The 72,089-nt window shown below is 36.2% G+C and overlaps 1 protein-coding gene across 1 annotated transcript; it reads right to left on the minus strand.

Moving 5' to 3' along the window:
• Positions 1-7,110: 7,110 nt before the first annotated feature.
• LOC148946206 (acyl-coenzyme A diphosphatase NUDT19-like) lies at positions 7,111-52,188 on the minus strand. Its single transcript, XM_089097867.1, has 4 exons — positions 52,106-52,188; positions 38,880-39,496; positions 37,016-37,223; positions 7,111-7,527 (listed from the first exon to the last, which is right to left on the minus strand). Exons 1-4 carry the CDS (start codon positions 52,116-52,118, stop codon positions 7,313-7,315), a joined length of 1,053 nt encoding a protein of 350 aa, XP_088953993.1. The 5' UTR covers positions 52,119-52,188; the 3' UTR covers positions 7,111-7,312.
• Positions 52,189-72,089: the final 19,901 nt, after the last annotated feature.

Genomic DNA, 72,089 nt, shown 5'->3' on the forward strand with positions numbered 1-72,089 from the left:
ATAGACCATGTACTTATTATTAATCGGAGAAGACGAAACCTTGTAGATGCTAGAACATACCACGATGCAAACTACTTCTCAGACCATCAACTTGTGATAGCAAACTGCAAAATGAAGCTGAAGATTGCGAGGAAAACCTGCAGCAATGTTCAACATTTTGATATTGAAAAGCATCATGACAAGACTATGCAGATGAAATATGATCTTGCTCTGGGAAACAGATTCGCTGACCTCGAACTTGAAGATCGTAAGACCGAATATAGATGGACTTGGGAGTCAGTGACACAGTGCATTAAAGATGTTGCCACCGAAACAGTTAGAGATAGGAAGTGTAAAAACGATAAATGGACACCTGATGCCACTTGGCAGCTTATAAAGAAAAGAGCAGATTTAAGAGCAGATTTCTTTTGTTTCTTTTGATAAATACTCGTCCAGTCATCTCTGTGATAACCATTACCGTGATATTTTGAAAGAACAGTAATAAAAGTGTTGATAAACAGGCAAAGGAGTCTATAAGGGGGGATAAAAAACCTTATATCAAAAACCTAGCCACAGAAACCAAACGAGCTGCAGGCCATAGAACAGTGCCAAATCCCATTTTGTAATGTACAGGAGAAGTAGCAATTACTACCCTTGGATTGACAAAACAGAGTTCGGTGAAAATATTCTGCCTCAAGAAGTTTTGAAAAAAGTATCTAGGGGAGATTGTTGATGAGTGTCTTAACTTCAAAGAGCACATTTCATGTATTAGTGGCAAGGTTGCAAGAAATGTTGGGATGATGAGGAATCTGAAGCAATTTTTTTCGAAAAGATATTATAAGATTGCTTTATCTTTCTTTTGTTCACCCAGACCTTCTATATGGTTGTCTTTTGTGGTCAATTAAGTTTTTAACTCACCTTCGTCCCCTTAGAAGTTTACAAAATAATACCCTACGTGTTTTAACTGAAGATAATCGTAATATGTCTGTTCGACATAGATATAATCAAGTAAATATATTACCGATTGCTGGATTACTCCGTTTTTATAAAGCTATTTTTGTGTTTAAATATACACGCGCGTTATTACCTGAGTGTGTTAGGGAAATGTTTATAAGTGGTGTTAATTTCCATAATTACTCGACTAGAGCATCGACACTAGTTCGGCGACCTCAGGTTATTACAAATCGATCCGTTTTTTCCATAAAACATGCTGGCCGTCGGGTGTGGGAACCATTACTTCCAGCTATTTTCAACAATTGATGGGCTAAACGAATTTTGGAGTAAACTAAAAGGACAGTGTTTTGTCTACATAGGAATTTTAATCCCTTCTGAGCGAATTTTCTCTCGAGTGATTGTGACACTTTTTTGGGGAAGGCGACGAGGAGATAGAATAGAAGAATGATTTTTAATTTTGTCTTCGGAATCCAATTAGTCCGTGAAATTTATTAGAAATTAATTTATTTCGTTTAGTTTTATTTATTTTGCTATTATTTATTGTTTTGTCTTTTTTTTGGGAGGGGGGGGGCTAAGGATGGCTGGTAGTAATTGTGTTTGTAGGATTTTGTAAAGGGTGATGTCTGCCCATACAAGTTTAATAAACTTCTGGCTTGTTAGTGTGTTTTATTTCTTTTTAATAAACCCTTTTTTCTCTCTAAGTGGCGGTTCTGGTCTCTCTCACGCCCGGGGTAAGATCTCGATCAGCCCCCCCCCGGTCACCCAAAAATTTCAGGCCATATTTCAACAAAATTTTCATTTATTATTACAATTTTTGCACCCTCTACTTTATTTCAGTAAAAATAGAATTCCAAAAAATATGAAATGATTATAACTTTTTGATTATTTATTTTATATATTGTACCCCCAGAATTTCTGTGCTCGGGAAAAATGCCCCCTTTGCCGCAGTCCCCCTAAAACCGCCTCGGTCGTGGAGATATGAGAACTGTGTAATTACTAACCAAAAAGATGTCAGGAGCCCAAACAGACGTCTGCCAATTTGTCGAAGATGTAAAGGGTCAGCTTCTGACCAGTAAAGAAGAAATAAAAGAACGGTGAAGACAATGTTTCACTGGAGTTCTCAACCAACCTATCTTCCAGGATACCCTTGACATCCCAGATACTCCACTCTTTAATCTTAATATATATCCAGGTCCAATTCTCTACGGCGAGGTTGACACTGCTCTTAAGTCCCCAAGAAATGGGAAAGCAGCTGCCACGACCGAATCCCACTTGAAGTACTTAAATACAGCAGAAAGGCTATCAAAAAACTATTTGTAAACTACTTACGAATATACGAAATGCTAAGGGTATTCCATCTGAATGAGAAAAAGGCATGATTGTCAAACTTTTCAAGAAAGGAAAGAAACCAGTATGCAATAACTGGAGAAGAATAGCACTCCAGGCGATTAGAAGTAAGGTTCTCTACAAAATAATATTGAATGGAACTCAAGGACAAGTGAATTCTGTGCTAAGGATAAACAACATGGTTTTCGGCCAAGTCGATCGTGTTGCGACCTTATCTTCAACCTTCGGGTACTGCTTGAAAAACTGAATGAATGGCAGGTATAGATCATCTTGGTTTTCATAAGCTTTCTGAAAGCTTTAGCTTCATTCCACCGTGGAACAATGTGGAAAATTCTTTGGTTTTATAGTATCCCTTGAAGAGCTTTATAGGAAGGGCAGTTGAGCAAAGTACAAACTGAAAAGGGACAGACGTAATGGTTTGCTACTGAAACTGGTGTGAGGTTTAGGATGCCTCTTATCCCCAATCTTATTTGTCAGAAGGAGGATCTAGCTTCAAAAGCCTCCCAAACAGACCTGCAGATTAATTTGAACGGAATCAAGGCAACGTCAAACGGTGTTATCACTTTGCTAGCTGGTGGTCTTAGGTTTGGGGAAACGGAAATGGATGAAGTCAGCGAATTCAAATATCGAGGTAGCAAACTAACCCAAAACGGTAGGTGTGACAGAGAGATTATTCTTCGAATTCCATGCGCAGGTGTGGCATTCTTTCAATTAAATAGTATTTTGATATCTAGCAAGTGTACTCCTAAATTGAAACTGCATCTGTTTAACAACATCGTGATCTCCTTTTTTACCTGTGGATGGGAATCCTGGAGCCTGTCTAGACCTGTAGATAAAAGGTTACATGGATTTGAGAACAATTGTCTGTAAAGAATACTTGCGATTTGTTGGGCTGATTGAGTACCCGACACCTGGATCAGGGTTCTCACCAAGCAGCCTCTAATAGCCGATGAAGTTCAACTTAAAAGGTGGCGACACTAGAGCCACGTGACGTGACTTTTAGCAGGTTGAAATTATATCAAGCATAAATAATTAGCAAGACGTGGGACTCAAGCAAAATCTCTTCCCAAGAATTTCACACCATCTCTTCGCATAAGGAGCAATGCTACTATTATTTGACGAAGTCAATTCGGGAACAACAGGTAAATCCACAGAGCCCTTTTCCGTTTGCACTCTTTAAAAAGATTTCTGACGCACTTTGGAGCTTGGAAGTGGATTAGGTCACTGAAAACCCGTCACTTCGGTTTCCTTGCCTCAAGTTGTTCCAAGTGGATCAGATCATCTTGATTCAAAGATCCTCTGGTCTATCACAAGTCTTATGTCCAATTGGTTCCGGGTACTTGTTCCATACACTTCAAGCCGTTCGGAGGAAAAAACTGCCAATCCTTATGCTGAAATTCTGGTGGTGATGTGAGTGTTGAAGGGGCTAGAGACCTAGGATGAAATTCTTGTGCAGTCCTGGTTTATTAAATGTATAAAATGATAATTTCCTGTTAAGGTTCGACAATATGGTGGAAGAATTAGGGTGTTAAAAGGACCGCTGGCCAACTTTGGTTCGTTAATCATGTATATTAGAAATCTTCGCGTAATTCTGGTTCAAACAGTGTACTGCTTACCTTTCTGGCAAAATGTTGGAAGTGGGGTAATGATTTAAGTATTGCAGGGTAGTGACAACTGGCCCAACCAAAAAGACTAAAATCTTTGCGTGATTCCGGTTCGAAAAAGAAGCAGCATGACCATCTTTCTGATGCCTAACGAGTCAGTCTGCATCTTAGACCTAGATTGTTTTGTCACTGAGTAGTGACTTAGATCCTTTTTGCTCAATGCTACCGAAATTTCACATTTTTGGACGGGATTACTTAAAAGTTGATATTGTACTGGAAGTCAAACCGGCACATCCAATTGAAGCACACTCAAACTTTCACCGATCTAATCTCGTTTTGATTTTTTTTTTAGAATAGTACCCCCCATAACAGTCCAATGATTTGCTCCCGTTTGAAGAAAAAGGAAAATTTCAAATACTTTTGGTACATTTCATCGAACCTCTTTAATCTAGATCCATTTCGCCCGAAGTACATAAACTTTAAGTTTCAAGCCGATGAAAAAAAAAGGATGTGTGTACTACCGTTGGAAAAAGGAGTTCTGTATTGAAGCACTATAGGTCCAGGATATACGTTCAGTAGGTTTTGAGCTGATTAAACAGCAAAATGATGTTTTACTCCCTTGCCCCCTTTTAGTCAAATTAGTTATGCTCGGAGGCCCTCTTACCCCATGATGCTTGTGCTATGAGTTTCAAGCTAAGTGGAAGAATCAAATTTGTTGACGTCAACAAAAATATCACGACTTTTGATTTTTGTTGGGAGTCCTAGGGTAGGTTTCGGGATGATTGGAACTGTTCTCAGTCTGATAAGTCATTTTGTCTTGGCTATCAGTCTTCTGCCCAACACTTTGTTTCTTTACCTTTACAACCTAAACTATGCAGCTTTAACTTTACTCACTTTTGTACAGAGTACCAAATTCACAAAAATTCGACGGCTTGGACGAGCACAGTCTAGGCTTTCAACCATACATATTAGAATTCCTTGCGCTTCAAGAAGGTGGGATACACCCCCCTTTCCTAAGAAAATGCATTTGTGGAAAAGACCGCTTGCATAACCAATAATAGCCCTTCTGGATGCATATTTTTGGATCTCTCGATTATTGTGAGTGAAATAAGTTTTAAACTATGATCCAATTCCATAAGTGACCATAGAGTTGCTCTAGGAAAAATAGAGCACAAAAGAGGGGGGGGGCTGTTTGTCCTCTAATCACCTTTTTTCGTTGAAAAGAACCGTAGAATTTTCCATTTCCAATCAATTGAGCTCCTTCCAAGTTTCTATGAGCGCCTTTTCTATACAAAGTGGCCCAAAAAAGAATGCAAGGGACATATTGCGTTGGTCAACACTTAATCAATGCATGGTCCAGTAAGCAAATAAAAACTGTTCCTGTTCATGGTAAGCTAAGGATGACAATCACGGCTTGGTAGGGGAGTGCCCCCCCCCTGCCAGAATCTTTACTCTGAAAATCTAGATATCTCACTGTCCTAATTCAAAGTTGTCTCACGCCATCTAAATCCATATATGATGCAGCCTTAGGGCAATTATAGCTAGCTGGTTTTGATTAGTGCGTTATAATAACCTGATCCGCTCTTTTTTATATGACCGCTGTGTCATTTTTTTCTAAACACCCTAATGCCTTGAACTACTAGGACCTATACCTAGTGTCCTAGTAGCCGCTGACAGTTATTAGGAAAGAGGGATTAACATGAACAATATGGTATAGCGTCACCAATCACGAAAAGGGTTAGTTCCCTGCCGCAAATAAAAGGTTTGATTTGAAACTGAGCACATTTTACAGGAAAGGCAAATATCTGAAAAATGTGTATATCAATTGTGTTAGTGTTAAGGAGTTGGAAAATAAATTTTAGTCAGACAAAAAATACTACCTAGCCCTTTTTGAATCACCACACCTGAATCGTACCTTCAATATTTCCTACTTGTAAATTTCAAATACAAATTGGAAAATTGTACAGGGTTCTATGCCAGCTGTGTCTAACCCAAAAGGTTGGACACCCACCCCCTAAGCTATTCCAAACGTAATGTTTTCTTGATACCATCGTTTTAGTTCCGCCGAATTGTCCTTGAATATATTCAAGGAAGAATATAAGTTAGCCAGTTATTGACAAGTGGCTTTGGTGTTTCTACACAACTTCTTGGTTTTATTCTATTTTGAGAATTCTTGCCCTTCTCTTTCAACAAAATACGTGTAAGCAAAAGATATTAGAATACTATACACGCCGAATATTACTACTTTCAGCAACATCCATGCGCATTTTCAGTGTGGACAGAATAAACATTATACAAAGGTAGACCTTGCAAGAGGGCTAGGGAAGAACAGTAGAATCCTGCTCACGGGAAACATAAATCATCTTAAGTTTCAATGTGTAATTTTACTCACATTTCCAGTAATATAAGGTCTAAGGCGTAACCTTTACTTAAAGTCAAGTTATACCAGGCCTGAATAATAACGAGATCTCATAATAACATGAGGCAGCCTGCCATGGGGGTTCAGTTATAACACGTGATAAAAAAAAACGTGCGGCTTCAATAAAACTGCACTAATACATATCTAATATAAGCTGAACAGATTCAAAAGAATTATTTTAGATGAATTACTTTCGAAATCATCTTTATCTTGATAAAGTCTAGTTACAGCGGGTTAGTCTTATTGTAAGTTCGCCTCATGCCTTCAAATTTCATAGCAGTTTTATTATGATGAAACCCTAGAATGGAAAATTTTTAGCTTGAGTGAATGCAGTGGCAAATATATAAACAAATATTTTTTTTAGCTTGTCATCAGCAAGATTTAGGCAGTGTATTCTTAAATCAGATGCGGTAATATACTCATAACCAAGACTGGATTTACAAATATCCGACTCTCTTGGCGGTTCAACCTACTTAAAAGAATAAACACAAGATGTACATTTTTGAAATTTTCTATGAGAACAGGTACGACAGAATCTACATAAATTATGCACATATCTAGTTTTACAACATGTTGTAAAATGTTTTGATTTCCTATGATGCGACGAGGTACCTCCTCTTAACCTGCTCTGTTAAAAATACCTATTTCAGCAATTCATGCACAATACAAAATAACGATTATCAGAAATATAATATATCAACAACTTTTCATCAACAAAAACAATAACTGGACGTATTAAAGTTTCCTTGCCTTAAAAAGCTTAGAGCCTCATTGAACCTAAATTATACTGAATTCACAACGTTGAAAAAATTTTATATTTGAAAAAAGATAACATGCCAAATGAAAATAAAAGTAACCGAAAACAAAGATACTGGTATTCACCCTTCATGCAATTATATAAGATTACACTCAATGCAAGATTTCTTTCTTTTCTATCGTCTTCATTTTCCTTCTCCTCAGTTTCCTTTTCTACTGCTTTTCTATTCCCAGTTTCCTTTTCTATCGTCCTTCACAAGGAAGATTTTATCAAAGAGTCAAAAGAAACTGGAGCAGGATGACCACAAGGGTCTTTAACATTCCGAATTATTAAAGATGCATTAAAAAAATCTTGGTATTCAAATCGATTCAAATTATTAAGTTCCTTTAGCTCCTTCAACGACATTTTCAAGTCTATCACTTCTTTTTCACCAAGAAAATCTGGTTTTGCAGGATATAGATAATCCCCTGAAAGATAAAAATAGCATAAAACACCTAAGAGAAAAATATGATAGATGTGCATACTTTGAAAACAGGCGTGAAACTTGAAAAACTGACATGCGCTGAAAAAACATTGATTTGACAAATTCTATATCCTTTTAAGATACTTAGCAGTTGGAACCTGTTTTATTTTCCCGGTAGCAAAAGCCTGACCGTATTTTAGTCCTAGTCGTGGGTATAAATGGAGCAATGCTAGGCTAGTCACTTCAAATTTTAGCTACATTCCCAATATACCTGGTGTTTGGCCAGCCATTTAATTGCCAGCTCAATTCCTCTTTTTTGCCGGAATTATGACAGGAGGACACAAGGGGCCAGTTGAAATCTCTAGCACATCATGAACTATGGCCAGATGACATTTGGTAGTGCATTAGATATTAATCCATCCCTGAAAACATGATGTTTAATCTCCCAGGTAAGATCTATTAAGCAAAAGCATAAACTTGTAGCTGATGCTGTTAGTGAAGAGGCTCTTAAACCAAAAGTCGGAAATGCCACAGTAGATTCTGTTTGGAGTCAGATTAGTTCTGCTGTAGGCCTATGTGACATTATGAGTTCCAAAGTACCACTTGAGTTGTTTATATTTTTAAAAGGAAAAATGGATTATATAAAGCAAGACATCTACGAGAATCTTAGTATTGAGATTGACTATCTCGTAACATCAATGACCATAAAGACCAGCAATCGCTTAGAAACCAGATAATTCCATTTTTGGTTGCTGAGAACGAGACACAAGAAACTCATTTAGAAATAACAATTTTCCTGGCTTTCATGTGTTAAAAAGTGATTTAATACAATCAAAGAGAATAAGCAAGCGCGGGAATATGTCAAGAGCTTTTATTGTGGTTCACCCAAATCTTAGGGCGCACTATTATTAGAAAAGTATTCAAAGATTCTGATGTCCTGTCCTTAGAAACACTTATCGGTACTTGAGCACTAATTGGTACACACCGCTAAAGGGTGTCGAAGGAATGCAGTGATGGAGACCCGTAAAGCGGGTAATTGCTATCTAAATTTATCGAAGAGCGTGGTTTCTCATTGAATTTACAATATTTAAACCGTTGTTTTTTGGGGTTTAGGGGGGAGTACCCAGGTTAGGTTACGTATCTAATATATGCTATGCTTTACCCCCCGTCCCCCTAATGTGCAAATATATAGCCCAAATTTATTTCTAAACTATTATATATACATCCTATTTTTTTTTTTATTAGCATTAACCAAACTTGAATTCTTTCGTGTGTATCATTTAGTGTACAAGTACCCACTAATCAAGTCACGACTTGCTTTGCTTGCTTATTCTAAATCTAATTGCCATGACCATACTAAATTGACCTTGGCGTGATTCTCAAATGGTGACACATGACCACTAAAAATAAGATATAATGTAATTAGTGTCGTAGAAACAAAACAAGGATAATCCGCTTATGTCGTGAATAAGTGTAATGTGTTGGTTGTCTTAAATCTTTACTTGTGGTGCCATTGGTTTGCTCTTTTGCTAAGCCATAAAAGTGATGGGAAATCTACTTAAGGTATTTCCATAGACCTTAATGAACAACCACTTGGTAGTGCTTCTTTTATTTTAAATAATTGTTTCCTTCTCCCTCCCAGTTTTCTGTAATTTCGTTTTTAAGAAAAAACATTTTTAATAGCCTTATCAAGAAACAAATGTGCACACTTCGTAGCTTTAAGTTTATTTAACTTTAAGGATCGAATAATAATTCCTGTTCACTACCTGAGCTTGTGCAGTCTTGTGGCTTTGCTTCTTCTATTTAATATCCCACCCATGTAGGTCTTAGTCATATTATACAAACAGCCATATTAGCAATATTTCTATTGCTCATTAGTCCTTCCGATTTTTCCAATTATGTACACTTTTTGTTCTTCTGATAAGTCCAATAATTTCTACTTTTCTTTTCTCTCTCTACACTTTAAGTCATGGGCAATAGTAACAATAACCTCATTGACTGTTATAGCTATAAAAGTTAAAAAGATGTTCATATTATAGGCATGGTTCACCGCTGTTATAAGTAGTGAGACATTTTCTAATTCTGTCTCTGAGGATACATTATCCCTGGGTATGCATCTAAAGAGCTCCAAAGTAGTCACAAAGACATTTTAGTGACTTACTATAAAATAATTGGTATGTATCTATAACACCCAGCAAATGACATTTCGGAAAACAATCACGCTAAGTGACAAAACAAGCAATGGTTTTTGGAGTACTTTTGCAATCAGAGCTAGCTGGTTTTCAATGCCCACAAAAGACTACATTTTTTTCTCTTTTTTTTAAATCTGAAGCCTCAAGGCAGGCGACTTATATCTCATTATAGAATAGCATAGTCAGTATGTTCCATGAAAATAGACAAACTTTAACGTAGTTTGGTAAGCATAACCGGTTTGGTCTCACAACTGAGGGATCAAGTTGAAATTATCAGGTTATGACAAATTGAAATATGGTGGCTATGAGGTAAGAAATCAGTTGATGAAGATTATAATATGATTTTTGAAAAAAGGGAAGTACCTAGTGATTTTAGGCATGAGCGAGTGTGGTAATTATAGAGGGATTGGTCTGGTCTCTGTAGGTAGCAAGTTACTTAGTAATATGATGTTTTTTAGACTGAGAGATGCTGTAAACGATGTTTTAAGAGAAGAAGAGTGCGGTTTTACAAAGGGTAAAGGAGGTGTCGACCAAATTTTCACTCTTAGGTTAATAATTGGGAAGTACTTGAGTTATCAAACACCTTTAGTCCTCAGTTTTATACATTATGAGCAAGCGTTCGATTCTGTTGATAGAAGAGCTTTAGCAAAGGTATCCTTGTACGGTATACCAGACATATAAATTAAAGTGATTAGTGCCATGTACGAGAATAACACTGCTGCTGTTAAGGTAGGAGGTTAGCAGCTGGCTTCGTATTAAATCAAGAGTCAAGCAGGGTTGTGCTCAATCCTCCTTTATATGGATCATTTTTGATGGGCTTTGTCTTAAAAAGCACAGGAAAGGCAATGGGAGAACACGGAGCCAAATGGGGAACCAAAACTTTCATGGACTTGGATTATACTGATGATTTAAGCACCCTAGATGAAAGTGTGATCAAAATGAATGAGCTTTTAGAGGTTTTTGCGAGTTCAGGGTGCTAGAATAGGTTTGAAAATTAATACTGAGAAGACTAAGTCGCTAAGGCTAGAAATACGTGAAGATGAAAAAGTTACGTTGGGTAACGAAAAGATTGATCAAGTGGGGAGCTTCACTTACCTTGGCGGTATCATAGGCAGCGCAATCGCGCTGACTAGCTAAAACATCGAATCAAAATTTTGAGATAACCATTTTGTTCAGCGTAGTTGAAAGTTCTGGAAATTAGGTCTTTGAGGATGACAACCCCCTCCCCACAGCTCTCAGGGCAAAGGCTGTTAGTTATGCCCTGGGGGCATATAATATTTTTATAGAAAGCGTTGTCGTAGAAACTTGAAAAAGGGCTCATTCGATTGAAAATTGAAATAGCTAGTGCCCTTTTTAATAGTCGAAACTGTTTGGAAGGCAACTAATATCCCTTCCACGCCCACCATTTATCCGAACACATCCAATCAAAATTTTGAGATGACCATTTTATTCCAAGTAGTTGAAAGGCCCGGAAATTATATCTTTGAGGATGAAACTCCCCCACAGAACACAGGGCAAGGGTTGTAAGTTATGCCCTGGGGCATTTAAGGTTTCTATTGAAAGCTTTGTCGTAGAAACTTGAAAAAGGGCTCATTAGTAGTAAGAGAGGTGCTGATTTGAACCGTGCTTGCGTAATTTGTCTTACATCTCGCCTGAGGCATGAATATACAGTGTAGTCTAACCGGTACATTGGCTTGCCAGGGTCAGTCACCTTTACTACGAACAGTACTTGCCTTAGCAGACGGGTTTTTATGAGGTAACACGCATTTTTTTGGGGTCAATCGGTGATACGTATAGTCTGGTTTGGTAGGTACAATCTGGTTTGGTGGGTATAATCTGGTTTGGTTCAAGTTTTTCTGACACAATTTACCAGATTTCTAATTCACGGTATACATGACCGGCGCGTCTTGTTTAGCTGCCAATATAATCAATTATCTTATTCCAGTTTTTCTAAACTAGTATTGTCTATAACTTAATTTACGTAGACAATGAACGATATTAATTAATGTTTTGAATAATAGGAGTTAGAATGATTCTAAATAGTGATTGGATTGTATGACGGTGGGGAAAAAAAGTATTAAACTGATTAACATTTAAGGTAACCCAGAAGGGGTTGTTAACTCATGTAATTTGTTACTTGCCCTAGCTTTACCTCTCCGATGTGGTCTGTATAATACAAATTTAACTTTTTAAATTTACTCCCAATTTAAAATTGTATATACCATTCCCTTCGTCCCCCCTGTTCTGAGGGGATGGAGTGGGTAGAAGAGGGGGAGGGGAGTCAATTTTGGAGGTATAACAAGTACCATTCATTGCGATCGTAGCTCTATGTTGGCTCGTTTTAAATACTTCAGCTTGTCTATTCATTTGTGTTAAATAAAAATCTTGAATCTGGAAAATGAAAAAATAAGTATTTAAACAAAATGTACGATGCTGCTAATTAAGGAATAGTAGACTACACTCAGAGTTGTTTGCATGAGGGGCCTGTCTGTGTCTCTTTGAGCTGTTTGAGTCTTTTTGGTCTGTTTGTGTGTCTCTTTGGGCTGTTTGAGTCTTTTTGGTCTGTGTTTGTCTCTTTGTAGTGTTTGTGTCTCTTTGGGCTGTGTGTGTTTCTTTGGGCTTTGTGCGTCTCTTTGGGCTGTGTGTCTCGTTGGACTGTTTGAGTCTTTTTGATCTGTTTGTGTCTCTTTGGGCTGTTTGAGTCTTTTTTGGGCTGTTTTTGTCTCTTTGGGCTTGTGTATCTTTGGGCTGTTTGTGTTTCCTTGGGCTATGTGTGTCTCTTTGGGCTGTTTGAGTCATTTTGGTCTGTGTGTCTTTCTTTTGGCTGTTTGTGTCTCTTAGGGGTCGTGTGTGTCACTTTGGGCTATGTGTGTCTTTTTGGGGCGTTTGAATCTTTTGGTCTGTATGTGTCTGTATGGGCGTTTGTTGTCTATTTGGGCTGTATGTGTGTCTCTTTGGGCTTTGTGTGTCTCTTCGGGCTGTGTGTGTCTCTTTAGCCTGTGTGTGTGTCTATTGTGGCTGTGTGTGTCTCTTTAGGATGTGTGTCTCTTTGGGCAGTTTGAATCTTTTTGGTCTGTGTGTGTGTCTCTCTTTTGGCTTTTTGTGTCGTTTTGGGCTTTGTGTGTTTCTGTTGGATGTGTGCGTCTCTTTGGGCCGCGTGCATCTCTTTGAGCTGTATGTGTCTCTTGGGATGTTTGAGTCATTTTGGTCTGTGTGTGTTTCTTTTGGTTGTTTGTGTCTCTTAGAGGCCATGTGTGTCTCTTTGGGCAATGTGTGTCTCTTTGGGGTGTTTGAATCTTTTTGTTATGTATGTGTCTGTATGAGCGTTTTTTGTCTCTTTTGGCTGTGTGTGTGTGTGTCTCTTTGGGCTGTGTGTGTCTCTTTAGGCTGTGTGTCTCTTTGGGCAGTTTGAATCTTTATGGTCTGTGTGTGCCTCTTTTGACTGTTTGTGTCGGGTTGGGGTTTTTGTGTTTTTGTGTAGTTATGGGCTGTTTGTGTATCTGTTGGATGTGTGTGTCTCTTTGGCTCGCGTGCATCTCTTTTTGCTGTATGAGTATCTCTAGATTTTTGAGTCATTTTGGTCTATGTGTGTTTCTTTTGGCTGTTTGTGTCTCTTAGAGGCCATGTGTGTCACTTTGGGCAATGTGCGTCTCTTAGGGGTGTTTGAATCTTTTTGGTATGTATGTGTCTGTATGGACGTTTTTTTTATCTTTGGGCTGTGTGTATGTGTCTGTTTTGGGTTTGTGTGTCTCTTAGGACTGTGTGTATGTCTCTTTAGCCTGTGTGTGTCTCTATGGTCTGTGTGTGTCTCTTTAGGCGGTGTGTCTCTTTGGGCAGTTTGAATCCTTATGGTCTGTGTATGACTCTTTTGGCTGTTTGTGTCGTTTTGGGCTTTGTGTTTCTCTGTTGGATGTGTGAGTCTCTTTGGGCAGTGTAAGTCTGTTTGAACTGTATGTGTCTCTTTTGGCTGTGGGTGTCTCTTTGTGATGTGTGTGTCTCTTTAGGCTGTGTGTGTCTCGTTGGACTGTGTGTCTTTTTGGGGATGTCTGAGTCTTTTTGGTCTGTATGTGTCTCTTTGGGCTGTTTGAGTCTTTTAGGTCTGAGTTTGTCTCTTTGGGTTGTGTTTCTCTTTGGGCTGTGTGTGTCTCTTTGGGCTGTTTGTGTCTCTTTGTGCTGTGGGTGTCTCTTTGGGCTGTGTGTCTTTTTAGGCTGTTTGAGTATTTTTGGTCTGTTTGTGTGTCTCTTTGGGCTGTTTGAGTCTTTTTGGTCTGTGTTGGTCTCTTTGGGCTGTTTGTGTCTCTTTGGGCTGTGTGTGTTTCTTTGGGCTTTGTGCGTCTCTTTGGGATGTGTCTCTTTGGACTGTTTGAGTCTTCTTGATCTGTTTGTGTCTCTTTGGGCTGTTTGAGTCTTTTTTGGGCTGTGTTTGTCTCTTTGGGCTGTTTGTGTCTCTTTGGGCTGTTTGTGTTTCTTTGGGCTTTGTGTGTCTCTTTGGGTTGTTTGAGTTATTTTGGTCTGTGTTTGTTTCTTTTGTCTGTTTGTGTCTCTTAGGAGTCATGTGTGTCTCTTTGGGCTATGTGTGTCTCTTTGGGGTGTTTGAATCTTTTTGGTCTGTATGTGTCTCTTTGGGCTTTGTGAGTCTCTTTAGTCCGTGTGTGTCTCTTTGGGCTGTTTGTGTTTCTTTGGGCTATGTGTGTCTATTTGGGGTGTTTGAGTCATTTTGCTCTTTGCGTGTTTCTTTCGGCTGTTTGTGTCTCTTAGGAGCCATGTGTGTCTCTTTGAGCTTTTTTGGGATGTCTGAGTCTTTTTGGTCTGTATGTGTCTCTTTGGGCTGTTTGAGTCTTTTAGGTCTGTGTGTGTCTCTTTGGGGTGTGTTTCTCTTTGTGCTGTATGTGTCTCTTTGATCTGTGTGTGTCTCTTGTGTCTGTGTGTGTCCCTTTGTGCTGTGTGTCTATATGTGATGTTTTAGTCTATTTTGTCTGTGTGTGTGTCTATTTGGTATGTTTGAGTCTTTTTGGTCTGTGTTTGTCTCTTTGGGCTGTTTGTGTCTCTTTGAGCTGTGTGTGTTTCTTTGGGCTTTGTGTGTTTCTTTGGGCTGTGTGTCAATACGTTTAAGCAATAAATATCTTTAAGCTTAACCGGTCTTTATTCTTTAGAATAGTTTTATTGTAAGCAAGTAACAAACTCTTTCCTGAAGTTACCTCTTGGATAAACAATGCAGAAACTTCATTGAAGAAACTATGAAAGAATTTTAAGTAAGTAAGTAACAAATTCTTTCTTGAAGTCACCTCTTGGATACACAGTACAGAAATTTCATTAAAGAAATTATGAAAAAAATGCAAGTAAGTAGAGTCTTTTTGGTCTGTGTTTGTGTCTTTGGGCTGTTTGTGTCTCTTTGGACTGTGTGTGTTTCTGTGGGCTTTGTGCGTCTGTTTGGGGTGTGTGTCAATACGTTTAAGCAATAAATATATTTAAGCTTAACCCGTCTTTATTCTTTAGAATAGTTCTATTGTAATCAAGTAACAAACTCTTTCCTGAAGTCACCTCTTGGATAAACAATGCAGAAACTTCATTTAAGAAACTATGAAAAAATTGTAAGTAAGTAAGTAACAAATTCTTTCTTGAAGTCACCTCTTGGATACACAATACAGAAATTTCATTAAAGAAATTATGAAAAAATTGCAAGTAAGTTGTCTTTCTGGTCTGTGTTTTTTCTCTTTGGGCTGTTTGTGTCTCTTTGGGCTATGTGCGTTTCTTTGGGCTGTGTGTGTCTCTTTGGGCTGTGTGTCAATACGTTTAAGCAATAAATATCTTTAAGCTTAACCCATCTTTATTCTTTAGAATAGTTCGATTGTAAGCAAGTAAAAAACTCTTTCCTGAAGTCACCTCTTGGATACACAATGCAGAAACTTCATTTAAGAAACTATGAAAAAATTTTAAGTAAGTAAGTAACAAATTCTTTCTTGAAGTCACCTCTTGGATACAAACTCTTAACTGTTTTCACGACTTAGATATACGATGTAGAAATTTAATTTAAGAAATTATGAAGAAATTCTCAGTAAGTAAAAATTTCTTTCTTGAAGTCAACTCTTGGATACACAATACGAAAATTCATTCAAGAAATTATGAAAATATTTTTAAGTAAGTAACAAACTCTTTTTTGATTTCACCCCTTGGGTATACAGAAAAGGTAGTTCATTCAAGAAATTATGAAAAAATATTACTTAAGTAACTTTTTTTTTTCTCTTTGTCACAAACAAGTTTCACTTAGCTTTACGATATATAAATTGAATTACCGAAATAATTAGAAAATTCTCAGTAAGTAGCAATTTCTTTCTTGAAGTCAACCCTTGGATACACAATATGGAAATTTCATTCAAGAATTTCATGACTTAGATACACGATGTAGAAATTTAATTCAAGAAATTATGAAAAAATTCTCAGTAAGTAACAATTTCTTTCTTGAAGTCAACTCTTGGATACACAATACGGAAATTTCATTTAAGAAATTAAGAAAAAATTGTAAGCAAGTAACAAACTCTTTCCTAAAATCACCTCTTGGATGCACAATGCAGAAACTTCATTGAAGAAACTATGAAAAAATTGTAAGTAAGTAACAAATTCTTTCTTGAAGTCACCTCATGGATACACAATACAAAAATTTCATTCAAGAAATTATGAAAAAATTGTAAGTAAGAAGCAAATTCTTTCTTGAATTCACCTGCTGGATAAACAAAAAGACATTTTGTTCAAGAAATTTTGACAAAATTCTAAGTAAGTAACAAACTCTTAATGGTTTTCACGTCTTAGATATACGACGTAGAAATTTAATTCAAGAAATTATGAAGAAATTCTCAGTAAGTAACAATTTCTTTCTTGAAGTCAACTCTTGGATACACAATACGGAAATTTCATTCAAGAAATTATGAAAATATTTGTAAGTACGTAACAAACTCTTTTTTTTGATTTCACCTCTTGGATATACAGTACAGATACTTCATTCAAGAAATTATGAAAAAATCGCAAGTAAGTAACTTTTTTTTTCTCTTTATCATTTCGTTCAAGAAATTATGGCAAAATTCTAAGTAAGTAACAAACTCTTAATTGTTTTCACGACTTAGATATACGATGTAGAAATTTAATTCAAGAAATTATGAAGAAATTCTCAGTAAGTAACAATTTCTTTCTTGAAGTCAACTCTTGGATACACAATACGGAAATATCATTCAAGAAATTATGAAAATATTTGTAAGTAAGTAACAAACTCTTTTTTTATTTCACCTCTTTGATATACGGTGTAGATACTTCATTCAAGAAATTATTAAAAAATAGTAAGTAAGTAACTTTTTTTTTCTCTTTATGTCAAAAAATTTTCACTTAGATACACGATATAGAAATTTAATTCACGAAATTATGATGAAATTCTCAGTAATCAGCAATTTCTTTCTTGAACTCAACTCTTGGATACACAATAAGGAAATTTAATTCAAGAATTTCATGAATTAGATACACGATGTAGAAATTTAATTCAAGAAATTATCAAAATATTCTCAGTAAGTAACAATTTCTTTCTTGAAGTCAACTCTTGGATACACAATACGCAAATTTCATAAGAAATTATGAAAAAATTGTAAGCAATTATCAAACTCTTTCCTGAAGTCACCTCTTGGATACACAATGCAGAAACTTCATTTAAGAAACTGTGAAAAAATTGTAAGTAAGTAACAAATTCTTTCTTGAAGTTACCTCTTGGATGCACAATAGAGACTTTTCATTAAAGAAATTATGAAAAAATTGTAAGTAAGTAGCAAATTCTTTCTTGAATTCACCTGCTGGATAAACGAAGACATTTCGTTCAAGAAATTATGACAAAATTCTAAGTAAGTAACAAACTCTTAATTGTTTTCACGACTTGGGTATACGATGTAAAAATTTAATTCCAGAAATAATGAAGAAATTCTAAGTAAGTAACAAGTTCTTTCTTGAAGTCAACTCTTGGATACACAATACGGAAATTTCATTCAAGAAATTATGAAAATATTTGTAAGTAAGTAACAAACTCTTTTTTTTTATTTCACCTCTTGGGTATACAGTACAGATATTTCATTCAAGAAATTATGGAAAAATCGCAAGTAAGTAACTTTTTTTTTCTCTTTATCACAAACAATTTTAACTTAGCTACACGATGTAGAAATTTAATTCAAGAAATTATGAAAAAATTCTCAGTAAGTAACAATTTCTTTCTTGAAGTCAACTCTTGGATACACAATACGGAAATTTCATAACTTTTTTTCTTTTTTTGTCTTTATCACAAACAATTTTCACTTAGCTACACGATGTAGACACTTAATTCAAGAAATTATGAAAAAATTCCCAGTAAGTAACAATTTCTTTCTTGAAGTCTACTCTTGGATACACAATACGGAAATTTCATTCAAGAAATTATGAAAATATTTGTAAGTAAGTAACAAGCTCTTTATTGATTTCACCTCTTGAATATACAGTATAGATACTTCATTCAAGAAACGCGATTAAACACGTTTTGAAACTACAAGCTATTTGCTTGCCTTTCCTTGGCACCTTTCCAAATGAGCGGGGATTCCCCACCGGTTCCTACACATTGCAAAAAAGTGAGCAGTACGAAAACTCCACGTTTTCAACCAGACTGGTTTTTTAGCTAAATCTTTGGAAACAGCCTCTATTTCTGACCGTTTAAGTTTTGATGTTAAAAAGATTGGATGGTAACTACGCCGCCTCTCACGCCTCTTTTTTCTGAAATCGTGCAGTCGAAATTTGACACGACACACAAACAGAGTCATAGTGAGAGAGATATCCAAAAAGTTGGGTTGATCTAGGTTCACTTAGAGTGGCGCGCCACTCTACGTGGCGCTTACTTAATTACAATTTTTTCATAATTTCTTTAATGAAATTTCTGCATTGTGTATCCACGAGGTGACTTCAGGAAAGAGTTTATTACTTGCTTACAATAGAACTATTCTAAAGAATAAAGACGGGTTAAGCTTAAAGATATTTATTGCTTAAACGTATTGACACACAGCCCAAAGAGACACACAAAGCCCATGGAAACACACACAGCCCAAAGAGACACAAACAGCCCAAAGAGACAAACACAGACCAAAAAGACTCAAACAGCCCAAAGAGACACACACACAGACCAAAAAGACTCAAACACCCCAAAGAGACACACAGCCCAAAAAGACACACACAACCTCAAGAGACACAAACAGCTCAAAGAGACACAGACAGCCCAAAGAGAAACACAACCCAAAGAGACAAACACAGACCTAAAAGACTCAAACAGCCCAAAGAGACACATACAGACCAAAAAGACTCAGACACCCCAAAAAAGCTCAAAGAGACACACATGGCTCCTAAGAGACACAAACAGCCGAAAGAAACACGCAAAGAGCAAAATGACTCAAACATTCCAAAGAGACACACAGATCCCAAAGAAACACAAACAGCCCAAAGAGACACACACGGGCTAAAGAGACACACACAGCCCGAATAGACACACAAAGCACAAGGGGACACAAAAAGAACAAAAAGAATCAAAAACCCCCAAGAGACCCACATGACTCCTAAGAGACACAAACAGTCAAAAGAAACAAACACAGACCAAAATCACTCAAACAGCCCAAAGAGACACACATAGCCCAAAGAAACACAAACAGCCCCAAGAGACACAAACAGCCCACAGAGACAAACACAGCCCAAAAAATACTCAAAAAGCCCAAAGAGACACAAACGTATAAAAAAGACACAAACAGTCCAACGAGACACACATCCCAAATAGACGCACAACGCCCCAATACACACACACAGCCCATAGAGACACACACAGCCCAAAGAGACACACACAGACCAAAAAGACTCAAACAGCCCAAAGAGACACACAAACAGACCAAAAAGACTCAAACAGACCATAAAGACATACAGCCCAAAGAGACACACACAGCCCCAAGAGACACAAACAGCCCACAGAGACACAGACAGCCCAAAGACAAACACAACCCAAACAGACAAACACAGACCTAAAAGACTCAAACAGCCCAAAGAGACACATACAGACCAAAAAGACTCAGACATCCCCAAAAAGACACACAGTCCAACGAGACACAAACAGCCTAAAGAGACACACACAGCACAAAGAGACACCCACAGCCCAAAGAGACACATACAGTTCAAAGAGACGTACACGGCCCAAAGAGACCCACACATGCGACAGAGAGACACAAAGCACAAAACGACACAAACAGCCAAAAGAGGCACACACAGACCATAAATATTCAAACTGCCCAAAGAGACACACAGACTAAAGAGACAAACACTGCCCAAAGAGACACACACAGGCTAAATAGAAATACACACAGTCATAAGATACACACAAAGCCAAAAGAGACACACACACACAGCCAAAAGATACAAAAAACGTCCATAGAGACACATACATACCAAAAAGATTCAAACACCCCAAAGAGACACACATTGCCCAAAGAGACACACATGGCCTCTAAGAGACACAAACAGCCAAAAGAAACACACACAAACCAAAATGACTCAAACATCCCAAGAGATACATACAGCTCAAAGAGATGCACGCGGCCCATAGAGACGCACATATCCAACAGAGACACACAAAGCCAAAAAGGAAGCAAAAAGCCAAAAAGCCTAAAATGACACAAACAGCCAAAAGAGTCACACACAGACCATAAAGATTCAAACTGCCCAAAGAGACATACAGCCTAAAGAGACATAGACACAGTCCGAAGAGACACACACAGGTTAAATAGACATACACACAGTCCGAATAGACACAAAAAGCCAAAACAGACACACACAAACAGCCAAAAGCGAAAAATAACGCACATACATACAAATACATAAAAAAAATATTCAAACACCCAAAAGAGACACACATTGACCAAAGAGACACACATGTCCTCTAAGAGACACAAACAGCCAAATGAAACACACACATACCAAAATGACTCAAACATCCCAAGAGACACATACAGCTCAAAGAGATGCACGCGGCCCAAAGAGACGCACACATCCAACAGAGACACACAAAGCCCAAAACGACACAAAAAGCCAAAAGAGAGACACACACACAGACCAAAAAGATTCAAACTGCCCAAAGAGACACACAGCCTAAAGAGACACACACAGCCCAAAGAGACACACACACACAGGCTAAAGAGACACACACAGCCCTAATAAACAAACAAAGCCCAAATAGACACACACACAGCCAAAAGAGAAAAAAACTCCCAAACAGACACAAACAGACCAAAAGATTCAAACGCCCCAAAGAGACACACATAGCCCAAAGTGACACACACGACCCTTAAGAGACACAAACAGCCAAAAGAAAGACACACAGACCAAATGACTCAAACAGCCCAAAGAGACACACATAGCCCAAAGAAACACAAACAGCCCAAAGAGACACAAACCCAAAGATACAAACACAGCCCAAAAAAGACTCAAACCGTCCAAAGAGAGACAAACAGATCAAAAAGACTAAAACAGTCCAAAGAGACACACATCCCAAAGAGACGCACACATCCCAAAGAAACACACACAGCCCAAAGAGACACAACCACCCCAAAGAGAAAAACACAGACCAAAAAGACACAAACAGCCCACAGAGACACACAAACATAACAAAAAGACTAAAACAGCTCATAGAGACACACAGCCCAAAGAGACACACAAAGCCTCAAGAGACACAAACAGCTCAAAGAGACACAGACAGGCCCCTCATGCAAACAATTCTGAGTGTAGTCTACTATTCCTTAATTAGCAGGATCGTACATTTTGTTTAAATACTTATTTTTTCATTTTCCAGATTCAAGATTTTTATTTAACACAAATGAATAGACAAGCTGAAGTATTTAAAACGGGCCAACAAAGAGCTACGATCGCAATGAATGGTACTTGTTATACCTCCAAAATTGACTCCCCCGCCCCCTCACCTACCCTCCCCTGCCCCGCAGAAATGGGGGAACGAAGGGAACGGTAGATCCTATTTTAAATTGACAATACTTTTCAAACGTTACTTGTGTATTATACAGACCACATCGGAGGTAAAGCTAGGTCAAGTAACAAATTACCTGAGTTAACAACCCCTTCGGGGTTACCTTAACTGTTAATCAGTTTAATCCTTTTTCTCCACCGTCATACAATCCAATCACTAATTAGAATCATTCACACTCCTATTATTCAAAACATTAATTAATATCGTTCATTGTCTGCGTAAATTAAGTTATGGACAATACTGCTTTAGAAAAACTTGAATGTAATAATAGATTATATTGGCAGCTAAACAAAATATGCCAGTCACGCATACCGTGAATTAGAAATCTGATGAAGTGTGTCAGAAAAACTTGAACCAAACCAGATTTTACCCGCCAAAGCAGATTGTACCAACCAAACCAGATTATACGTATCACCGTTTGACCCCAAAAAAATGCGTGTTACCTCATAAAAACCCGTCTGCTAAGCCAAGTACCGTTCATAGTAATAGGTGACTGACCCTGACAAGCCAATGTACCGGTTAGACTACACTGTATATTCATGCCTCAGGCGAGAGGTAAGACAAATTACGCAAGCACGGTTCAAATCAGCACCTCTCTTACTACTCTCATTTGATTGGAAATTCAAAGGGCTAGTGCCCTTTTTAATAGTCGAAAGGGATTGGAGGGCAACTAACCCGCCTCTCACGCCCACCTTTTCCCCAAACACATCCAATAAAAATTTTTAGATCGCCATTTTAATCGACGTAGTTGAAAGTTTTGGAAATTAGGTCTTTGAGGATGATATCCCCCTCAGAGCCCTCATGGCAAGGGTTGTAAGTTATTTCCAGGGGACATATATGGTTTTTACAGATAGTGATGTTGTAAAAATTTCAAATACATCCAATCAAACTTTGAGATAGCCATTTTGCTCCACGCAGTTAAAAGGACTGGAAATTATATCTTTGAGCATGAAACTCCCCACAAAGTAAAATAAAAGTTCAAAGTAGGGATAAAATCCTTTTTAATAGACAGTGTTTAGAAATTCACAAAAATACCAGATATTTCGGTCACATATAAAGTGACCGTCATCAGTAGTAAAACTGAGTGTTACTACTGATGACGGTCTCTGTATATTTGACCGAAATATATGGTATTTTTGTGAATTTCTATACACTGTCTATTAAAAGGGATTTTATCCCTATTTTGAACTTTTATCGTCATGGAAAGACAGTGTGGTCTCCGAAATCATCTACGTCACATTTATGGAGATGATTTGACCAAAAATGTGTATTTTTTTTTTGAAGAGTTTTACTACTGATGACGGTCACTATATGTGTGAACGAAATATCTGGTATTTATGGGAATTTCTATACACTGTCTATTAAAAAGGATTTTATCCCTATTTTGAACTTTTATTTTATCGTCATGGAAAGGCAGGGTGGTCTCCGAAATTATCTACGTGATATTTATGGGGATGATTTGACCAAAAACGTGTATTTTTTTAGAGTTTTACTACTGATGACGGTCACTGTATATGTGACCGAAATATCTGGTATTTTTGTCAATTTCTATACACTGTCTATTAAAAAGGATTTTATCCCTATTTTGAACTTTTATTTTATCGTCATGGAAAGGCAGTGTGGGCTCCAAAATTATCTACGTCATATTTATGCGGATGATTTGACCAAAAATGTGTATTTTTTTAGTTTTACTATTGATGACGGTCACTGTATATGTGACCGAAATAGCTGGTATTTTTGTGAATTTCTATGCACTGTCTATTAGAAATGATTTTATCCCTATTTTGAACTTTTATTTTATCGTCATGGAAAGGCAGTGTCGTCTCCAAAATTATCTTCCCCAAAAAGTCTTCAGGGCAAGGGTTATAAATTATGCCCTGGGGGCATATATGGTTCTTATAGAAGGAATGCTCGTATAAACTTCAGAGAGGTCTCATTTAATTGGAAATTGAAAGTTGTAGTTCACTTTTTAAGCGTCAAAAGATATTGGTGGGTAACCAGCCCCCCCCCCCCCCTACGCCCTTTTTCACAAATACATTCGACAGAAATTTTGAGATAGGTTTTTTGATAAAAATAATTCTAAGACCATACTACAATAATTCCATCGTTAACACAGGCCCCTAGGGCCTGGCGGCAGGCGTTGAAAATTATGTCCTGAGGGCATATATGGTTCTTATCGAAGGGATGTTCGTATAAACTTCAAAGAAGGCTCATTTAATTTAAAATTGATAGTTCTAATTCAATTTTTAAGAGTCGAAAGAGATCGGAGTGCATCTAGCCCCCCCCCCCTCCCCGCCCTTTTTTGCTCAAACCTAACCGATAAGAACTTTGAAATAGACATGTTTTAAAAATAGTTCAAAGAACACATAACGAAAATTCGGGGCCGGACACAGCCCCCAAGGGCCCGAGGGCAGGCGTTGTAAGTTATGTCATGGGGAATATATGGTTCTTATGGAAGGGATGCTCGTAAAAACTTCATAGAAGGCTCATTTGATTGGAAATTCAAAGTTCTAGTTCAGGTTTTGAGAGTCAAAAGAGATTCAAGGGCAACTAGCCCCCCCCCCACGCCTCTTTTTCCCCAAATGCATCCAATAAAACTTTTGAGATAGCCATAAGTTAAAAATTCTTCAAAAGTCAGATAACAAAACTCAGGTTTCGACACAGCCCCTCAGGGCCAGAGGGCAGGCGCTGTAACTTATGCCCTGGATCATGTATGGTTCTTATGGAAGGGATGATCGTACAAACTACAGAGGACTCATTTGATTGGAAATTTAAGATTTTAGTTTACTTTTTAATAGTCAAAAGAGATCCGAGGGCAACTACCCCCTCCCCCCCCCCACGACTTCTTTCTCCAAACCCATCTGATGAAAATTTTGATATAGATATTTTGTTAAAAATAGTTCAACGGTCGGATAAGAAGAATAAGGATTTATTGAAAAAAAAACAACATATCAACAAAAAATTATTGCTGCCTCCCCTAAAAAGCAAAGTTTGTCCGTGGGGGAGGTAGAGAAAACAAAATCCTTAACACAAAGAACACTTGGCCACCGACACCACTAATACCATCACACTAAACAATAAATACAAAATAATATAATATATTATACTTCCTCTGGGAACATCATATCAGCAAAACCCCCACAATAAATAAATCACATTAATCAGTCAAAACTCATATTCAGCAAAAATCAGTTCCTTAATGATTTTTCTAAAAATATTGGGGTCACCAATAGTCTTAATATCACTATTCAAACTATTCTATTTCCGCGTACCTCTATAAAAAACAGAAAAACATGAACGTGAAGATATACATCAAGGTACACAGAAGTCCGCGCTACCCCTTGTATCGTGAGAATGAACAGTAGACCTAATGGACAATAAATCACCAAAACACCGAGACTGAACATCCTGCTGCAGTCCAAAAATAAACCACAATACATAGAACTCACGAAGGCCTGCAGCCGGCAAAATTTTTCAAATTGGGTAAATTTCTCTAACAGACATACGTGGATATATACCGGCTAAAATTCTTACTGCATGATTTTGTAGAACTCTTATTGGTTTTAGGGTAGAAGAAAAAGTAGAGAGCCAAATACTTGAACAATAAAGTATATACGGGTGTATTAAAGAAAAATAAAGATGACGAAGGACAGGCTTGGGAAAACAATGTTGGAGTTTCTTCATTATACCGAGATTTCTTGCCAGAATTGTGCTAGTTAAAGTAACATGTTCCTTAAAAGATAGAGTTTCATCTATTACAATCCCAAGGTATTTAAAAGACGCAGTCCGTTTTATAACGCCATTGGGCATATCTAATTCCTTGATCAACGGGTAAAAGTTTGATGATCGCGAGAAAATAATAAAGTTAGACTTAGCCATGTTAATCCTTAATTTATTTACCCTCAGCCATGCTGTTATTCTATTAACTGATTCCTTCATGGAAATCTGTAGCAGCTTCACTGTCTTAGCTGTGCTAATGAATGTTGTGTCATCAGCAAAGGGTAAAACTGTTTCATTAGTAGGGTTTGCCTTTAGTTTATTTATTCCATAGCAAAAATTATTCAAACAATTTGGTAAATCCTTAATAAATATCAAGAATAATATAGGACCGAGAACTGATCCTTGCGGAACACCTATTTCAATACGCTTTTTTTCGGAAGAAGTATCCTTTAGTTGGACATACTGATAACGATTACTTAAAAAACTTCTTAAAAAATTTAATGATTTACCCCTCAAACCATACACCTCACACTTCTTAAGTAGAAGTTCATGATCCACAGTATCGAAAGCTTTCATCAGATCTAAAAATATACCACCTATTTTGAAACCTTTATCTAATACATCATTAATAATAGTTGTCAAATAAATCATCGCCTGTTCCGTTGTCCTTTTTCTACGGAACCCAAATTGTGTCTCTACCAGTAACTTATGATCCTCCAAAAAACTCATCATTCTAATACTAAAATACTTCTCTAAAACACGGGAAATAATGGGTAAAACAGATATCGGTCTATAGTTTCCTGGGTCATTTTGAATACCACCCTTGTGAATTGGGGTTATACGGGCAACTTTAAAACAGTCTGGGAACTTTCCTTGATGAAAACACTCATTAATTAACCCACATAGAACTTCAGCTATAACAGGAAAAACACATTTAAGTGTTTTTAGAGTAATATGATAGCTAGCAGATGAATTACTGCGCAACCCGTAAATAATTTCTTTAATTTCATCAACTGTTAGAGGAAGTCTAAGGTGAAGAGACACATCAATGGGGTCCCTCAGTAAGGACTCGGACGTTGGGTCACCACTATCAGGCACAACTGACACAGCTAAATTCAGACCAATATTCGAAAAATAACTCAGAAATTCATTGCATATGTCCTTTTCAGAATTCAAATTCTTTCCCATTAAACTAGCTAATTTGTCAGGAACACTATTTATTTTTAATCCAATTACTTCTTTTATTAGTTCCAAGGTTTTCTTAGGGCATCCTTTGACCTTCTTAAACTTTTTCTCAAAATATTTCTTTTTTTCATTTCTTAAAATTGTATTCAACTTATTTCGATAAACTTTATATAATTGCTTATTTTATTGTGTCGTGTTAATTATTTGAGCTGTAAAAAATTTATCTCTTACATTTATTTGCTTCATAATCACAGTACTAATCCAAGGTTTTTTACTTGAGTGCTCTCTATTAAACAATTTCAATATTACTATTTGACTTATCAAACTCTGCAACTTTTCATAAAATAAAACAAACTTTGAATTTGCGTCCTGAACTTCGCCTAGAACATCGTACCAATTCACCTTTTCTATGTCATTTTTAAGTTTTACCATCGCATTTTTACTGATCACTGGAATCCTTGATTTTTTGCCTTTAACCACCTTCGTGACAGTTCTAAAGCTTGCTGAAACTCCAAAGTGGTCAGATACATCGTTGATAAGGACCCTGGGAAGACTCAAAGGTACATTAGAAAGGATGTTATCCAGAAGCTTAGCTGATGTTCCCGTAATTCTTGTAGGGATATTTATACAAGGATGAAACCCATTGGATAAACTTCTATTAATAAATTCAGTGCTAGCAGATGACTGATCAATAAGGTCAATATTAGAATCCCCCATAATAAAACATGGCATAGAGTTAATCAGAAGTTTCATTAATTGTTCTTCAAATAGGTCCATAAAGTCTTGGAGCAGGCTTTGTGGAGGTCTATATACTACAAAAATACAAAAATTCAAATTCTCTCTAGTTATATGTAAAACAAAACACTCGCAAACTTTCTCTCTATATATTGTAAGATCTGCTCTTATTGAAACCTTATAATCAGCCTGAATGTAAGCTGCTAGGCCTCCATGTTGGTAATACTCGCGATTCCTTACATATAAATTATACCCAGGGATATGTAGTAATTGCGAGTTATTATCATTTAACCACGTTTCAGTTAAAGCGATCACCTGAAAGACATTAGTATTTATTAATTCCGATAAAAAATTATGCGCAGAATTCAATCCGTGACAATTCAAATGAAAAATGTTTAGGCCAAAATGGCCCCTATCACAATACAAGGGTAGTGCTTCCTCTTTAAAAATATACCTTGATGGTTCATTTGTGAAAATCTCAGTGGCATTAATATCTAAATTTCTATTTATCCTTTGATTAAACTGGCTGGAAAAATCAACCCTTCGACTTTCAAGTTGCAGGACATTGCTGTTCCCAGGAGGAAAAACGATATCTCTAACCATCATCAATAAAAGTTAATGTATGTGACGGTAGAGGGTGGCGGTGGCGAAAAAAAATCATTATCTACTAAACATATACCTAGACCTAGATAAATACAAAAAAAATAACAAAATATATTCCGGCAAAGCGGACATGCAATTTAAAAAAGCACATTATTGCAAGCTTCATGGCACAAGGCAAAACCATTCAAAAAGACATCAGCCCGCTACCACCCACTCAAAATAATTTCACATTAACAAACATTTTAAATTATTTAATCAAAACTAAAAATTAACATTAACCCAAATATTTCAAATTCATCACTATCAACTTTTCCATATCTATTTGATTAAACCAAGCGAAAAAGAAAAGATAATTAACCAATAAGTAAACTAAACACATTCAATACAACACTAATTTTTTAGCACATCTGGAAGCTGTGGAGGGAGGAGGCTTATGTGCTAGTTCCTCAATCCATTCATCACACGTAAACTTCATTTTCGTACCACCCGGACGTTCAAACTGAAGATATGGTGGAACTGTGTTTGATACCCATGAACAGATACCCATCGTTTTAAGACACAATTTTTTTTTCATATAGTTTTTTTTTCTTGCCTCTCTCACAGAAAATGGGGCATCATCACTCACATAAATGATTCCCTGGTTTGCTATATTTCTTCCTTTAAACTTTTTCCCATTTTTAAGGATTTCAATATTGTTTCCACAGTTTTTTACATTAACCTTAAAATATTTCTTATACTTTTTTATTGAAACAACTGAAAAATGGGGTATCACTGGTAAATTTAGTCCATCCGTAAATATCTCGGTAAACATACGTTTGGCTTGATCTTCATCCTCACAGACTGCATTCCATACAACCACATTGTTTTCGTTAGGCTGATATTCTGCAGCCATTAGCCTATCAGACATACACAGGGTCTTTTCTTTAAAATATTTGACTTCTGACTGCAGGTTAAAATTATCATTTTTCAACAAAGAAATGTCATTTTCTACAGCATTTGTACAATACTTAATCCCGGAGAATTCAGACCTTAAGGCTAATTGCTCTGATTCAATTGCTTTTATTCTATTTTCTACTACAATGAATCGCTGTTCAATTGATTGGACTGAGCATTGAGTTTTACGCATAATGTCTATCATCTTTGCAAATTCCTCTGATAGGGTCATTAACGAAACCTGAGTTGTCACTGGCTTCCGAATATCCGGATTTCCTGACGTATTTGGGGTACTTGTGGCAATATCCTCGCTAGAATCAATATCTGAACGACCTCTTTTATTTTCTTTCTTGCCCATCTTAACTTAGCTATAGCTAAAATTGACTTACTGGCAAAAGAAGAAGCCACCAGTCGTAAATCAGTCCTTTTTCCCCACTGTACTATTCCTTTAATCTCATATCACGAATAATTTGAGCCTTAAATCACTGTGGAGGAATAACAGCTAATCATTTCCGTTGTTGAGTTTTATTTAGGGAAAGGCTTGTATTTTCAGATTGTCTTTTATCAGATTGTACAAAGTTTTCCTTATATCACAGCATGCAGATAATTTAGCAATAATCCATCGTCATTCATTTCATTACGTGATTCATAGAGTGGGCGATAGCAAGCAATACGGTCTTAACCGGTTGGGCAATGAATCATGACTGAAAGAAAAACTCCGGTTGGGCAATGAATCGGATAAGAAAAACTCCGGTGTCAATACAACCCCAGGGTTCGGGGGATGGCGTTCTAAGTTTTGCCCTAAAGGCATGTATGGTTCTTATGAAAGGGATGCTCGTATAAACTTCAGAGAGGGCTCATTTGATTGGAAATTGAAAGTTCTAGTTCAGTTTTTGAGAGTTAAGAGAGATTGGAGGGCAACTAGCCTCCAAACGCCCCTTTTTCCCCAAGTGCATCCGATAAAAATTTTGAGATAGCCATTAAAGTAAAAATTGTTCAAAAGTCAGATAACAAAAACTCAGGTGTCGACACAACCCCCCAGGGCCCAGGGGTTGGCGTTGTAAGTCATACCCTGGGGCATATATGGTTCTTATGAAAGGGATACTCGTATAAACTTCAGGGAGGGCTCATTTGATTGGAAATTGAAAGTTCGAGCTCACTTCTGAATAGTCAAAAGAGATCCGAGGGCAACTAACCCCCCCCCCACGACTTCTTTTTCCAAACCCATCTGATGAAAATTTTGAGATGGATATTTCGTTAAAATAGTTCAAAGGTCGGATAAGGTAAAAACTCCGGTGTCAATAGAGGGCTCATTTGATTGGAAATTAAAAGTTGTAGTTCACTTTTTAGAGTTAAGAGATTCGAGGGCAACTTGCCCCCCCCCTTTTTCCCCAAACCCATCCGCTAAAAAATTTGAGATAGCCAGTTTTTTGAAAATTGTTCAAAAATTAGATAACAGAAACTCAGGTGTCAACACAACCCTTAGGGCTTGGGGGGTAGGCTTTGTAAGTTATACCCTGGGGACATATAAGGTTTTTATAGAAAGCGTTGTCATGGAAACTTCAAAAGGGCTCATTCGACTGGAAATTTAAATGGCTAGTGCCCTTTTTAATAATCAAAAGTAATTGGAAGGCAACTAATACCCCTTCCACGCCCACCATTTCCCCAAAAACATCCAATTAAATTTTTGAGATAGCCATTTTCTTCAACGTAGTTGAAAGTTCTGGAAATTATGTCTTTGAGCGGGACACTCCCTCCGCAGTCTTCAGGGCGAGGTTATAAGTTGTGCCCTGGGGGCATATATAGTTCTTATGGAAGGAGTGCTCGTACAAACTTCAGTGAGGGCTCGTTCGATAGGAAATCGAAAGTTCTAGTTCACTTTTTAAGCGTCAAAAGAAATCGGAGGGTAACCAGCCCCCCATGCCCTTTTTCCCAAATACATCCGATAAAAATTTTGAGATAGCCATTATGATAAAAATACTTCAAAGATCATATAACAAAAACTTCGGTGTCGAAACAATCTCCCAGGGCCCGGGGGCAGGCGTTGTAAGTTATGCCCTGGGGTTATATATTGTTCATATTGAAGGGATGCTCGTAAAAACTTCAAAGAGGGCTCATTTGATTGGAAATTTAAAGCTCCAGTTCACTTTTTAAAAGTCAAAAGGGATTGGAGGGCACCTAGCCCACCCCTCCACGCCCTTTTCCCCTCAAACCCATCCGATAAGAGCATTGAGATAGCCATTTTTTTAAATAGTTCAAAGACCATACAACGGAAATTCAGGGGCGGACACAGCCCCCCAAGGGCCCGAGGGATAGCATTGTAAGTTATGCCCTGGGGATTATATGGTTCTTATGGAAGGGATGCTCGTAAGAACTTCATAGAGGCGTCATTTGATTGGAAATTGAAAGTTCTAGTTCAGTTTTTGAGAGTTAAGAGAGATTGGAGGGCAACTAACCCCCCTCCATGCCCTTTTTTCCCCAAGTGCATCCGATAAAAATTTTGAGATAGCCATTAAAGTAAAAATTGTTCAAAAGTCAGATAACAAAAACTCAGGTGTCGACACAACCCCCCAGGGCCCGGAGGCAGGCGTTGTAAGTTATGCCCTGGGGCATATATTGTTCTTATGAAAGGGATGCTCGTATAAACTTCAGAGAGGGCTCATTTGATTGGAAATTGAAAGTTCGAGCTCACTTTTTAATAGTCAAAAGAGATCCGAGGGCAACTAGCCCCACTCACGCCATCTTTTTCCAAACCCATCTGATTTTGAGATAGATATTTTGTTAAAAATAGTTCGAAGGTCGGATAAGAAAAATTCCGGTGTCAGTACAGCCCTCCAGGGCCCAGGGGAAGGTGTCCTATGTTTTCCCCTAAAGGCATGTATGATTCTTATCAAAGGCTCGTATAAACTTCATAGAGGGGTCATTTGATTAGAAATGGAAAATTCTAGTTCACTTTTTAGAGTCAAGAGATTTAAGGGCAACTAGCCCTCCCCCCGCCCTTTTTCCCCAAACCCGTCCGCAACAAATTTTGAGATAGCCAGTTTTTTTAAAATTGTTCAAAAATCAGATTATAAAAACTCTGGTGTCAAAAAAACCCCCTAGGGCCCGGGGGGTAGGCATTGTAAGTGTTGTCCTGGGGGCGTAGATGGTTCTTATGAAAGGGATGCTCGAATAAACTTCAGAGAGAGGTCATTTTATTGGAAACTGAAAGTTATAATTCACTTTTTAAGAGTCAAAAGATATCCGAGGGCAAATAGTTCCCCCCCCCCCCGAAACACCATTTTCTTCCCAAACCCATCTGATACAAATTTTGAGATAGCTATTTTTTTAAAATAGTTCGAAGGTGAGACAACAAAAACTCCGTCATCAACACAACCCCCAGCGCCCGGGGGCAGGCATTGTAAGCTATGTCCTGGGGCCGTATATGGTCCTTATGAAAGGGACGCTCGTATAAACTTCAGAGAGGGCTTATTTGAATGGAAATTAAAAGATCTAGTTCATTTTCTCAGAGTAAAAAAAGATCGTAGGGCAACTAGCCCCTCCTGCCCTACATACCTTCTGGGTTTATCAGATGGATAAAACCATCCGATAATAATTTGAGGGGACTATTTTTCAAAAATAGTTCAAACATCAGATATTAAAACTCCTGGGCTGACACAACCCCCAGGGCCCAGGAACAACCGTTGTAAGTTATACTCTGGGGGTATATATGGTTCTTATAGAAAGGAGGCTCGTATAAACTTCAGAGAGGGCTCATTTGATTGCAAAAAGAAAGTTATAGTTCAATTTTAAAGATTCACAACAGACCGAAGGGCAATTACACCCCCATGCCCTTTTTTCCCAGAAAAATTTTTAGATAGCCATTTTGTTAAAATAGTTCAAACATCAGATAATAAAAACTCCAAGGTTGACACAAACCCATTTTTCGCTTTGATATTGTTACTTTGATACCAGTTTTGATACTCTGATGAACATTTGATTTTTTTTTAAGTTTGATTTTGAAATAAGGAATTTTATAAAACTGGAAACTTTTTGCTATCAAAAACGAACAAAAATTAATAAAAAAAACTTTCCGAAAAATAGGTTTTTCAAAGAAAAGTAAAGGCCATTTTAAACTTCAGATCAGCAGATAGAAATACCTGTTAAAATTCAAACTCAAAACGACCAGAAATTAAATAAACAATCATAGCAAAAAACATACAAGAAGTAATGAAGTAATGAAGTATAAATGAATAAATAGATCTTAAAGCGAGTAATGCTTTGATTGAATATGAAAATCAAGCTTAAAACGAAAAAAAATATTTTGCTATTGAAGTATAAATGAAACTTAAAACGAACGAAAATTAAATAAACAATCAATGCAAACAAACATACAGTAGATACTAATGTAAATGAACAAATAAATCTTAAAACGAGTGAAACTTAAATTGAATATGCAAATCAAGCTTGAAACGAACAAAATCACTACAAACCAGAGTTTGGGTATCGCCTCCTTCTCTCACAGTAAAAGTTTAAAACCAACTGCGTCATTGGCGATTTACTGAAAACTATATGCGTCTTCAACAGTCTTGGAAAGTACAAACAACATCAAATTGAATATTTGATGTATAATGATATTAATTTTTGAAAGATCCATCAGTTCAAGAATTTATTTCACTGTAATTTATTTTTATTATCAATGCTGGAAGAACTGGGAAAGAAAATATTTGCAATATAAATCGTTTTCAGTTAAGCGCCAATGACGCAGTAGGCTTTTGGTTTTTATTTACAGTTAATCCAAACTCTTGTTTGTAGTGAAACTATATGCGCCTTGAACAACTTTAGAAAGAACTAATAAATTAAACTGAAAATTTGATGTATAATGATATTAATTGCTGAAAGCTAATCAGTTCAAAATTTTACTGTAATCGTAATGTTTGTTTTCAATATTAAGTACAAAAGAAAATATTTGTATTAAGTTTTGTTTTCAGTAAAGCGTCAGTGACGCAGTAGGTTTTAGACTTTTACAGTGAGAGAAAGAGCCGATACCCAAACTCTTGTTTGTACTGATTTTCAAGCTTGTTTCAAGCTTGTTGCTTGTTTGTTTCAAGCTTCATTCGCATATTCAATTTAAGTTTCACTCGTTTTAAGATTTATTTATTCATTTACATTAATATCTATTGTATGTTTGTTTGGACTGATTGTTTATTTAATTTTTGTTCGTTTTAAGTTTCATTTATACTTGAATAGCAAAATATTTTTTTTCGTTTTAAAGTTGATTTTCATATTCAATCAAAGCGTTACTCACTTTAAGATCTATTTATTCATTTATATTATTACTTGTTGTATGATTTTGCTATGATTGTTTATTTAATTTTTGTTCGTTTTGGGTTTCATTTATTCTTTAATAATAATTTCTGGTCATTTTGAGTTTGAATTTTTTTGAAAAACTTATTTTTCGAAAAGTTTTTTTTTTATTAATATATAAGAAAGGTGTGACTGAGGAAGATTATAAGTCTTATACTGAATAGTTTATTACGAAAGTCTAAAGCTGACTATTTTGCATCTAAGTTTAAAGAACAGAGAGTAATCCTGGAAAAACATGGAGGCTAATTAAATCTGTGATTAAACCAGATCAGTCTCGTGTGGGTGAAATTATTCCCGGCAGCGTGAATATCGAATCAGTTTATGAACATTTCTCTACTGTTGCATCTAAAATTGGATCGAGTGTCTCACCCGAGCATGATGATGGTGAGCTTACGCAGTTCCTTCCTGAAGAATGTGATGTGCCAGCTTATTTGAAGCCAGTAAAATTAAGTGAAGTATCTGAAGTTGTTAAAAATATGAAAAATGGTGCAGCCCGATCTGACCTCATTACTCTAAAGGTTTTTCGTGGTGTTTACCCAGTGATCTGTATGGGATTTGTGTTTTTAATTAATGAGTGTTTCAAATTTGGCGTTTTTCCTGATCGTTTCAGGAAAAAAAAGCACAGGTGAAGTCTTTGTTTAAAGGAGGTGACTCGGAAGACCTGGATAATTACAGACCGATATCGCTACTTCCTATTATATCTAGAGTGTTTGAAAAGTTAATATATAAGCGAATTGTGAAGTTCCTTGAATCAAGATTATTTTTTCGTTCTGCTCAATTTGGCTTTAGGAAAGCAATGTCGACCGAGCAAGCTATTCTATCTTTAACGTCGTTTGTTAATAATAAGTTGGACTGTGGTCTGAAAGTTGCGTCTGTATTGTTAGATACTAAGAAGGCCTCTGACTGCGTGAATTATGAAATATTGGGGAAAAAGTTGGAGAATTGTAGTATTTGAGGTAATTCATTGTAATTATTAAGTCCCTTTCTGAATAAACGGACCCAGTGCGTAAAAATGGGGGATTTTAAATCGAGTGACAAAAGTATAACATGTGGTGTTCCTCAAGGATCAGTATTGGGTCTTCTATTGTTTTATATATATATATAAATGACTTGGATGTGCCTGGTAAGCTGTGGTCAGTTAACTAGTGAAGTATTTAAGGTTAAGGCTATTTTACCGAGCTTTGCAGATGATACCCATTACACGGTGGCTGCTAAGACACAAAAGGAGCTGCTAACATCTTTTGAAAACTAGCATCCTATATATTGTAAAATGAATAAGACTGAGTAATCTAAAAATGAACCACAAGAAAAGCTGCTTGGTGATGTATGATAGAAGCCCTAATTATTACCTTTGGATTGAGCAGATTCAGATAAGAGGAAACATCATCTTACGTGCTAAATCAGTGAAGTTTCTTGGAGTCATACTGGACGAGTGCCTCAGCCTTAAGAATCATGTCCGTCATATTTCTGGAAAGATTGCTCGTAGCATCGGAACGATAAGAAAACTACAGAATGGTTTCCTGGATAATATCCCACGGACATTTTATTTCCCTCTTCTGCATATACAGCAGGTAAATTGTACTACTGCATAGTCCTCCGCGGCTGCAGTTCATCGGCATCCATTGAGAGTAGAACAAAGTAAAATGGTTACAGTGCTGACGGGTGTTGATAAACGTTCTTCGGTGAGGGTCAAGTATGTCGAACTTAAGATATTGCCCATGTTTGGTGTGGTTAAATCTTATAATGAACTATTTATGTTTAAGTACCAAAATAATTTGCTACCAAAGTGCTTTACTGATCTTTTTTTACCGGTTTCTAGTGTTCACGAGCATAATACAAGGAGTTCAAGTCAGTATGGGAATCCTAGAGTAGTTAATACACAGTTTAAGTTTTCTGTCTGCCATGTTTGTCCTAATGTCTGGAATATTTTGCCACACAATATTGTGCAGGAAACAAACCCGAGTATGCTCCGAAGTTTAATGGAATACCATTGTTTTAGGGTATGTGAAAAGGACGTGCAGTGAGCTCTTTGGTTTCTTTATTTATTAAGTTAATCAAATTACTTGATTTCTTTTTTTGTTTGATGGATTGAAGATGGGAGGTACCAAATGATTTTTTTTTTGTGGTTTCTTGTTTTGTTTTTGGTGTTTAATTGTCGTCACCTTTCATAAGTTAATTTATATATAGGCCTAGTGGTGTGATTATTTACCTAAACAAGCTTTGCTTCATGTTTTGTTATATTTGTTGTTAATAAATAAACCCTTTTTTTCTTTAAAATAAAAAAATTAGACAGGTTTAATCGAAATTAATATACAACTTGATGCTTAGTACAGGAATAGTTTTTCATTCCTGAATTGAACAAGTACATCATACAAAAACTAGGGTGGGAAGCTGAATAGCATGGCTTAACTTTGGTATAAAAACATTGCAAATTTAGTTAAGTAGTTCTTCAGTAGATGTAGTGAAGCCTCTTTTGTACCTTCAATCATTGGATGTTTTTCTACCGTTTATGGTGAATAAACAGATCTCTGCAATTGCAAGCCAACTTTTCATTTCAAGTTCTCACAGATTTCTTTCTAGTTTCTCAGCTGACCTTATTCTACTCTCGACCTTTTAGCAGTTCTACTACCCTATCCATGTTCTCTTTTAATCCTGGATATTTTAATAATACTATATAAAATGACTGTAATTGATTTTTATTCAAGTATGAAGCTAACCTGGTAAAGTAGATATAATGCCGTCTGTGGCATTCATCCTGACAGGCATCCATCTTTTAACACCAAGTTTGGCTCTTTTCTCTGCAAAATCCTTCAATCCATCAAAGGACTTGAATGCACATAGACGAGAAAGTTCATAGACTTGGGGAGGTGCCAGCCAAATTTCATGGGAGATATGTAGCTTGAGGGCTTCTTCAGGACTCAGCCACTTTAAAATAAATGTTTCTTTAGCACGTAAGGTAATCAGTAGGCTAGCGACATACTAACTGTAGGTACCTAAGGTACTATCAATTCAAACAGTTTAAAATCAAACAGTTTCCCCAGAGAATATACTATTTAGATGATAATACATTGTTGTGACCAAAACAAAATGGGACGTTTAACGTTTTCAAAATTTTACAGGAGAGCAGCATAAAAGGTACTAAGTTTTTGGTGTTAGTTTCTTATATGTAGCTTGAGGGCTTCTACCGTACTCAGCCACTTTAAAGTAAATGCGTCATTAGTATGCAAAGTAATCAGTAGTGGCATGCTAATTGCAGGTACTTAAGATATACCAATTCAAGCAGTTTAAAATCGAACATTTCCCCCTGAGACTATACTATTTATATGATAATACGTTGTTTGCCCCGAACAAAATGGGGCATCTGCGTTTTGAAAATTTTAAAGGAGAGAAAAACAAAGGGTAATAAGTTTTCGGCATGAACTACTTTTAATCTACAATAAACATCAGAAACATTGCAAAGATGACATTCTGTATCTTAAAAATGTGGCAGTTTTATTGGATATTATAAACTAAAATTACATCAGATAGTCTCTGAGCTAGTCATACTAAAGCATTATTTGTCCAAATCATAGCTAGTCTCTACTCTCTCCTTTGAAATAAATATGCCTCAGCACATACAATCAGAGGATATACATTCACTAGAACAAACCTGCATAGAGGATGAGAGTGGAGATTGGTCTGAGGGACTCTTCTTGGAACTTTCAAATTACAGCCTGAAGATTTAGTTTTTTCATGCTTTGACCCCCCTTTCTGGGATCGCCACTGTGTGCACCTGTGATCTAAAGGAAAATTATCACTTTCTAATACATTTTGATAAAAGTCTCAGACACACTATCATTCTGGCATAAAAGCCTGATCCTAATAAATTACATGATTTCTCACTGAAATCATGGGCCTACTAAACTGCTCTAGGAGCGCTTCATGTGCGAGTGTAGATTATCAAATATTACAATCCTTGGTAAGCAAACACACCAGTACACCAATTTAAATAGGATACTTATAATGCAACATAATGAACTTTAGAATTTCATTATGGAAAATAGCAAGGAAAACCCAAATTAAAGAGGAGTCCAAATCTTGTGTGATATATATCTTTATTATTATGCTAGCATATTCAGCAACGCCAAATATGCTATAAGATCAGAAAGGAGAATTTCATTATAGTCTCATAATCATTAAATATCAGGTGATTTTTGCTTGAAAAAATAAGAGGATGGGATACTCCCATTGAGGAGGTAGTTCCAGAAAAACATGCAATGCCCCAAAATATTATTTTGAATAATTACTTGTAGCTTTTGCCTCATCATAAACTATATGAAAGCTGTCAGAATTTCAGTAGCCTGTGTCTCTAGGCGATTGTCTTGATGCACTGGCCAACTATGGCAGAGGAAGCTCCTTACAAAGAGGTGACTGTATGCTCTTTAGAACACAGTCATTAAGGTCATACCAAAATTTTCCTGGAAAGAACATCACACATTCCTCTGGATACAATAATGTGGATTGGCAAAGGCAAGACTTGGTAGTTCCTACCAAATGCTCTTACAGTTGGGAAAAGGTCAAATAAACAAGAAAACAATTTACCCTGAATTCACTTATTTCAGAATCATCAACAGTTGCTAATGGAATTTCCTCTAGACAGCAGATATAAAACATTGTGTCAAATCGCCGAGGACCAACATCCACAGGTGTCAACCAGCACGACCATTCATACAAATTTTTCACATCAGGCAGTATACTATACTCCAAGCATAAATTGAGAAACATACTTGCATTCTCAAAAACTTTACGACGCCAAATTTTCAATGAACATGGATCAATTACTTTCTTTGTCTTTTGGCAGATCAGAACTCCGGTTTCTTCAAAAGTTTCACGGATGGCAGTAATTTTAAAATATATCTCTGGTATCAACTTGTTAAGATCTCGAGATTTGTACAACTCTGGCAGTGCATCCGCTTTATATTCCGAATTATCACAGCCGATCAAAGCTTCATATTTCAAATCACTATCATGTGGATCCCAAATCCCACCAGGAAATACAAATGCTTTTGCCATAAATTCGCTTTTTGCACTTCTTTTGAGCAACAACAATTTGTAGTCAAATGATTCATTTATGCTTCTGTTAAGTGCTGAATTCCTTGCAGCAACTATAAGTGTAGATGCAGCTTTCCAAGGTGTTGTTGGCATCAGCCCACGGTTGACTATAAGAATAATTTACTATTGGACAAGTTTTGAAGAGGTAGATAGAAACAAAATTAAAGCACACAGATATAAAGATCTCAATGAGTTTCCAAATGACAAAAGCTAAAATTTTTGTATCCTATTTATTAAACTCCAAATAAATGTGATAAAATTAATCAGCACTACAACTTTTACTACTGTCACTAACAACTTATTGCACCACTAAACCACCTGAGTCCAACGCAACAGCAAATATCCTTTGTTCGTCCAATCTACTCATATTGGATGTTACCGTGAATGTCCAAAATTCCCTTTTCTCTGCTTCGATTCAATTAGCTTTGTGAGTCAGCTTTTTCATTCTTATGCAAGCTATGATGGTAAAATTTAAAGTTAGTTAGGTTATGTTAGTTTAGGTTAGGTTAAATTTGATTATAAGTATCACAAATGGGTTAAAAACCTAACCCAACCTGATCTAATCTAACCTGTCATCATCAAACCTTGCATTAAATTAAAAAAGTTGACTGGCAACAATAACTAATTCCAAGGAGAAAAAAAAAGTATTTTTCACCAATTTCGGACATTCACGTTATATATATATATATATATATATATATATATATATATATATATATATATATATATATATATATATATATATATATATATATATATATATATATATATATATATATGTGTGTGTGTGTGTGTGTATATATCAATGTATATATATATATATATATATATATATATATATATATATATATATATATATATATATATATATATATATATATATATATATATATATATATATATATATATATATATATATATATATATATATTTATCAGTGGCGTCTTAGTAAATGTTCTCAGTGGCGTAAAATCACGAAGGTTAGGGGATAGGTAAAAATGTTTTGTTTTTAGATCTAGGGATGGGGGCAATTTTTGTTGATGAAAATACCAAAACAAAGCCGTTTCTCAATATGTTGGTGGGGGGGTTCTCTCATGTCCCTCATTCCCCTCGTTGGTATCATTATAAAAAGTCCATCCACCAGCTCGACCAACTTTTTACTTCCTGTTTGCTTGCTCAGGCTAGTGATCGTTGGATGTTGGAAAGAAGGAATGATTAACACAGAGAGTAATCATTAAATATCCTTTTACAGGAACTTTTAGTTAAAAAAAAGTCTCAGTAAATTTTACCTAAATTCTTTAAAATTTCAACATTCTCCTACCCCTTTTCCTGCACAGCCCACCCTTTTCTTTAATAAAAAATAAATAAATAAAAACAAATAAAAGAAAAATAATTTTTATCAACTAAACAAAGTCAGACTCCAAAGCACTTTCCCAGCAATGTTAACCGAGTTAGATCATTTACAAGGGGAATACTCCAACAAGATTGCCCTGCATTATTGCTGTAAAGTATAGGCCTGCTCTAAGATAAACTTCACAGAAAACATTATTTTCTGCTAAGAAAATTCATCTCAAAGAAGATATTTATCCATCATAGAACTCGCTCGTTTGCCATTGAATTAAAGTCTTTTTTCTGCCATCAAAACAAAAACTGCTAGGTAACAATTTTACCAATATTCATATTTCTTCCAGCCAAACAATAAAGGTTAACTAACATTGTTATATAATTTCTCCATCAAATCAAATTGTAGTTGGAGAATTTAAAGTACAATATTCAAAACCAGATAATGCAGCAAAGCAGGATGACTCGTTTCTATGCTCATAACATTGGTAGAAAACTCAGGGCTGCTGATATTTCTTGAATTATTTTTTTTTTTTTTTGACAAACAAAAACTAAACTTTATCCAACAAATTAGAGACAAAAACTATTTTTTTTAGCTATCCTGACTTGACCAATATATTCACCAATTTTTTTTGCTCCCTTGACGTTCTCTTGGCCCAAAGAACAGTCCTGAAATTTTCAAAATTTATTTCTAAACTTTTTTTTAACTTCTTGCCCAATTATCATGTCTCTGTGAATGTTTTACTAACAATTTTTGTTAGCAATCAATTTTGTTTTTGTCTTCCTAACAAAACTGTTAGCGAACTATTGAAAAGAAGAAAAAAAGACTTAATTTGAAGAAAGGTGTCAGCTATGGAATACTCAATGTCAAATTCATCTATTTACAAAAAAAGTGATAAAAAGTAGGAAAAAGTGAATAAAAGTGGAAGCATCAGGAATATCTGCTGACTAAAACTTGTCTTCCTATTATGAAGTAACGAAATGTTTTATTAAATAGCAGCAAAGACCACACTGCTTTTCCATCATAAACAAAAAACAGCAAGTAGAACAATAGGGAATTTTTTTCATAAAACAGTGGAATTCCAAACTTTAAATGAATATTTAGACTCTATGTCCAAGGGCTGTCCTCAGCATAGCACCAATTAAAATCCACTGTCTTGCAAAAAAAAAATCCCCATTGTTATACTTGTTATTTTTGTTTATGTTTTATTAACATGTTTCTTCTGGAGAGACCAACCACTAGCCTAAATTAGTCAGCAAGAGCTTCAGCAAAAGGCATCATTGGCGCTTTACTGAAAAATATATGTGTCTTGAACAGTAGTAGAATTCATAAACAAAATCAAATTGAATGTTTGATATATAATGATATTAATTTTTGAAAGATCCATCAGTTCAAGAATTTATTTCACGGTAATTTTATTTTCATTTTCAATGCTGTAAGAACTGAAGAAGAAAATATTTGTAATATAATTCATTTTCAGTGAAGCACCAATGACGCAGTAGGCTTTAGATTTTTACAATTAAGGAAGGGGGCACTATCCAAACTCTTGTTTGTAGTGAAACTATATTCTTCTTGAACAATCTTAGAAAGAACTAATAAATTAAACTGAGTATTTTATGTATAATGATACTAATTGCTGAAGCTCATCAGTTCAAAGTTTTGCTGTAATTTTAATGTTTATTAAGTACAAAAGAAAATAGTTTTCGTAAAATTCGTTTTCAGTAAAGCCCCCATGACGCAATAGGTTTTAGACTTTTGCTGTGAGAGAAGAGAGTCATACCTAAACTTGATGTGATTTTTGTTCATCTTAACATCAGTATGTAAATTCAATTTAACTATCAATCGTTTTAAGATTTATTTATTCATTTATATTAGTGCCTATTGTATGTTTGTTTGCATTGATTGTCAATTTAATTTCTGTTCGTTTTGGGCACAGTATATAAATAATAGATAATAGATTATATTATCTTTATACAGTGGTTTTGGGTTTCATTTATACTTCAATAGCAAAATATTCTTTTACGTTTTAAGCTTGATTTACATATTCAATTTAAGCATTACTCGCTTTAAGATTTATTTATTCATTTATATTATTACTTGTATACTTTTTCGCTATGATTGTTTATTTAATTTCTGTTTGTTTTGGGTTTCATTTATTCTTTAATAGTAATTTCTGGTCGTTTTGAGTTTGAATTTTGACAGGTATTTCTATCAACTGATCTTAAGTTTAAAAAGGCCTTTACTTTTCTTTTAAAAACTTCTTTTTCGGAAAGTTTTTTAATTAATTTTTGTTCGTTTTTGATTGCAAAAAGTTCCCAGTTTTTAAATATTCATTATTTCAAAATCATACTTTTTTTTCAACGCCACATATTCATTGAAGTATCAAAAGCAGTGTCAAAGTAATAATATCAAAGAAAAAAAATAACAAAGTAAAGAAAGAATGAAAGTAAACAAGTTATCACAGTAACAATAAGCAGATTGCATAACTTACAGCCCTTGCATCGTAAATCGAAGTTGCCACGTAAATCACTAAATCCACCTATTGAAGTAAACAAAGTGTCAAAGTAACAATAAGCAAGTTCCGTAACTCAGAGCCATTTTCCTGGGGTTGGGGGCGGGGGTTCAACACCGAAAGACTAGATAATTGGCCTTTGAACTTTTTTGAACAAAATGGCAACCTCAAAATTATCACCACAAAAAGTGGGCCCTTTGAAAAAGTGGGACGTGGGCTAATTGCCCACTGATCACTTTTGACTCTTAAAAAAACTAGAAGTTTCAATTTCCAATCAAATGAGCCCCTTTCAAAGTAAATAAGACGACCCCTTCCACTAAAATCTTATATTCTAATAATAGGCAACTTACATAAGTTACAATCCTTGTCCCAGGGGCTATGGAGGATTTCTCAACCCCTAAGTTATAGTAATTTGAATTTTGGACTATTTTGAACAAATTAGCTATGTCAGATTTTGTTGATGCACTTGGGGAAAAAAGGCACAATGGGTGGGGGCGGGGGCTTAATGATAAGGGGTGGGCAGGGCTGGCTGTACACAACCTTCCCGTGGTGGCCCGTGGTGGTCCCGTGGCATCTAAGCGCACAACTAAAAAAAAACAATAAAACACCAAAACCTTATTGCCTTTATTACCTTTAGTTTTCTATTGTCTAAAACTTAGCAACAGAAAAAAATTAATTACATTATTAACTTTACATAAGAGATAACCACTCACAAGCAGTAGGTTATATAGAGCTATCCTCCCATTTGCATTGCAAATGTGTGGATATTAGAGGGTTGGATTTAATACTAGGGTGTGTCTCATTCGAGTTCCCTCCAAAGTTCATACGACCACCTCTTCAATTATGCCCCCAGAGCATAACTTACAGAGCCTGTCCCATGGTCCTGGGGGGTTGTGTCGACCCCGGAGTTTTAATATTTGATATTTGAACTATTTTTAACAAAAAAGTCATCTCAAAATTTTTATCCGATGGGTTTGTGGGAAAAAGGGCGTGGGGGGAGGGCTAGTTGCCCTCCGATCTCTTTTGACTCTGAAATAGTGAATTAGAACTTTTAATTTCCAATCAAATGAGCCCTCTCTGAAGTTTATACGCGCATCCCTTCTATAATAACCATATTTGCCCCCAGGGTGCAACTTACAACGTCTACCCCCAGGCCGTGAGGGTTGTGTCAACACCGGATTTTTTTTGTTATCTGACCTTTGGAATATTTTTAACAAAATGGTCTTCTCAAAATTTTTATCGAATGGGTTTGGGAAAAAAAGAGCGGAGGGGAAGGGAGCTAGTTGCCCTCCGATAACTTTTGACTCTTAAGAAGTAAACTAGAACTTCCAATTTCCAGTCAAATAATCTCTCTCTGAATTTTATACGAGCATCCCTTCCATAAAAACCATATTTGGCCTCAGGGCATAATTTATACCGCCTGCCCCCGGACCCTGGGGGGTTGCGTTGACACCGGAGTTTTTGTTATCTGATGTTTGAGCTATTTAAAAAAAATGGCTAGCTCATAATTTTTATCGGATGGGTTTGGCAAAAAAGGGCGTGAGGGGGGGGGGTAGTTGCCCTTGGATCTTTTTTAAGTCTTAAAAAGTGAACTAGAACTTTCAATTTCCAATCAAATGAGCCCTCTCTGAAGTTTATATGAGCATCCCTTTCATAAGAACCATATATGCCCTCAGGGCATAACTTACAACAACTACCCCTGGGCCCTGGGGGGTTGTGTCGACACCAGAGTTTTTTCTATCGGACCTCTTAACTATTTTTAACAAAATAGGTATCTCGAATTTTTTATCTAATGCATTTGGGCAAAAAGAGCGTGAGGGGGGGGGGGGCTAGTTGCCCACCAATCTCTTTTGACTTAAAAAGTGAACAAGAACTTTCAGTGTCCAAACAAATTAGCCCTCTATGAAGTATATACGAGCATCCCTTACATAAGAACCATATGCCCCAAAGCATAACTTACAATGCCTGGAAGGTTGTGTTGACACATGAAATTTTGTTATCTGGCCCTTGACCTATTTTTAACAAACTGGCTATCTCAAAATGTTTATCTGATGCATTGTATTGAAAAAAGGCGTTGGGGGGGGGGGGATAAGTGCCCTCTGATCACTTTTGACTCTTAAAAATAGAACTACAACGTTCAAGTTTCAATCAAATGAGCCCTCTCTGAATTTTATACGAGCATCCCTTCCATAAAAACCATATTATGCCCCAAGGGTATATCTTACAATGCCTACCCCCAGGCCCTGGGGGCTGTGTCGACACTGGAGTTTTTGTTATCTGACTTGAACTATTTATAACAAAATGTCTATCTCAAAATTTTTCTTTGACGCATTTGGGGAAGAAATGGCGGGGGGGGGGGCTAGCTGCCCTTCAATCACTTTTGACCCTTAAAAAGTTAACTAGAACTTTCAATTTCCAATGAAATAAGCGCTCTCTGAAGTTTGTACAAGCATCCCTTCCATAAGAACCTTATATGCCCCAAGGGCAAAAATTACAATGCCTTCCCCTGGGCCCTAGGGGGTTGTTTTGACATAGGAATTTTGTTATCTGACCTTTGAATTATTTTTAACAAAATAGCTATCTCAAAATTTTATCTGATGCATTTCGGGAAGGAAGGGCGTGGGGGGAGCTAGTTGCCCCCGATATCTTTTGACTCTTAAAAAGTGAATTAGAACCTTTAATTTCCAATCAAATTAGCCGTTTCTGAAGTTTATACGAGCATCCCTTCTATAAGAACCATATTTGCCCCCAGGCCATAACTTACAACGTCTGCTTCCGGGCCGTGGAGGCTTTTGTCGACCCCGGAGTTTGTGTTATATGATCTTTGAACTATTTTTAACAAAATCGCTACCTCAAAATTTTTATCGGATGTATTTGGGGGAACAAGGGCATGGGGGGGGGGGTGTAAGCTTCCCTCCAATCACTTTTGACTCCTAAGAAGTGAACTAGAACTTTCAATTTTCAATCAAACGAGCCCTCTCTAAAATACAATCGTCCCTTCCATAAGAACCTTATATGCCCCCCAGGGCATAAATTATAACGCCTGCCCCTGGGCCCTGGGTGGTTGTGTCAACACGGGAAGTTTTGTTATCTGACCTTTGAACTAATTTTAACATCATGTCTATCTCAAAATTTTTAACTGATGGATTTGGGGAAAGAAGGGCTTGGAGGGGGGGGGGCTTGTTGTCCTCTGATCACTTTTGCCTCTTAAAAGTGAGTTACAACTTTTAATTTCCAATCAAATGAGCCCTCTATGAAGTGTATACAAGCATCCCTTCTATAAAACCATATTTGCCCCAAGGACATAACTTACAATGCCTGCCCCCAGGGGTTTTTTTTGGCCCTGCAGTTTTGTTACATGATCTTTGAACTATTTTCAACAAAATGGCTACCTCAAAATTTTTATCGAATGTATTTGGGGAAAGAGGGCAGGAGGGGGGGCTTGGTGCCCTTTGATCACTTTTGACTCTTAAAAAGTGAACTAGAACTTTCAATTTCCAATCAAATGAGCCCTCTTTGAAGTTTGTATGAGCATCCCTTCTATAAGAACCTTATATGCCCCTGGGCATAACTTACAACACCTGCCCCAGGGCCCTGGGGCGTTGTGTCAACATCAGAGGTTTGCTATCTGACCTTTAATTATTTTTAACAAAATAGCTATCTCAAAATTTTTATCTGATGCAATTAGGGATAAAGGGCGTGAGGGGAGGGGGGGCTAATTGCCCTCCAATCTCTTTTGACTCTAAAAAATTGAACTAGAACTTATAATTCCCAATCAAATGAGCCCTTTCTGGAAGTTTTTACGAGCATACCTTCAATAAGAATAATATTTGCCCCCACGGCATAACTTACAACGCCTGCCCCTGGGCCCAGGGGGCTTGTGTCGACCCTGGAGTTTTTATTATATGATCTTAGAACTATTTTTAACAAAATTGTTACCTCAAAATGTTTAATATATCTGTTAGCTAAAAAGGGAGTGCGGGGGCTAGTTGCCTTCTGATCACTTTTGACTCTTAAAAAGGGCACTAGAACACTCGATTTCGAATCGAATGAGCCCCTTTTAAAGTTTATATGACGACCCCTTCCATATGAAATGCCTCTGGGAAAAAAATAATATTAAAAATTGGAGCTGCATGGCCTTTACTATAGGCAACGCTAAAGCGTTGCCTCTTATATGCAGCATGTTCCTATCAGAGGCAACGCTATAGCGTTGCCTATAGTAAACGCCATACGGCTCCAACGTTTTATTATATTTTTTTTTCCAGAGGCACTTTATATGGATGGGGTCATTGTAAAAACTTTAAAGGGGGCTCATTCTATTGGAAATCAAGAGTTCTATACTGAAAACTATATGCGTCTTGAACATTCCTGGAAAGTATAAACAACATCAAATTGAATATTTGATATATAGTGATATTAGTTGTTGAAAAATCCATCAGTTGAAGAATTTATTTCACTCTAATTTTATTTTATTTTCAATGCTGTAAGAAATGGAAAAGAAAATATTTGTAATATTATTCGTTTTCAGTGAAGCGCCAATGACAAAGTAGGCTTTTGGTTTTTATTTACAGTTATGGAAGGGGACAGTATCCAAACACTTGTTTGTAGTGAAACTATATTCGTCTTGAACAACTTTAGAAAGAACTAATAGATTAAACTGAATATTTGATGTATAATGATATTAATTGCTGAAAGCTCATTAGTTCAAAATTTTACTATAATTTTAATGTTTATTTTCAATTTTAAGTACAAAAGAGAAAATTTGTAATAAAATTGGTTTTCAGTAAAGTGCCAATGACAAAGTAGGTTTTAGACTTTTACAGTGAGAGAAGGAGGCGATACCCTAACTACTTGTTTGTAGTGATTTTTGCTTGTTTCAAGCTTAATTTGCATATTCAATTTAAGTTTCACTCGTTTTAAGATTTATTTATTCATTTACATTAATATCTATTGTATGTTTGTTTGTATTGATTGTTTATTTAATTTTCTGTTCGTTTTAAGTTTCATTTATACTTCAATAGCAAAATATTCATTTTCGTTTTAAGCTTGATTTTCATATTCAATCTAAGCATTACTTGCTTTAAGATCTATTTATTCATTTATATTATTACTTGTTGTATGTTTTTTCCTATGATTGTTTATTTAATTTCTGTTTGTTTTGGGTTTCATTTATTCTTTAATAGTAATTTCTTATCATTTTGAGTTTGAATTTTAACAGGTATTTGTATCTGCTGAGCTTAAGTTTAAAATGCCCTTTACTTTTCTTTGAAAAACTGATTTTTTGGGAAAGTTGTTTTCATTAATTTTTTTTTGTTTTTTATTGCAAAAAGTTCCAAGTTTTTAAAAATTCCTTATTTCAAAATCAAACTTAAAAGAAAAAAAAAATCAAATGTTCATCAAAGTATCAAAACTGGTATCAAAGTAACAATATTAATGTGAAAAAATGGGTTTGTGTCAACCTTGGAGTTTTTATTATCAGATGTTTGAACTATTTTTAACAAAATGGCTATATCAAAATTTGTATTGGATGGGTTTGGGGAAAAAAGGCGTGGGTGGGGGGCTAATTGCTCATTGGTCTCTTTTGACTCTTTAAAAGTGAACTAGAACTTTCTGTTTTCAATCAAATGAGCCCCCTCTGAAGTTTATACAGGCATCCTTTCTATAAGAACCATATATATCCCCAGAGTATAACTTACAACAGCTGTCCCTGGGCCCTGGGGGTTGTGTTGACCCCAGAGTTTTAATATCTGATGTTTGAACTGTTTTTAACGAAATGGTCAGCTCAAATTTTTATTGGATGGGTTTATCCATCCAATAGATCCAAAGGCGTGGAGGGCGGCTAATTGCCCTCCCATCTTTTTTACTCCGAGAAAATGAACTAGAACTTTTAATTTCCATTCAAATGAGCACTCTCTGAAGTTTCTACAAGCACCCCTTTCATAAGAACCATATACAGCCCCAGGACACAGCTTACAATGCCTGCCCCCACGCCCAGGGGGGGGTATGTTGATACTGGAGTTTTTGTTATCTGAACTTTGAACTACTTAAAAAATAGGCATAACTTAAAACGCCTACCCCAGGCCCTGAAGGATTGTGTCGACCCTGAAGGATTGTATTGACCCTGAAGGATTGTTATCAACCCTGAGGGATTGTGTTTCAATGCTCAAATTTGACTGAAAAATGGAAAAGTCCAAATAAATATGATTATCACAAGAAAATCTTATCAAACACTTTGTGGTAACAAACTGTAAGTAAAGAGCAACTTGGGCCAATATTTGCAAAAATTCTAAAGATGAAATTTTGATGAAAATTGATATATCAACTTAATTGGCTTTTATGCTCATTCTAAGCATATAAAACTCACTAACTTTATTGTTGCCCACCAAAAACTACAAGCTTGACAATGCAGCACATTCCTCAGCCAATGAATAAACATGAAGAAAACTAAAGTTCTTGATTTGAATATCACAATGGATTACCAACAAACCCTTAATGGTCTCAAACTTCAAAAGGTTGACAGCTTTATTTATCTGGGTCCTAGGTGGATTTGAAGGGAGGATGGGATCAAGATGTCAACAGAAGAACATACAGAGATTAACCAGTTATCAGCTTCACAAACATCTTAATGTCTGCAATGAAATTACCTTGTGAACAAAGATAAAAACATAAAAGCCAGCAGTGAGGACAGTCTTACCAATTTATTCTTGAGATTTTTGAGCACCATTGCCTGCATTTAATGTCATGCTTCAGGATATCAGATCAGGCTTTGAATGATGATATCCAATAACATTGGTTTGACATCAACAAAATATCAAGCATCATCAACCTCTACCAGCTTGGACATGTTTTGCATTGCTCCAGCCAATACCCCATATAACAGATTCTTCTCATTGAACTGTTATCAAGATGACAAAGAGGAAAACTGGGCAATTAAAAGTTTATGGTTACTTGCTAGGCAAGATCTGGAGCCTGCTGGATGTTTCTACATATTTGGCCACAAATGGAACAAGTGCTGGCTAGAGCTTGTCAAAGAATTGGCACAAGACCAGCCACCATAGGAGGCCCTCATTCAGAAGCTTTGTTTGGATGCCAGGTGAGGTGGAAATGCCTGGTCCTGCTGCAGTTACAAGTAAGTAGGAGGGGAGTAGGAATTAATCTGTCATCTCCTTTTATTTAGACTAGGCCTGAATAATTGTGCAGCAGGGTAATATCTGCCTTCTTATTGTAAAAAATGTTACTGGCATTTATTTAAAACCTTTATTTATGTAGAGTGATCTGCTTGCTATTTCATAAAATTATATACAGGGATTTGTGAGTCCACATAAGCTATTATGAAGGAGGGGCAGTAGGTCATTTTGTATACAGGGTGGGAGAGGGGCTGATGCTTCAAAGAGTACATTTCAATATCAAATATCCTAAATCTCATTAATCATAAATATAAAATGAGTTTTGGGAAGGGGGCAAGATTGATACATAACCACTCTTGATTCCTAGGAATAGTTTTGGTTTGCATCTTTTTTAATGGTGTCTGTGTAAGGGTGGGGTGGGGGGGTAATAGTGCCCCTTCTACTGCTACAATATCTCTACTGAGCATAGAATACCACATTTACAGGCTTATCACCACAAATATAGAAAAGGCAAAGCAAACCATCATGAGCCCCACCATGAAATTTCTTTGGGAGGGGGATATCATTAAGAACTTTGTTTCAGAAATTTTTGATGGTAAGACTCCTCTTTTTTATTCAACCCCCCCCCCCCCTTATGTATGGAATAATTCTAGTTTGTTTTAAGTTTTAAAGTTGCTTCTTACTTCAAGTTGGAAGACTTTTTTTATTTCTTCTTTTTTTTTACATTTCATGAAATGACACATTTTTATGAACATGAAACTTTTAGTAATATAGGAAAAAAAAAAATGTTTTCAATACTCTCTTTCTGGTTTCTGATGGGTAGCAAAGCATTGAGACATTTTTTTTTTTTTTTTTTTTTTTTTTTTTTTTTTTTGAATGGTAATGGAAAAAGTATGTCAGGTAAAGAAAAATTGTTAGTATAGATGTATGAGCAGTCTACCACATAAGGAGACATGTTAAGAAAATAATTCTTGCTTCATAATATGCACAATAATCCTAGTTAATAGGCCTCTATTTTCCAGCAGGAGAACTTTTATCATCACTTCTTTCCTTGTTTTTTCCATTTTTCTAAGATATTCATGATTTCTTAGAACCTATATATTAAAAGAGTATATACCCCACCCCTTAGTGTGAAAATATATACCCAGAATTTCATTTTGAATCTAAATATAACCTTCATTTGCACCACAAATGAACTTTACCCCCATCCCCATGATGTGCAAATATATGCCCTGATTTGGACATATTTAGGGGTAGGGGTAATGTTCATTTCTGATGCAAATGAAGGTTATATTTAGATTCAGAATGCAATTCTGGGTAGGCTATGTATTTGCACATTGGGGGGTGGGGGTATATAGCCTACTCTGTTAATATATAGGTTCTAAGAAATTTATGTGTTTCTTAGAACCTATATATCAATAATAATTTTTTTGAAGAACTGGAAAAGCAAGGAAAGAAGTGAAGATAAAGGTTCTCCTGCTGCAAAATATATTAACTAGGATTATTGTGCATAGGCCTATTATGAAGTAAAAATTGTTTTCTGAACATGTTGCCTTGTGTGGTGGACTGCTCATACATCTATACCAATCAATTTTTGGTGAAACTTATCACTATCTATCAAAAGGATTTATCCCTAGGCTATTTGAACTTTTAGGCTATTTATTGTTATGGAAAGGCAGTGTGGTTTTTGAAATTATCTATATAATAAATAATATCTTCCTGAAACGTAATTTGCCTCCCAATTTCATTCCTGAGAGTTCCAAGCTCCTAAATCAATAAATTCCAAACAAGGTATAGAATTCTACATTGTAACTCTTTTCAGGGAAAACTTCAGTCTCCTGATTTTTTCCTATTCTCTTTATAATTTCGTAAAAATTTTTGATCGTATTCCTAGGTAGCACTGTAGCATAAACCAAGTTAAAATCAATAGTAATGAGGGGCTGTTATGGCGTCAAAGGGAGTTATGGTTAATGAGAATGAGGTAGCCCATAAGGCTGATCAACTACTTTCCTCTTATGAATTTCCCAAAGATATTTTAGTTAGACTGAAATCAAATTTATTTGATTTTCAGAGGCAATGAGCTAAAGGGTTTGAAAGATACCATGTTTTTCAAGCTTAGAACAACCGTATTTGTTTAACGATGTTCTCACAAATAGACGATTACTCACATACAACAAGGAATGTTTGGTCAAGGATAGGATATTCATGGCTGTGTGCAAATTTATGATAACAGGGGGTAACCAGAGATCTTGATTCTCTTAATTAATAGATGCCGCAGCAATCACAGTTTACTATGATTTAAATTATTTCTAAAAATTATTTTTTGTTAATTACAAAAGGCACTATGTGTGGCAATTTCCTTTAAAATGGACCATTAAACAGGTCTCTATGATGTTTCAGTGCCCTGCTTGCTCTGGAGAAGGAGAAACGGGAAAAAAAGATGCTTTGTATGCAGAATAATTTGGTTGCAGCCACTTTCCTTGTTTTAAAGCTAATGGATTTTCCTTGTTGTTCAACCCAAGGGACTGAAATTTTCCTGAGTAGGCTGTTTAGACAAGGCTGTTCTAAAGGTGTACATTGTGTTTTCATCTGATACCATTTTTAGGAGCTTCAGGAGTGTAGCGCTATGTAATGGCTGTGAAAAAACAAAGCACAGGGGAGATAATAAAAATGACCAGTTAGCCAGTCTTGCAGCTTTAACATAGCACATAGCTAAAATAGAAAATTGCTGAAATAGAAATAAGAAGGTATTTTTCAAATTCTAACAAGGGGGGGTTATTATCCTCGCCTCCCCCTCTTAATTGGCTCGTCTGGTCGAGTAAATATTCATTTTAAGTGTTTTCTGGACTTTTTTTAGTTTTAGAGATTTTATCTGTATATTAGAATATTTCTATTTTGGAACTACTCAAAAGCCCTTTTTGTTTGCTCCTTTATGCCTTTGGCAAGCAAATTCTCTTTGTTAAGTGTCCATGGTTTAGAAATTCAAAATTATCTCATTATCTTTTCTGTGAAAAATCAACTTGTCTTTTGGAGGTATACACGCTTAGGCTACCTAAAGAAGAAATTACGGCTTTCTAGACCTAGGCTACAGTAAAAGCTTGCTGTAAAGTCAAAAACGTGAAATTCTTCTGTTAGCCGGACAAGCTTTATGGGATGAACTTCGTAGAAAATTCTTTTAGCTTTAGTCATAATGTAGGAACCTTGCATAAATTGAAATTTTTTTTTAGTAAATGCTATCCTAATTTAATGGTTTTTTATAGCTCGTCTTTTCAAAGATATTTGATTATTGAATCAAGCCCAAATTCCAACAACGATTTCTACTAAGCGTCAAACTTTTGGTTTTCTTTTTTAAGGTTTTTAAGTTGTTGTAATCCCTTGTCAAAATATACACAGATATTTTCACAATTACAAGTTTTTGCTCTTTAAGTGGCGTTCACAAGCGTGTCTAGCTAGAATCCCATGTCTAGACACGTATCTAGCCAGAATCCAATGTCTAGGTAACGACCGTTCACAAGTAAAATTCGGCGCTTAGCTAGACACGCTAGACAAGGCGCTTGGCTAGACATTGAATTCAAGAGCTAAATGTCTAGGATTTTCGATTACAGCCAATCAGAATGTGTCAAGATCCACTATTTTCATCATTTTTGTTTACATCTTTAAACTGAAATTTAATTCAATAAAAAGTTTTTTTTTAACTGAAAGTAAGGAACGACATTAAAACTTAAAACGAACAGAAATTATTCCGTATATGAAAGGGGCTGTCCGCTCCTCAACACCTCGCTCTTTACGCTAAAGTTTGTCTCTGTCTCACAACTTTATTTTAAAACACTAAAAAAATTTAACGTAAAGAGCGTGGCGTTGAGGAGGGGATAGCCCCTTTCATATACAGAATAATTTCTGTTCGTTTTAAGTTTTAATATCGCTCCTTACTTTCACTTAAAAAAAATGTTCTTATTTAACTAAAATAAGGAGCAACATCAAATCATTAAAGATGCAGAAACTACCCTAACATGAGCCATGCCTACTCTTTTGAAACATTGACTCTTTATGCTAGTTTTAGCTTGTACTTTCATGGAAATAACTTTTATTTTCAGACAGGTATTTTTTGTGTGTCAGAGTAGCTACCTACAGAATGAATTATCTATAGATAGATAGATAGATAGATATTTATTGCAACAAAAGCCTTTTCGGGCCATGGCAAAATAACAAAAACAAAAATAAATACAAAAAAAACACAATAAATTACTCACAGTTCATCAAAAAAGTTTCTCTATGTGCCATACCCACTCTTGCAAATTTACCCAACCTTCTAAAATCATCAAAATTTCTACTTTTTAAAATTTTTTCAAGCCAATCCACCCCTCCAAAATCTGTTGAAAACACTTCCCTCCTCAAATTTTCATAACTCCTGGCATGTACCCATAAAATGGATGATATCTTCCTCCTCTCCACACATAGGACACTGGTAAGGACCATTTTTAATCCTAAAATTCCCAATATATTTCCTCCTTTCTCCAATACCCAAAAAATTACCACGAACCGAAATTACCCGTCTTAAATCCTCACTACTCATCCCCGCTTTAAAGTAAACTTCCTCCCCCCAAACCTCCTTTGCCAGCCCATACAGCCCCAGGGACGCCGAGGATGATTTCTGATTCTGCCACCTTTGAATTTCCTGCTCTATTAGTCTATCCTTTACATTTTTTGCAACTAGCCCCACTTCCACACCTAGCCCCTATATAGAATATGTTTTCTGTGTTTGTATGGTTTTCAACATATGAAAAACAGTAAATTTTTTAGCTAAAACAGCTTTGAAATATATGATAAAAATAAAACAATCCTGTGTTGCACTTTGATAGCTTTTACTAAAGGTCAATTTAAACTTGACGCGAAGAGAAAAAAAATGTACAGGGAGTAGGAACTATCTTCATATTTGGAAGAAGTCCTAATTGAAGTTTGGATTAACGGAGACGTCTAAAATCAAAACAAATGAATTGGAACTATCAAAATCAAGAAAATAGCTCTTTGGTAGCTCTGAACAAAGAGTCTAAAACCATAACCAATTTCCAAATTGTCCTTTTTGCGGTCGAGGCTCAATTTGACCTCTAGATGGACTGGGTATCGACATTTTTTACCAAGATTATTACCAAAGGTGTCTAAAATAATTCAGAGCTATCAAAAGCTGTTTTTACAGCTCCAAGGTCTAGTGGACATAATGTCGCTTGGTGGCACTTTTGCTCCTGAACGAAACGTAACATTCATTTAATATAAATTATTGCTTATGAGAAACTCCATTTAAATACTACTTCTAATACTACCAACAAATCACAACAGCATCGAGTCACCTGAGCAGTGACCTATCTTCGTTTCTACGGGAGCCCACCCCCTTGGAATCCCAATCCTGACATTTTTTTTTTTAATTTGTAGGTATTAGGCTATTCCATGGAACCCTCTGACGTCACGACATGCCCTTTTTTACAACATGCCCTGTTTCTAGGTAAAATTCCCAGGTGTTTCAATTACTTGGAATGTGGTCGGTATAACACACATATAGTAATAACAGGGAAATTAACAAGTGAAGCTCTTAAGCCCTCGCACGTGTTTCTAGGCAAGATTTGTAGCGCATGTTTCGTCATGTGACACACCCCTTTGAATTTATGTGAGAAACTTTCTGACGTCACGGTACACACCCCTTTGTATTTCTGTGGCACACCCCTTTGAATTTCTGTGACAGCCCTATCCCTTTTCCTGAGACAGCCCTCTGACGTCATGTGACACACCCCTTTGTATTTCAAGCACAGCTCTCTGACGTCACGGAATCTATAAGAAAAATAGTATTGGATTTCAAGCGCCTGTTTGTCATGTGACACACTTCTTTGAATTCCCGTGACAAGCCCTCTGACGTCACGGTACACACCCCTGTTTGAAGCGCATGTTACATCACGCGAGCATCCCTCGCTTTCAAAAGGCCATATAAGAGGAGCTACTAGCCCCTGAAGCCCTAACACCTACGCAATGCGGTTACCGCTTCTATTTAAGGGAACACAGTTGTCAAGACTCCGTGAAAGACCCCTTTGGACTCCAATGATATTATGACACACCCCGTTTCAAACAGAGAGGACTAATATGCTTGACGCAATTTTATGTAATCATGCGTCAGGAACCCATGGGGGAGTCCCCGCTTATAACATAACGATAGCTCAACCTTACGTAATTATTATCAACACTGTCAAATAATACTTTTTTTGCCCGGAACCCCCAAAGCGTTTTTTCTTTTTCATTAACTTAATGGCGGCACACACTGTATGTAAGGTCAGCGCCTCTTACGTATGGATGGAGCATCCATCCCTGCAAGATAATACCATTTTGATATTTTTGACCAAAAAGCCTCAAGACATTTTCTTTTTTCGGTGTTTCATTTTTCGTTCGATACACCTTTCATATTTTTTTTTTCTCTATCTATCGTTCTTGACCCCACCAGGACGTGCTAGGTCTTTCTCTTCCAATGGAACGCGCTCTAACCGAGAGAAAGACATAAAAAGATATTTTTAATTTTCTGTATTAGAGAAATACTTTCAGTAAATAACACAAGCCCCTTTGGCATCACAGGTGTTCCGTAGCAAGCGACGTTATTTTTCAATGCACCTGAAATATTAGACGCGAACCCGGAGAGTATTGATTTTCAGAGACAGTCGCTGACGAGGTGTTCATACAAAGGGGAAATGTATCCTTTCTTTACGTGGGATTAATTAAAAACACGTTTTCCACAAAATAAGTTTTTCAAAGAAAAGTAAAGAACTCCATTAAACCAAAAATTAGCAAAAATAAAATCAAATAATCTTCTAAGCGTGAAACTGCCACAAGTCACCGTCAATAAATAAATAAAACCCAAAACGAACAGAAATCATAGGCAGTACAATAGTACTGCCTAAGTAAAGAACGAAGTTGGCACAATGTATAATTTTTTTTTGTCCATACCAGAGCACTTCGTATCGGAGTAGTTGTCGTAGAAACTCCGAAAAGTGCTCATTCGATTGGAAATTGGAGTGGCTAGTGCCCTTTTAAATAGTCGAAAGTGATTGGATGGTATCTACCCCCCCCCCTAGGCCCATCATTCCCCCAAACACATCCAATCAAAATTTTGAGATAGTCATTTTGTTCAGTGTAGTTGATTTAGACATAGAAAATATGGACACTCCCCCAAAACCCTCAGGGCAAGGTTTTTAAGTTATGCCCTGGGGGCATATAAGAACGATGTTGGCGCAATGTATTATTTATTATTTTTTCCTTTGACTTTATTTTTGCTCATTTTTTTGTTTAATGGAGTTCTTTAGGCTACTGTTCTTTGAAAAACTTATTTTGTGGAGAAAGTTTTTTTTTAACTAATTACAATAAATAACCGAGTCCAACTCAAAACGAGCAGAAATTAACATGAGTAGGGCTCAAAATCCCTATGCCTTCCCAAGGCCAGAACATAATTTGCACTTTACTGAAAAAAAATACAAATGAATGTGCATTGTCAGTTTAGTATAAATATACTGATATTTAGTAATCAAAATGCTAATATTATTTGATTCATTAAACTTATAAAAGTAAAAACATTTATATTTTTTCAGTAAAGTGCAAACTATGTTCTGGCCTTGGGAAGGCATAGAGATTTTGAACCCCAATCATGTTAATTTCTGCTCGTTTTGTGTTTAACTCGGTTCTTTATTGTAATTTCTGTTCGTTTTGGGTTTCATTTATTCATCGATGCTGATTTGCGGTAGTTTCATGCTTGGTAGATTATTTGATTTTATTTTTGCTCATTTTTGGTTTAATGGAGTTCTTTACTTTTGTTTGAAAAACTTATTTTGTGGAAAAAGTTTTCTTTTGTGCTGAGATGCCTTATTGGGAATTAGCATTAACACAGTGCATTTTGACTTAATCTTAAGGCAACATTTAGTTTTTAAACATAATGGGCAAATGGGAGGGTGGGCGTGAGAGGGGGATTAGTTGCCCTCCAATCACTTTCGACTATTAAAAAGGGCATCCGCCCTTTCTATTTTAAATCGAATGAGCCCCTTTCGAAGTTCCAACGACAACTATTTCGATACGAAGTGCCCTGGCCTAAACAACAACAACAACAAAAAAAAATCATACATTATACCCACATCGATCTTTACTATAAAAATGTCAAGCCTTCCAATCACTTTCGACTACTAAAAAGTGCACTAGGCTTTTCGATTTCCATTCGAATAAACCCTTTTTGAGTTTCTGCTACAAAACTCTCAATAAACACCTTATATGCCACCAGGGCGAAATTTACAACCCTTACCCTATGGGCTATTAGGGTGGTTGTCATCCTCTAAGACCTAGTTTCCAGAACTTTCAACTACGTTAAACAAAATGGCTATCTTAAAATTTTTATTGGATGTGTTTGGGGAAAAGGTGAGCGTGAGAGGGTGTTAGTTGCCCTCCAATCCCTTTCTACTATTAAAAAGGTCACTAGCCCTATGAATTTCCAATCGAATGAGCCTTTTATGAAGTTTCTACAACAACACTTTCTATAAAAGCCTTATATGCCCCCAGAGCATAACTTACAACCCTTGCCCTGAGGGCTCTGGGGGAGTGTCCTCCTCCAAAACATAATTTTTATCTGGAAATCAACTACGCTGAACAAAATGGCTATCTCAAAATTTTGATTGGATTTGTTTTGGGAAATGGTGTGTGTGCAAGGTGTTAGTTGCCTTCCAATCACTTTCGACTATTAAAAAGGGCAAAAGCCGCTCCAATTTCCAATTGAATGAGTCCTTTTCGAAGTTTCTATGACAACTTCTTCTATAAGAAGTGCCCTGGTCTAAAGGAAAAAATAACAAATAATACATTGTGCCAACATCGTTCTTATATGCCCCCGGAGCATAGCTTAAAACCCTTGCCCTGAGGGTTTTGGGGAGTCGTCTTCCTCAAAAATATATTTTCTATCTGGAAATCAACTACGCTGAACAAAATATGTATCTCAAAATGTTGATTGGATGTTTTGTTCACACAGTTCCTGCGACTAGTGTGACCGCAGAAAGACTATTTTTGGTGGTAGGCCTGATAGTGACTATGATGGTGACTTAGAAGAGAAATGGTCTCAGTCCACACAGAGTGTATAAGTTGATTTTCATTCACGATAACTATAGCCAAATCCCGCAGTTGTAATATACTTCTAAAGTTTGCCTGAAGGAGTTTTTTTCTCGACTTGCACTAATATTCAAAGATAAATGATGAATTTTGTGACACGGCATTCGAAGTTTTGTATACAGTAATTTTCGAGGAATAAAAATACTATTAATTTTGATTATTAATTCTGTTAGAAATATATAGCTCTTAGATATTTCAACTATTCTGCAAGGGATCTGAAATGCCACAGTCATTTCACTTTTATCAGACTTCTACTTCTCTTGATGAATAATGAAGAAGACTAGCGTCCAGCCTGCGACTTGCAAAGTTTCTACCTCATAAATAGGTAGAATATCTTGTAAATAAAAATGAGATTTGAGGAAGACTCAAATCTATTCTCTTATAGTTGCAACGCTGGGGACTAGTTTTAATTGTAATAGCAGTGGTAGCATACAAATATTAAACCTTATAATAAAAACCTTATATACCCCCAGGGCATAACTTACAACCCCTGACCTAAGGGTTTTGGTGGGATCGTCATCCTCGAAGACCTAATCTCCAGTACTTGAAACTACGACAACGCTTTCAATAAAGACCTTATATGCCCCCCGGGCATAACTTACAACCCTTGCCCGGAGGGCCAGGGGGGGGGGGGTTGTCATCCTTAAAGATCTAATTTACAGAACTTTCTGCTACGTTTAAAAAAATCGCTATCTGAAAATTCGATTGGATGTGTTTGGGGGAATGGTGGGCGTGAGAGGGTGGTTAGTTACCCTCCAATCACTTTCGACTATTGAAAAGGGCACTAGCCCTGTCAATTTCCAGTTGAATGAGACCCTTTTGAAGTTTTTTGACAACTCTATCTACAAAAACCTTATATGTCCCGAGAGCATAACTTACAACCTTCGCCCTGGGGCTCTGGGGGGTTTGTCATCCTTTAATACATAATTTCCAGAAATTTCAAATGGCTTCCAGAAAACCAAATGGCTATCTCTAGAATGTGATTGAATGTGTTTGGGGAAATGGTGGGCGTGAGAAGGGGGTTAATTACTCTCCAATCACTTTTGACTATTAAAAAGGCATATTTTCAATTTCAAATCAAATGAGCCCTTTTTGAAATTTCTAAAACAACTTTCTATATAAACCCTATATGCCCCCAGGGCATAACTTGAAACCCTTGCCTGAGGGCTCTAATGGGTTTATCATCCTAAAAGACCTAATTTCCAGTAATTTTGACAACTTTGAACAAAATAGATATCTCAAAATTTTGAATGGATGCGTTTGGGGAAATGGTGGGCGAGAGAGGGGGTTTAGTTGCCCTTCAATTACTTTCGACTATTAAAAGGGCACTAGCCCTTTCAATTTCCAATTGAATGTGCCCTTTTTGAAGGTTCTACAGCATCGCTTTCTATAAAAACCTTATATGCCCACAGGGCATAACTTACAACCCTTGCCCCGAGGTCTATGGGGGGGGGGGCTGGGTTTTCATCCTTAAGGACCTAATTTCCAAAACTTTCAACTACGTTAGAGTAAGGCATCTAGTACCACTGCCAGTGATTGCTTAATATGCCTTACCACGGGCCAGGCATCTATATATTTGAACCCTACGCCTGAGGCATTTGCGGGTATATTTTAAACGAATTGGGGTTACCAGGGTCATTTGCACAGAGGTACCATTTCTATAGAAGCTATAGTAATTTGAAATATCATATGGAATTTGCTTGAAGGTATATACTTTGCGTGCTCGCACATACCAAACAGTTTTTTCTGGTAGTCCTATTCTAGAGGTCATTACACATTTCCCAAGAGGAACGAGTATAACTTGATTGGTGATTAGGATTTGAATAAAAGGAATAGTTTTATTTACAATTCATATTAGTAAGATAATTGAATTCAAAAAGAATAGTTTATTTACAATTATATTAGTGAAAAAAAAATGAGTGGTGCATTTACACTATTGGAGATTAATGATGTAACCGACAGCAGCAGCAGCAGCGATATACGAGTACCTAATGTAGCTGTGGAAATAACCGCTGGCTGTAGACTATGTCTTGAATGGGACATTATGTATGCGAGATACGTGATATCATTAAGCAAATTTAAGCAGGAGGAACAGCTATGTTTTGCTGTAAAAGTTAATATTCTACATATAAATAAACTTCGGTCATCATTGGATGTCCTATCAAAATATATTTATGATAACAAAATGTATCAGTAAATATTATTATTGTAATTACTTCCAATATAACTGATTCTAAATCAATGATATTTTTTTCTTTTTCTATAGTAGACATTCGTATATTTCATAGAGTAGAAAAAAGAAATTCTGATTCGTCTAAAGTTGGTCGGGAGGGAGTTAGCACTAAAAAAATGGATAGATTCGAGAAAGAGTGAGTCGTGAGGAATCTAGTTCATATTGAAAAAATATTTAATTCTAGATGATGATTTTAAAGAGCTGTCTATTCAAAGGAAGATATTTTATCTAGTAATGCTTATTGATGTAATGAAAACTGATTTTCCACAATTAGACTATTTTATGAAGCTTCTACAACGTTGTCCAAATGCATTCACACAATTTATTGATATATTGATCATGACACGACAAAATGATATTATTGATATGCTTTTAAACATTAGTTTAGAAATTTAGGACTTTTTTTCATAAGAAAGATGGTGCTCAAGGATGATTTCCTCCTCTCTCTCTCAGACATTTTTTTTGTTGCTAGCTCAGTTTCATTGTGACAGTGAGAGCGTTAACACATGAAGAAATGTTCCATATATGTCCGTTATGTATGTACACACAGGACAGCTGGTCATCATGTGAGAAAGGCAAAATAATTGAGAAGTATGATGAAAAGGGTGGATTCTGCAACCAGTGTTAATTGCACAGAGGATATGCTATACAAATTAAAGGTTGTAATTCCTGTCTTGAAAAGGTGTGTAACTCTCATCCTAGATCTCACATATATTCCAATTGTCATTATGATAAATGCAAGCAGTGGGAGAGTACACATCCTGATATGATTGGAAAGAATCCGAACTGTGATTTTAGTTTATTACTACGAGAGTGGTATCGTCGTGGTTTTAGATTTTTCTGGGAAGAGGACCCGGATAAACTATTCAACTGTCGGAACAACTAAAGACTATGGTTTCTACGTCATTGTTGTGAAGACACTGTTTGTTATTATTATAAGCCCGATGATTTTTATTTGGTTCTCACGGAATATGATTCAACACTTAAGAACACTGTTTGTTAAATTGCTTCAAATAGGCAAATTGAAACATGTGAATTCTATAGAATGAATGAAAATAGTATCATTGACTACACAAAGAGATATGACAAGAGTGAAGTCACACTCTACTGTATAAAATATGACCCTGACATTGCACGAAATCAGGATCAGTATACTCTGAATTCAGATAATCTACCCGCTCTAGTTGTTGTTGACAAATACATACGAGTGGATGAAATCTAAAGAGTAGAAAAGTCGTTTTATCGTTTCTATAAATTTTTTTATCAATAAGCAATTTCACAAAAATTTTTTTAACATTTTATGATTATGGCAATAAAATAAATATTAAATAAAATTGTAAGTATATTCTCCACTATAAAGTCGTTCAATAGAAGTAAGTCAATGTAGATGTTGAGAAACTGCCTATAGGTGTAGCCACGACATCTGAACATGAAAAAGAGTAGTGCATGAAAGCCACATGTCTTAGTCGTTAAATCCTGTACTCTTCGTTGATTTTGAATAATGGTTTTCCCACTGCTTTCTATAAAAGTTGCTGGTGTATGATGCTTATAACTTATCTGATATGCTAAGAAGATAAACAAAATCAACATTCCTTTCTGTTTAAAGGACATGTAGACACTGACCAGTCGTCAAAATCGATGGACTACTATTAACAATGATAAGGGTATTTTTAACACTCGGAATTTTTTCATTGAAGTCCGATGGTATTCACTAGTACTTATGCTGGGACATGTCTGGAACCATACTAAACATGTTGAGTATTTGGTGTGTGTTCATGGTGCAAGGTCTCGCAGAACACTACCGTCGGGTGTTATTTCCCAATAGGTTTCAAATTGACTCAGTGATATTAGCGTAATATTCTCAGTCAAAATATCGGCAAATTTAAAATCTAAACGTACATTCCCTGTTCGTAATATGGTCATATGTTAGATATCTGACAAGTCCAAAAAAATAAACCCGTGATTTTTTTGGATCATTGATGCAGTTATTCCGTTTTCAAATTGTTGAGAAACATCATCTAGGAATTGCATTGTCAACTCACAAAGACTTGTGTAGTCTTTTTTGTAAAATGATAGAGTGTACAGTGGAATACCATTCACTTTGCACAAATGGCTTGATAGACCGACAAAATTAAAATCATGGGGGGATTCAGTCCCGGATCTAACGACACTGCCACTCTTCAAAAATGCCAAAGCCAATGTTGATTAGATTTCTCCATTGATAAATGAGGAATCTCTATAGCTACGAGAGCTAGTGGCACTGAGTTGTTGTGTGGTGATTGTGGGAGGAACAAGAATTTTAATGTTGTGACCGGAGGCTCTTAGCTTCTCCACTGCTAATGCACCGGAGCTCATAACTATTGGTTTTTTGACTTGGAGAATCTCCGATTAGATATTGACATTTGAATAGTGTATTGGAAGAAGAGTGTTTCTCAAAATGAAATTCGAATGTACCATCTGCAACTTTATATCTATCTTGACATTGGGGGGGTAGGAATTGGGATATATTGAATATCTTGTTATTTAATTTTCCAAGTAGATGATGCTATTGGGTCACTACTGGAGTAAAATCGCCATCGGTATCAACACCCATTCAATATATATATACCAACAATTTTCCCCTTAACTCCTTGTACACGTTTGGGTTCATCATCATACTTTTCGTGTATATTTCATAGTTCGATAGTTTAATGCTAGGGCTCACCTATGTTCCATTAATAAATATAATAATTTGCCTTAATACGCTGGGTAGAATACAGTTTTCATTAGGAGAGACCATCGCCGGCAGTTGGAGTTGTATTATCTGACTTTTTCTTCACCAAAACATTTAAATCAATAAATTTTTAAGACAAATAAATGAAATAGTCTTCACTTGAAAATCTTTGAAAGTCTAAATTTTCCTAGATAGGGTGTTGATGGTGGACTTGCTCATATAAGCCAAACTTGACACTGACCTCACAATTTTCAGCATTGAATTTAGTCAGTTAGGAACTGATTGACGGACACGATTCCTTTGAAGGGAGATAATGTATCTTGAGAAAAAAACTCCGTATTTGATCTAAAACTATTTTTCTTTTTCTTCTTCTTCTTCTTCTGGGACCTGTTGTACGTCGTGGTTTGATTCCTCACATTCATTTTTGATTTCAATTACCTCCTACCTGAGTGGAAACTTATGAGTGATTGACGTAAATGCACCCTTTTTAATCCATATACAGTTTGGTGAGATTTCAATTGTTCGCCAGCAGCTCTTGCTGAAGATCTAATATTTTTCTTAAAACTCTCCTTGAAATTCTTGCCAGACTCCCATTCCGGTTGTGTGGAGGCGGCAAAATTTGACGCAGCAGGTACAAGATATTTTCTGGCAAGGGGTAGTGCAGAACGAAATAGCCTAGCAAACCAGCTACTAAGACCATAGCCAGACAGTGTAGAACGACCCTCGTAATATTCCACTCCAGTGCCTATATGACTTGGACTCAACTTACCAAAATAAAAGTCAATATCGGTACTTAAACTTGTAATTCTTATCTTGATAATTTTTTTTTAGGTGATTTTGCCGTCGTCGTTGACAATTGTTTGCACACTTTATTTAATAACTGCAGATCCTTTAAACATCGCTATTGAATCACAAAACTCGGTTCTTAGCTTTATCAGACAAACTTTCAAATATGAAGCATTTAAAGGACTATACTTAAATTGATGTATGTTGTAGTGGTGAGCATGTTCTCGATTAGTTCTTTTTTCAAGAACTCAGAGAAGGGGAACATTTGAGTTGACAACCCTAAATGTTTCCACACATAAAGGGGAGTGAAATATACACGTATTCATGTAGAAGCCAGGTGTTAAGTCTGTAAAAATGAAATTAGTATTTCCAGCACTTCTACCATTGGTTCTAGTGAGTTTAAAGCACAGAATGTCCTTTAGGCTATCATTGAGAATAACTTTTTCATTTGCACTGGGTGAACTAATTTAGATCTTGCCCTCCGCCTTGTAATAGTTGAAACGAAAAGTTCATTTTTTCCGAGCGAAAATTATTTTATTTATAGTATAACATAAATAATTCATGCAGGCGAGCTCTTCATTGGGTAATTCAAAAAATGGGTCATCCATTCACATGATTTTTTGGATTTGCTCTTTATCCCATAGGGGTGGTGGCAAATCATAGGGTATAATTTTTGTATAATATTTAAGATCCCTTCTCATTATTCCATTGATATATTTCAAAATACAGTCTCTAATAGCAACTTCATTCGCACCGCCAAATTTGACAGTTGGGAAGAGTTTTGTCAAAAAATCACTAGCTGCATTCAGGTCATTTTTAAAATTATCTGAACTGTTGGATATGAATATTACATAGAAATCATGGGGTATGGTTAATACTTTAAAACCAATCAAATAATCAAAATCAGACATGTATCCTAGCCCTCTAACAAGTAACTTTCTCCAATACACGCGAGTACGTGTCTTGAATACCATTTCAATTTGATAGATTTCACTAGCATTTTCAACTTGTTGTGATTTTTAGTCATAAGACCCATCGAAGGTCTCCTCATCGTTGTTATCACGCAGGCGAGCCGTGATCGTTGGGTTGTCTATGAGTTATACAACCTTAGAAAGTTCTTTGTACCATAAGTAATTCGCATTGTCAAAAACATGAGTTGTTCTATTGAGTCACGCCCTTTAAAAAGAAATTATTTAACTTTTATTCTTTTTAATATTTAACTATTAATTGTAACTGTTTATTAGCTGTCTCACTTGAATTATCATCCGGATAACGAAATTTAGTTTGTGCAGATTTTAACAATGATCAATGAGGTTTCGTATTATAAATCAATATGATTTTATCAATATCTCGAATACAATCCGGTGCATTTTTCAATGTAAACTATCTTGAAATTAGAATTTATATACTTTATATCCTTTGTTTGGCCAACGCAGCCTTTATAGGACGTTTACTGTGATAGATCATTGTCCTATATTTTTTTAGTATTTTTAAAGAATGGGGATTGACAAATTCACTACCATAGTCAGTTTGAATTTTTTTATACGACTCCTGTTAGAAACTACTGCCATTGCCAGAACACCTTCAAAGCCTCTTTTCCATTGCAATGGACGAACCTATGCAAATTAACTATAAACACTTATTGCAAGTTAATTGAACTTGTACGGTGTATTGTGACATATTTGGAGCTCAGTTAGAGTCAGGTGATCTGATTTCATTATATGCAATCGGTTAAAAGCTTTAGTTTTTCGATATTGATTGGCACGAAGTCTATGATTCTCATGCAGAGTGTAAATTGATTCATCTTGTAGATAGTCATGTATACTTTTAGTGTGAACACCGGCGACTTCGGAAACAGGGAAGGGGGTACTTAACCTCAACGCTTTACCACTCTTTTCATAAACACCTGTCACAAGTTCAACCATTTTGTACGTAAACTCGTTGTGTGACGTCAGCTACCCGGGTTGGGATGGGCTGTTGGTGGTGATGATGATGACTGGAGACGTCTTTCCCATTGTCTATCTATGAGTTGGTTGATATTATTATACAAAATTTATTTAAATTTTTCTTCTCCATGTTAATTTTCTAATTTTGTCAATGTTGCTGTTGATTATGATGATAGTGATGAAGTTTCATTTATTTTTTTTAGAATTTTGTCTATTGAAAATGACTTTTGGTTAAGTTTAGTTTATTTAGAAAGTTGTAGATGTGATTGTCATATGATAATATTCAATTACTAGGTATAAAAATATAATAGATTAAATCAAGTTTATTATATCTCTTGACTTGAAGTATTATCAAAGGACTAATGCTATCAACTTGAATATGATCACGGTCCGAACCAGTAGCCAGAACTCATGTACTTGTTTCCACCAAGTTGTTATGCCTTATATGTCAAAATGCAATAACTCATGCAAACCTTTACATGTTATTTAATTTTGTTCCAGCAGCAGCAGCAGCAGAATACCGAGAAGATGGTTATTTTTTTTGGTCAGCAGCAGCAGCAGCAGCAGTGTGCTTCGAACGATATGACTTGGGTTTGTCCAGTCGACGAAATTAATCTTGAAGTAAAAACAGTTTTCTATCATAATCAATAGTCTAAGGATCTAGACCTTTACTCAGAGTTTTTTTAAAGTTTTCGTTAACCGAGAGAGTGAGTTATCTTTGGTTCGCGTTAGAGTGTTGTTACCTTCTCTCTCTCTCTCTCTCTCCTTACTAAACACTGTTGCAAATAAAATATATTATATTAAGCCAATGTGTGAAAAAGCTGATACCTACTAGACGAACTCGTTTCATATTTACAACATTTACTTTCTTTTTAGAGATCCATTTGAATACAATGGAACGATTTTGCTTTATATGTTGCTTAAATATTTCTGACACTTGAACATTAACCTCTATCAAATTTAAAAAAAGTTCAGATATTATATTACTGAAATCGTTGTCAATACAATGTTTGATCATTGCTTTCCTAAGTAGAGGTTCTGAGTTGCTTGGAACTGAAAACAGATGTCTATTTTAATTCAGCTTCTTCAGTGTCATGACATCCACTAATAGGTCTTTTTGTTGTTCACAGGGTAATATAATGTAAGTTCATTGTCAAAAATATCTGTGACAACAAGCAGATCCTCGGGTGTATTTTGATTAACATCCAATAGGATGTAACCGTATGTTTTATTAGGTGCATGATTGTATGCAGAGAGCAGAAATTTGTGGGTTTCCGAATCGATTTGTTTATTGAGAGCTATGAGCGAGCCAAAATTACGAACTACTCCGTAGATGATATAGTCGGTGAAGTTCAATGCATGTGTTCACATACATTTGCTCTGATGAAAGAGATCGTGTAGAACCAGAGTAACGGAAATATGCTCATTATGAAAGTGCAAAGTGAACAGCTTTAGCATTTCATGTGACTATTGTTCAATAGAATCAGCCATATCGTCAATGTTGAACCATGAGTTGTGTTCAATTATTTATAAAACATCAAACCCCAGCTTGAATTGGATCTTCACCAGCCCCAGGGTGCTGGCACGCACTTTTATTTTATGTCATGACTCCTGCCACAGACAATATCCCTAATATATTTTTTTCGGCTTGTCCGCAGACAATTTATAACGATCTTTTATTATTTTAGTTAAGAATGTGGTTTTTACCGATATTTACGGTACACACAGAAACGATCTGAATGGTGTTTTAAATTGATAAATTTTTCCTTCAATATTTCACCTGGACAACTAACTGTAGACTATCCTCGTCTGATGACTAAATAATTTCCATATTACTACTACTACTACTACTCTCCTCAAGAATAATAATAACGAGAAGAAGAAGAAGAAGAATAAATAATAATATTTTATTTTGTTATATACATAAAAAAGGTAACAATACTTTAAAAAAAAATACTAAATTGAAAAATGCAAATTAAACATGAATAAAAAAAATATACTTTTTTTAAATTTATTTATAATAAAAAAAAATACAACATTTAAATAGCCACTAGAAAAAAAAAACAAACACTTAAATAAATACACTTTTTTTCTGTTTATTTATTTATAAAAAAATACAACATTTATTGGACTAATGTGCACACACACACTTTTTAAATAATAGAAGCCAAGTTTACTTAAACAAGTTTAAATTTGGGGGTCCCCCTCCCCCCCCCCGGGGGGCGGCGGCGGCGGCAAGCGGAGGGCGTACGCGCCGGGCACCAGGGTGCCCCGGCGGCGGGCCCGGGCCGGGGCCGGCATTTTATACAGGACAATTATATGGCTGGCAAACACCCCCACACACATACACCCCAAATGAAAATTGTTTGTGATAGAAAAAAAAGAATTAAAAAAAAACCCGAGTACCCAAAAAAACCTCCCCCTCAAGTTATACTTTTTTTTGTGAATTTAAGATCATTGTTCTATACCTAGTTGTTTTATTTACTATGCAAATTAATAATGAGGTTAAATTAAATAATTAACCGATGGCCCTAACATCAAACCCTCCACAATTAAAAAGACTTTGTCAGCTATGGCAGACCCGGAGTTTTTATCAACTCTAAATGTGTAGTTTTTAAATTTTATATAGAAAATCGCCCTTAAATTAGCCTTTGACAGTTGAAAATGTTCTAGACCTGTTCCATAATAACTCAGGTAGAAATTATTTTCTAAAATTTGTGTGGGTATACCCGAGCGCACTTTTTTTATATCCGTGCCGTGCGTTTCTACACAGTATACCTTCGGTCACGGAAACACAATACTGGATATCAAATCGCTACCCGTTTCAGAATTTAACATTAACAATTGATTTTAGACCTGGTATTTCACTAGATCCGGGTAAAGGGATTCCTCCCAGTTAGTGTAGTCCCGTCGTGAGCTAATGTACTTGCCATTTTCCAAATCATTCAAAATATTTTCAGATTTGAATTTTAACAGGAGTGAATCAGTGTCCCCATAGTACACTTGAAATTGTCCCTCCCTCGGCCACTGTACCTTTCATACATTATAATAAAATGACACCATGAGTTTTTTGGATATTTCGGTTATTGCACTCCCGCCTGCAGTATTTTCATTTAATACAATGCTTTTTCTTTTGCTACTTAGGAGAACCATAGAGGGGTCTATGATTGTGAAAGGTGTGAAGTTCGGATCCGCAATGACTCGAGCACAATTTGGGGTTGATTACAATGTCACATCAACTTCTGTGTCGTGCGCTTTTGCAAATTTTACAAAAAGCTGAGCTCAAAATGAGTCTATAGATTTCTTTTTAAACTTTCGTTTTCGCTTGTGAACGTTTACTGACACAGGTGTCAATAAACGTTTTCATGTAAGGCAGTAGATCGAATTGGAGGGATCTATGAATCATTGTGACCTTGAAACCATTAGACACCATCTACTTCAATGGCACGTGTTGAACAAAGAGATTCTGTTTTGGGCTGAAATCGGCAATTAGTTTTTGTTTTAAATGTACGCAGTGCATACTCCCGTCCTCTACCAAAGATAAATTGTAGGGGCTCAGAGAGTCCCGACCCATTAGTCTATTTATGCATGGAAAAGAAAAGTCCTTTACCTCGTCATGGATTTCCATGGTTATTTCACCGTCCATTTCAAAAAAACCATCCTTGTGTCCAATTCTCCTGAAAGCTGTTAAAGTCCGGAACCTTCGAGGCAAAGGGATTTTTAAGCCATTTATAAACGCCACACGACAATCAGTAGTGAAACACTGGAGATGGGTAAAGAGAATTCATATCCAAAAAAATGCGTCCAACTTTCAATCAGTGTGCTGTCCACTCGCATCTGTTTTCATGATGCGATCCCAGTGAAAAACATACCCCCCCCTGAATGATATCTCTGAAAACCCATGCTGATCCACCTCGACAATCAGACTGATTTACTATTTTCTGATTTTAAGCATCAGGTATAAAACGAAATAGGGGGGGGAAAAATAATAAACTCCATCAAACCCAATGTACCTAATGATTTTATCTTTATTTTTGAACACAATATTAAGAAGAGTGAGTATGTCACTGGCCAAGTAAAATTTACAATAATCCCACCCATTTTTACGTCCACCGTTTGTCCAAAACCTCTTAGCAAATTCTTAGTCGCTGGCGGTGCACTCACTCTCAGTAGGAGACTTGTAAAAAACTTCAATGGGCCGTAGTGATACCGCATCTATACTCGAGCCTGAATTGTAATAATAATTTTGATATATACCCTGAAAAAATAATAAATCAAAAATTTCCTCATCGGGATCGCGCTGTTTGAGGAGGGTGACGCTATCAAAATTGTCACTTGTCTGCACCTTACTAAATTGAATTAGAGATTTGTGGACGACGCTAAAGGAGTCTAAAAAACAGATTTTATTCAGGCACGTATGACCACTGTCAACTGTTTTCCACATGAATTCTAGTAGTCGTAGCTTCTCTGGTAATTTGGGTATGCTATTATAAGAAAAAGAACCATATATTCGTACGTCATCTGCAATTTCTCCCTTAACAATGTAAGCCAACGCCGGAAGAACAAACTTCAAGTCGTAATTGGAATTTTGTATAAAAATAGGTACGAACAATTGTTTTCTAACTTTGAAAGGGCATGATTGGTGGGCTAACCTTATAAAGTTACGCCACCCCGAGGTACTTTACTGCAACAAATGCTGTGGATTGAAGACTGTGTTCTTCCCCCCAGTCACAACACCATGCTCAAAGTCTCATTTGCAACCTGCATCAAGTTTACAGTTTTTAATGACCACTCTGTTATATGGGGATAGGAGCATAGAATAGTATGTATAGCAAAGACACGACAGTGCAGCGTTCACTGTTTCGTCTTGACT

This window comes from Artemia sp. Qi Xiang Cuo, chromosome 12 (genome assembly GCF_049724085.1).
Source record: "Artemia sp. Qi Xiang Cuo chromosome 12, ASM4972408v1, whole genome shotgun sequence".
Taxonomy (NCBI): Eukaryota; Metazoa; Arthropoda; class Branchiopoda; order Anostraca; family Artemiidae; genus Artemia; species Artemia sp. Qi Xiang Cuo.

Coding starts and splice junctions, on each gene's coding strand:
- LOC148946206 (XM_089097867.1), bottom strand. Junction 37,224..38,879: donor CTGAAATAAGTGAATTCAGG/GTAAATTGTTTT, acceptor TTTATTTTAAAG/TGGCTGAGTCCTGAAGAAGC. Junction 7,528..37,015: donor CATTATATCTACTTTACCAG/GTTAGCTTCATA, acceptor TTTATCTTTCAG/GGGATTATCTATATCCTGCA.